Source organism: Chlorocebus sabaeus, chromosome 17 (assembly GCF_047675955.1).
Source record: "Chlorocebus sabaeus isolate Y175 chromosome 17, mChlSab1.0.hap1, whole genome shotgun sequence".
Classification (NCBI taxonomy): domain Eukaryota; kingdom Metazoa; phylum Chordata; class Mammalia; order Primates; family Cercopithecidae; genus Chlorocebus; species Chlorocebus sabaeus.
The window spans coordinates 47,898,586-47,970,674 of record NC_132920.1 but is presented as its reverse complement, the minus strand read 5'-3'; the positions used below and the strand labels follow the sequence as shown (position 1 = coordinate 47,970,674).

Genomic DNA, 72,089 nt, shown 5'->3' with positions numbered 1-72,089 from the left:
AAAGAGGCTTCTCTCCATGATCTTTCAATATCCTAACATCTACAAGAAGAGTTATCTTTCACATATCATCTTTTCAACATATCCCTCATTTTGTTTTTTATTTATTCTCTTTAGATAAGCATTTTCTATTAATGCATTCATAGAGTTTGATGCTGTATTTATTATAAAAGGTAGGTGGTACCAAGTTATAAAACAACAGGGGCTATACAGGAAGAGATAAAAATCTTTGAATATTCTTTTCAGAACTTGAGAGTCTTTTCATTTTTCTCTTTTTATAGCACATAATTAAAAATAACTGCCTCCTGTTTAAAGCTCACTGTGTGCCAACCACTTACCTAAATACGTTCTATATCTTATCTCAATCTGCTCATCAACCCCAATGAGGCAAATATTAACTCTATCCCTATGTCCTTGATAAGAAATTGAGGTTAGATTCAGAGAAGTTAACTAACTTGCCCAAGATCACAAACCTAAGAAAGGGTGGAGCTGAGGCTTGAATCAAGAGCTTAACCACGACCATTTAGTGTCACTATTTGTTGTGAAATATGAGCCCCTCTTTGACACCTATGAGTTAAGTGAATCTAGGCACAGGCTCTTGAATCTATAGACAACCAACATCAATTTTCCAGATCTTCAAGGCTCTGTACTGCAGGCCACAAAAGATGACTAGAATGATTGAAGGATTCATTGAGGAAAGTTCATGGAGAAGCCACTAGTCTTCTGAATACAAGGGGCAATATGTCACTCAAACAATTGCCATGAAGATAAAAAGCATTGGCCTCTCTCATAATTTTTCTAACTCTGAAGCTAGTTGGAAGGAAACATCTAAAATTAAAATTACCAAAAAATTTTAGGAGGAACATTTGGGCTCGGCATCTAAACTCATGCTTTCAAAGGCATTGCTGTTATAGCATTAGGCTCATTCTTATGAGCAGAATTTTTTTAAAAATCGAGCTATAACAGGCCCCAAAACTTTTGGATCTCCTGTCTGGCAGGCAATTTTGCTTTCTTAAGCATTTTGATAGGTCAACTTTGCTCTCCTGCCAAAAAACCTCTGCTGAGAACACCCCGTTATTAGTACAAATCTAAGGAGCTATCACCCTGTCCCATTTTCAATTGAACTTGACCTTGGAGAAATATTAAAAATGACTTGTTTAGAAAAGAGAAGAAGAGATTTACTTCATTCTCCTGCCTCTGTCAGCTCTTCCTAATTAGAGGAATTTCACACCAAGAGGAACCTGTAACATAATGAATTACTAAAGTGTGAAATCTACAAGAGGAGGTGTGCTGCTGCTCCACCATGATGGGGCTGAAAATGTACTACTGTAAATAGATTTTTATAAGACATCCCCTGTCATTTTGCCAAGTGAGATGAAGTAATTTCCCCATCACTGAATCTTTAGATTTGGACTTAGGAGGAAATCAAGAAAATGCTTGGTTCTATTTTTAAGAAAAATTTGTTATTATAGTTCACCTTCAATTTGATCTTCAAATTTTATGAATGATATTACTTACATTTTACAATAAAAGAACAATAAGGTATCAATTTTACTAGCCAGATATCATTTTAAATTTAACAAGAACTAATATTTTGTATTTGGGATTCTTCAAAGTGTGTTCATGTTCCCTCTGGGGAGAGCTGGATGTTTCTGTTTATCTATTGGGATCCTCCACCTTTTACATGTATCAGCCTCAATTCAAACTCATTTTCTTTTGCTTTGTCATCAAGGGCAATGTCTCATAGTCACAGACTCTATTTTCTTCTTTATTTAGCACATCTAGTCAGTCCTCTACTCCCCTCAATTATTTTAAAGATGTCTCATTCTGTCTTAGTCCATTTGTGCTGCTATAACAGAATGCTACAGACTGGGTAATTTATGAAGAATGGAGATTTATTTTTCCACTGTTCTAGAAGTTGGGAAGTCCAAGATCAAGGCACCAGCAGGTTCAGTTGTCCAGTGAGGGTTCTGCTTTCAAGATGGCACCTCGTTGTTGCTTCCTTAAGAGGGGAGGAACACTGTGTCCTCACACAGGGGAAGACAGAGGGTAAGCTAGCCAAATGCTATGAGAAGCCTCTTTCATAAGAGCCTTAATCCCATTTATGAGGAAGGAGCTCTCATGGTCTAATCATATCTTAAAGGCGTCACTCTCATCACATTGGCCAGTAAGTTTCAACACCTGAATTTTGGAAGGGACAGTCAAATCATAGTACACGCCTACCCTTTCACTCCCATTTCCAGTACTACTACCCTTCTGGAACTGGTCTTTGCAATGATCTTTATGTGAGGGAAATCTGGCTCTTCCAGTCTGCAGTGGGTTCCCGTTACCATCAGAATAAAGTGTCAATGCCTCAAAATCACTTGTAAAGCCCATGGTCTGGCCAAAAGTTCCATTCTCAGCTTGATCTCCTAAATTCCGCTTCTCCCAAATTCTGTCCCCATCTTCAACAGTTATGAACTGCTTTTAGTTATTCTTCCTTGCCGAGTGGCCAATCACTATGTTCTCTCTCACTGCTGCATCCCCGCCTTCACCCCACTCCTTCATCCCTTGCCTAGTTTCCCCAGTTGCTGTCACCCCATAGGTCTGGTTCAAAGCTGCTCCTATAGCCTCTATACTCCCCCATCATAGGACGTTTCCATGTTGTCATATCGCAGACTTGCTTATTTCTCCACACAGAGGAAAAGAAACAAATTTTTGTGATGTTTGTTTGTTTTTTCATTACATTTATTCCTAAAGCCTGGCTCAGTGCCAGATTAATAGCAAGCACACAATATGTCAAATAAATAAATAGATTAAAATTCACTAACGTTTACCTAAAATGGTATTACCTGTCAGTTTTCTCTCCACATTGCTTGGTGTTTGTTTTAGGCAAAATAATGGTCTCAAATATCTCCATGTCTTAACCTCTAGAACCTATGAATAACTAACATTGCAGATGGAATTAAGGTTGATAATCAGCTGACCTTAAAATAAGACTATTCTGGATTATCCAGGTGGACCCAACGTAATCACAAGGGAATTGAATGGGAAAGAGGGAGACAAGAGGATCAGAATGAGAGATGTGACATCACAAAAAAGACTACACCAACCATTGCTGGCTTTGAAAATGGAGGAAAGGAACGATGAGTCAAGAACTGTGATCAGCCTCTAAAGCTAGAAAGTCAAGAAAATGAATTTTCCCCTAGAGCCTCTAAAAAGGAATGCATGCCTGCTGGCACCTTGATTTTAGCCAAGTGACTATGGATCATTTCAGACTATTGACCTCCAGAACTGTAGGTTAAAAAAAAAAAATGTATTGTTTTAAGCTACTGTGAAAGTTGTCAGCATTAAAATGGAGTCACTAATATTAAGAAAATGGTGACAGGCTGGGCGCGGTGGCTCATGCCTGTAATCCTAGCACTTTGGGATGCCAAAACAGGCAGATTGTCTGAGCTCAGAAGTTCAAGACCAGTCTAGGCAACATAGCAAAACACCCTCTCTACTAAAAATACAAAAAAAAAAAAAAAAATAGCTGGGCATGGTGGCACACGCATGTAGTCCCGGCTACTCAGGAGGCTGGGGTGGGAGAATCACTTGAACCTGGGAGGCAGAGGTTGCAGTGAGCCGGGATCATGCCGCTGCACTCCAACCTGGGTAGCAGAGTGAGATTCCGTCTCAAACAAACAAACAAAAAAAGAAAATGGTGACAAATAGAGCTGAGGAAGGCCACGAAGAGAGGCTTCTTATGCCTGTATATCTGATTTAAAAAAAAAAAAAAAAATCAAGCACTACCAAAACTAACGACCTTTCATAAAGGCCTTCCACAAAAAAAATACTTCTGCAAAAATATCTGCCCAGTAACTCCCTGTCCAGCCTTGGACTGGCATCACCTTTGTTATTGATTTTTGTAGACAAGGATAATTGCTTCAAAACAATTATGTAAGTTTTCTCATTTTTAATTTTAAAAACTATCAGGCAGGTGCATTGGCTCACACCTGTAATCCTAGCACTTTGAGAGGCCAAGATGAACAGATCACTTGAGGTGAGGAGTTCAATACCAGCCTGGCCAACATGGTGAAACCCCATTTTTACCAAAAAATAGAAAAATTAGCCAGGCATGGTGGCACATGCCTGTAATCCCAGCTACTAAGGAGGCTGAGGCAGGAGAATAGCTTGAGCCTAAGAGTCAGAGGTTGCAGTGAGCGGGGATCATGCCACTGCACTCCAGCTTGGGAGACAGAGTGAGACTTCGTCTCAATAAATAAATAAACAAATAAAGAAAGAAAATAGATAAAGTAAAAACTTTCGTTTTCCTTTATCTCCCTGAATATGCTCACAGTTTACTATGACATGTGTATTCTCATTGCAATGTTCTATTCCCAAACAAATATATTTTATTTTAGAGATTCTCTCTCTGTTATTTAGGTTGACACTAAGTTTGTGGCGATTTGCTACAGCACCAATGAGAACCTAACACAGTCTTCCATCAAATTTTCACCTTGGCTTAAGTTCTTTTTATGTAGAAATGTTTAGCAACTTCCCCAATCCGGGGTAATGCTTCTTAATGGGTGTATGTGTGTGTGTGTGTGTGTGTGTGTGTGTGTGTAGGAGTGGGGCATAGGAAGTGAATAGACATCAGATGCACCCCAAAAGTTCTTCCAAAATCTATCATTTTAAATAAAGTAGTGATAGAACAGTGTATCAGAAAAGATTTGGAGGATATTTTTCAAAATACTCAAGTCTCCCTCTACACACAAACATACACAAAGAGGACCACTGCTCTAGAATCTGTGACTGTTGACCTTGTAGTCCTTGAACTGCTACAGTTTCCTCTATTCAGAGAAGAAAATGTCTTACAGTTCTCACAAGGATACTCAGGAATGAAGCTCAAAGCCAGGATGGGAAAGAAAGGAGTCCTATTTCCAGGTTTGGGGGTGGGGGTAAAGAGCACAGTGAACTAAAATGGCACAAACTACTTTGGAAAATAGTAAGAATGTAAGCGATTATATGCTGCTCTTTCTATTTTAATAAACTACATTTCACCAACAAGAGATTTAAAAAGACTTCAAGGCTGATGGAAATTCAAACATTCCTAGAAACGGCAACTGCTTACTCACCTCAAAAGCCGGCTGTCAGGACTGAACTGGTCGGGGCCCTCAGAGACCAGAGTTCAAAACACTCATTTTGTAGATGAGGAAATCAACATTGAGAGGGGGACTTGTCCTAGTCACACGTTTGTGGCAATGACAATTTTAACTCCAGTTTCAGTGCCTTCTGTCTCTACCCCCACTTTCTCTCAAATCACAGGTGTGGGGCAACACACGTAAGCCTCACCGTCAAATGATGTGATTTTGATCCCTAAAATAAACCCTGAACTTCCAAACCTGCACCATCAGAAAGCCAACTGAGAACCCTCTGCAGCTTTCAGGAAGTGCACTCTCTCCAGTGACTACTTCAGATTTAGTAGTAGACAATAAAGAGCCAAAAAGGATTTCTGAAAAGACACCACTGGAGGCCAAAGAAGCTAAATGATAAGGGATTCCTTCCATTTGGAAGAACCAGCACTACCAGATGGAGTTGATTAACGAATTTACTTCACTGCTTGGGTTGGGAAGTATCAAAACACCTGCTGAGTCGGATTTGCTAGATGCCATAGCTCTCTGTGATTCAGTATGTCCCTTTCTGCACTTTTCTGAGGGAAAGTCTTTATGGTAATTACCCAGTCCCTACCCTCACCATTGTCTATTGTATGGATTGGGGATGAGGGGTAACAGACCATAGAATGACTCTCCCAAACCTGATAGAAATGACTCACATCACCCTGAACTTCTGGGCCCTCCTAATGCAATTTACCAGATGGGACTTTGTAGTTGTCTTTCTTGATGGGAATGGAGCAGGTGACGAAGTATGTTCTATCAGTGAGAAGAGGGTGCACATAGGTATTTGGCAGGAAGAGAGATAAGCCATGGCAGAGACCGCTATATGTCTCTCGTTCTCTCCTTCTCTCTCATAATAATTAAATTTCATGTTTTCACCATGGGGTAACATGCCCCTCAACAGAATAAAGACAACTTTTCTTAATCTTTGTCATAATTAGATGTGGCCATGTGACTAAGTTCTAGCGATAGAACTGTGAGATAAAATGATATATGAGACAATGAGACCTCCAAGTTGTGTCCTTAGAACGGACCTGCTTTTTCTTCTTTCCACCCTCCTGCTCTCTAGATTGTGGAAATAATGGGAGGAGCTGGAGAAAACCACTTTGATCATTGAGATGGATGCTACACATTGACAATGGCAGAGCAACAGGTGGAAAGAGCCTGGATCACTGTTGAGTGAATACATTCATCATGATAGCACTAGACCACTTACCAGGGAAATAAACTTCTGACTTATTCCAACCACTATTATTTGCAGTTTCTATTTTACATATTGTGAAGGGATTGTGAAATGAGTTGATGACTGTACCTGCAGGCCTGTGATGTTGGTTTATAATTAAGAGTTAAGCAAAATAGTAAAAACTATAATATGATTGAGTTCCAAAATATCATGTAAACTGGATCCATAAACTTATTTAGAGTCATGGCCCCTTCTAACAGTGTTAAAACAAGTAGAAATACAGTCATTACTTAGATATGTAGATCAAGAAAGTGGAAAAAGAACAAGCCAAACACTAAATAATGATGGACCTACAATCAGAATTTTTAGAATTTAGTGCTACTGATCACAACCTCATTTCTTCTAATAGCAGCTTCATCCTGAGATGGTCAAGAAGACATTAGATACTTTTTACCTTTACCGTGATATTTGCAGTTGTACACTACAATGACTAATACCAAATTCAATCATTAAATGCAATGATATTAATTTAAATGTTAGCGTTAACTTCTTATGGCATCACTTCTAAAAATTTGTCATACAAATAGTCACATATGAAAAACTGCAAAAACATTATAAACAACTTAAATGTCCATCAATAGTAAACTAGTTGATATAGTCTGGCTCTGTGTCCCCACCCAAATCTCACCTTGAATTGACCTTGAATGATTATCTGAATTGTAATCCCCATGTGTGATGGGTGGGACCAGGTGGAGATAATTGAGTCATGCAGGCAGTTACCCCCATGCCACTGTTCTCGTGATAGTCAGTGAGTTCTCACAAGATCTGATGGTTTTATAAGGGGCTCTTCTCCCTCCACTCTGTACTTCTCTCTCTTGCCTGTTTGTGAAGAAGGATGTATTTGCTTCCCCTTCTGCCATGACTGTAAGTTTCCTGAGACTCCCCGCCCCCACCCCCCCCGCCCACCAGCCAGGCAGAACTGTGAGTCAATTAAACCTCTGAGTTCTTTACAAAGAAATAGCCAATTTCAAGAAATTTCTTTATAGCAGTGTGAAAATGGACTAATACACTGGTTGAACAAATTATAATATATTCTTATAATTAACAACTATACAATGGATAGAAAGAATGAGGATATTGTATGTATGAATATAATCACCAGGCTAAAATGTTAATTGCAAAAAAAAAAAGGGGGGGAGAGTTGTTTTAGAAATTTAATCTATTTACCAAAGGGTAAACAAATTATATAAATGAATTATACATATCAGTCTAGTAATATGGATTGCCTTTGTGCTGGGAAAATGAGTGGAGAAGGGACAGAAGTGGCTGAGTTTTCACTCTAGATCCTTATGTACCTTTGGGAAATCTCAACCATGTAAATATATTACCTATTCAAAAAGTAAATCACATTTAAATCATAAAGATATTGTGCAGCCTGTATTGGATGGAATTTAATGTGCTTCACAGTGATTACCCCATTTGGTTTGAAATACCAAGGGAGTAGGAGGTATTTTTGTCCCTCCTTTGTAGATTATGAAGATCAGGCATGGAAGGGCGGAGCACTTAGTTCCGAATCAAGACCAAGGGTGAACCCAAACAAATACATATGGGACTCAGTGTTTGGTGAAACAATATGGCTCAGTGAGTAAAATTCAGGCTCCGACAGCAAATGGCTGGATGGAAACCCAGCTCTGTCAATTGCAAAACAAGTTCTTAATTAAATCTCATTTTTTTCATCTATAAAATGAGTGATAACAATAGTGTCTACTTCATATACATAGGGTCTGTAAAGATTGGATTAAATAAGTATTGTTGCACTTCTAGTATGTACTAAGAACTTAATAAATAACAGATATTATTTATCCCCCTCATTATATTTTAACAATGACTTAAAAAGTCTTGCACTAGTATTAAGAGTTAATATTTTCACGGGTGCCAACAAATAAAATAAACAAAAGAACAATCACTGTGTCATGTGTTCAACAAAACCATCTCATTTTCCACTTGGCCACACAGGAAGACTCATTTTTCCATACCTTGTTATGGTCGGGCTGGGATATATGGCAGTTCTGTCCAATGGACATTGGGTGGAAGTGACAGATAAAACATTCTGGCATGACTTACAAAATCTCACCACTTGAGTCTCCATTGTCACTTCCCCTTCATAGCAATCTTGGAGATTGCATGCAGAAGATGAAGATGTCACAAAATGGAAGGAGCCTGACCCTGTAGGACTATGTGCACAGAGTCCCTCTGCCCACTGGCATTGGATTGTGATGCAAGCAAGCAATAAACTTATTTTTTTTTTTTTCAGCAGAGATGAGGTCTTGCTATGTTGCCCAGGCTTGTCTTGAATTCCCAGGTTCAAGTGATCCTCTGGCCTTGGCCCTCCAAAGTGCTGGGAAGCACGTCTAGTAATAAATCTTGAAGTAACTCAGATTAGGGGTTGACTTGGAGTTTTTCATTTGATTGATTGATGGTATTGGTAGAGCAGAGCAGAGCCTTTGTTTTACATACCTTTGTGAAATAGCGCTACTTGTCAGTAACAAAATGTTAAAAGGTTTCAAATGTTTTCACCTCATGAGAGTGAAGAGACACTCATACTCTCATGAGTAACTCTCTTCCATGTTTTCTGTTTTGTTTTATTTCTTTCTCAAATGGCCATAATATGGGATTGAGATGTTTGCTATGGTGCTGGATTTATAGTACAGTGTGTCCCTCTAAATTTCTGGGGCCTTTGTTGCAATATGCACAGATTGCCTTAAATACTTAGAGCCAGTGGGGAAAACTAGCTCTTCTAACTAGAAAATGTTACCTCCTAAGATGAAGGCATAAAGATAACAATAGAATATTTATTGGTTATTCCAGTTTTTAGAGAGTGAAATTCAGATATTTCCTTTTGCTTAGACAAGGAAATAATTAACATGCTTCATAGAGATATCCTGAGTTTCTTGGATAGCTCCCAGTGCTGCCAAATGTTTAGAAATATTCCCAACCACTGAGCATTTTTACCTAAACCTTGTGGTTTTAGAAAAGTCCACACAAATCACAGTTATGGGCAAATGGAGAATTACTGAATTGTGTAATTTGGCTGATCCCTTTAATGTAAGGTACTCTTATTTTAGTTCTGTCAAAGCCTCTCATTTATTACCCACTGTGTTGCTGAATCTTTAAATTTAAAATAAACAATGCCAACAAAACCAGAATGACTCAGAATGTCAATGCAGTATATTTTCTTTATTGAAAAAAAAAGTACACTTGAATAACACAGCTGTGACTTAAAAAGAAAAGAGAGAAATTATTTTAAATGTGTGGATAAAGAGAAACTGACAGAGATAAAAAGAACCTAACCCATTTTTTCCTAGTGCAGTAGTCAAATGTGTCCTTCAGTTTAACACACAACTGAGCTAGAGAGAATGAGTCAGAAACTGTAACATTTTCTGAGTGTTCTCATAGAGAGTACTTACAAATGCTGTGTACAGGTTGACTTGACAGTTTATGCTTCTAGAAGTTTCCCAGACAATATTAAAAGTTCTAACCATCTACAGGAAGAAATAATTGGTGGTTTCAAGGACATTTTTACAACAATAAATACATCAAGAAGTTCAGTTGCTATCACAATGAATGAAAAGCTTAAGCGATTCTTTGCCTTCCCATTGCTTAGAATGTCCTTTCCATCTTGGGTCACTATTTTACACAAATCTATGAAGACTGCTTCAAGAGGGAGTGGCTGATGTACATTACATACTCATGATTAAACTTCGACAACACTTCAGTTGGCATTGGCCATGTATTTTCTCAAGTTTAAAAGACAAATACAAATAATACACTAAATTCTTTTCTGCATTTCAAAAAAGATATTGGAGTTTGCCATTCATTTCTGAAGCCCTGATGAACAGGTAAGAGGTTTCTTGGCCTCAGAATATAGGTTCATATTTCTTGCCACAGTCACCATCATTACTATGACTGTCTGCATCCAGATTATTGGGACTAGCAGATTTGTTCCTGCCCTCTTTAAAAGAACAACATTTTTGAGGTGCAACATATCCACTGATTTTTAGCATCTATTCAACAGGTTTTTATACCCATTCATAGAGAGCAGAACAATGTAGATACTCTATATACTCTATAAACTCTGAACCATACTCTCTGAGGCCAGATTCATCTGTCTATTTATTTACCAATACTGGGGTGGGGATGGGGGGTTGTTCTATGTTTTACCAAGCAGCAAGTTGAATGCTTGCTTTAGGGAACTTCAGTTAGATCTTAGAGATGGAAGCCCAATGGGAAGGAAAGAGTTCCAGGAGTAGTATCCAAACCCTGTTGAACTTGTAATGAGAATTGCTCACTGTAACATACCCTACTAGGAAATGATAAAAGCAGTTTACTTCTGACCTTTCTGTAAATAAAACTGATTATCACAAGAGAAAGAAATACCTAATTTTCCCATTTGAGAGAACTCCAAAAATAATGCAACAACTCACCACATGTGTTTCAAATTTGTTTGGTATTGTATCTATGCATACACATGTGTACATAAAGATATACATACATATATATATATGTTATATAAATGAATGAACGAAGAAAAAAGAAAGAGAAGGAAGGAAGGAGAAAGAAAGAAAGAAAGAAAGAAAGAAAGAAAGAAAGAAAGAAAGAAAGAAAGAAAGAAAGAAAGAAAGAAAGAAAGAAAGAAAGAAAGAAAGAAAGAAAGAAAGAAAGAAAGAGAAGGAAGGAAGGAAGGAAGGAAGGAAGGAAGGAAAGAAAGAAGAAAGAAAGAAAGAAAGAAAGAAAGAAAGAAAGAAAGAAAGAAAGAAAGAAAGAAAGAAAGAAAGAAAGAAAGAAAGAAAGAAAGAAAGAAGAAAGAGAGGAGAGAGTGGGAGGGAGGGAGGGAGGGAGGAAGGAAGGAAGGAAGGAAGGAAGGAAGGAAGGAAGGAAGGAAGGAAGGAAGGAAGGAAGGAAGGAAGGAAGGAAGGGAAAAGATTTTTGACCCAAATTCTTCCATGGAGTGGTCAAATATACAATGTAGCTATAATGGTGTTTGTTATTTTATAATTTGGATAGCATACTACCTGTCAAAACCCCCCAAAATATTTTTTGAATAAGTAACCCTCGGCATAGTGGGATTATACCCCGGTGGATTTAGACTGCAGTTTCATCCCTGCATGTGAAAATTATCTTCTTCCCTGTGTTATATTCACTAGACAGAGGTAGCAGCATGTCTGGAAGTGAGATAGCTATTCCTGCCTAGGCTTATCTTGTCCAAACGTGTACCTGTTCCAGAGGTTCCTTCTTCATCATTCCACAGAATACAAACCAGACACATTGCAAATATATTTAAATATATTAAATCCCTGGTTCATTCTGCTACTTATTTTGCTTGTTCATCTGCCTCTGGGTCCTTGATTTTCTCTTTCTATGCCCTGGAACTTAGGGCCATATCTCTTTAGTTTGATTTCCTAACCTTTGCACCATACAACCACATGCTCACCAAGATGTATATTGAATATACCTTGATGATTACAGCTTCCCTAAGGATACATGAGTCGCTGTTTGACATGTCACCATGTACCTCTCTCTATAAGCAAAATGAAGGAGGAAGGTTGAGAGAAGTCCCATGGCCTAGCATTTAGTATTCTTCAGAGAACTACTTTTCTAGAAATAAATGCTTCTAGGTATACTTCTCTTGGTGCTCTTTTTTGACCTCCACCTCACTCTAGCCCCAATGCTTTAGCCTAGATTTTTCTATATTAAGATTGAAGCCAAAGAGAATAGTTATGGTTTTCTCTGATTCTGCTGAAAAAATCTCAAGCACTTTGAGATTCTCTGGTTTTGTCTTAAGCATTTTATTTTCATATGTGTGAATAAGGAGTTATGTGGAAAGACTCGTCATGCTGCGAATACTAATATTATATTGGAGGGAAAGTTATAGATTGTGTTTGTCTTTGTATGTCTTTGTGCAATATTGTTCTAATTGTTTCCATAAGATTGTATTACTATTTTAATTTGCAAAAATCAAATAAGAACTTTTTAGAAGTCTTCTTAGTATTTTTGTAGTACCTCTAGTCTCTTTAGAGTGAACTAAAATATGTCTACATTGTCTCTCATTTTTACATTATAACATAAGAGGCAAACTTAATTATGTGGGGAAAATTTTCCCACCAATAAATCAACTTGCCACTCAAAATATTTGCAATCTATATGAGGCTTGCTCTGAAAAATAACTGAAGCTGTTACTTTTGGGGATTTAGCAACGGAGATTGTCAAATTTTCCCTGAATAGTATGGTGACAGTTACTGACAACAGAACTGCCAGAGCCTATTCTAAAGCCAGAAAGAATTCCCACCCCTTCCTTTCCACCCTAACTTAACTCATCTTTCACTGATTTATCCTCTCCACCTCTCCAACAAATTACATGCTGCATTCTTTCACTGCTAACTTCATGTGGCCCTGAGACTTGCAGTCAGGCATCTTTTTTGCTTCGGAAATAATATATACCATACCTTCCTATTGAGCAAGTAATTACTGACTTTTACCAGATCTCCACAAATCCCTTGGAGAGTTACCCTCAAATAAGCAAATTTCAGACACTTCTTCCTACCCGTGCTATACTCTAAAGCCTCCTTTTTCCTTAATAATATTATTTGTGAGGAGTAACAACCATGCTTGGGATATTTTGCAAAACATCCAATTAACCTCCAGTAGATAAAGCAGGTGGAAAAGCCCTGAACCATGAAGTCTACTGCAGCTCTATTATTTACTTTTTGTGCTACCTGGGATGTCTTTGGATGGCAGGGGGCTCTTTGAATCTCAACACCTCCAGGAATGAAGCATGGATAGGCTGACTGACCTTCCTGTGGCACATGAGTGCTTTGTACATTAACTGATTTCAAATTTTGGTGTTAGCAGGAGTTCCCTGGGAGCACAGAATGAGCATTTTTCACTCTGGATTATCTCAACCTAATTAAACCACCCAGAAAAAAAAAATAACTCTTATATCACAATGACCACTGCCTACTAATATGCATACTTGGAACAAGGAACCAGGTGGCCAGATGAAGAAAAAAAAATTCACCTTTCCTTCTTCCTAGAGTCATGGATTCCAAAGCCAATATTAGTAATCTCTTAGGTTGATACTTAGGTTGTGATTGACTCTTGTGTTTTGCCCTGGCTCACTGCTCTAGGACCGGTTGACCTTGCTCTCATCAGTAAGACTGTTTCAGAAGAGCAGGTCTTGTGCTTGCACACCTAGATATGTCAACTCCTGCAGAGGCTCTGTTGTCATTTGGTGCTGCCTTTCTGCTCTGACTTTATTGCTCATATGTTTTAACCATATCATTAATAGTCATTTGCCTAGAACTTTGCAGATTCATCTATTATTTGACCACCAGAAAATATTTTAAGAATTTATTGTTAATTTCCATTTTCAAATAAGCAAACCAAGGCTCAAAGAGATCAAATTGTTTTCCTGAGGCCATGTTGTCAAAGGTATAAAAAGTGATTCCTTAAGCCTGGTGGTCTGATTCTAGGACCAGCTCTCTTTTTGCTGTATCATGGTGCTTCCACATATTTAATAATACATTTTAAATTTTTACCTCCCTTAATTATGAGAGTAGATATAACAAACAGTGGGATCATGGTGCTTTACTCTGTGTCTCTCCTCTTTTAATCTGTCTGGAGACATTTATTTTTAATTATCTACAATGAATGACTGCTTATTATATAATTTTATGGTCCAGGTCTAAAACCTATTACTGAATTGCCTTTGGTAATTATAGCATGTGGAAAAAACCTATCACATTTACTTACCTTGACCTACTTTAATGAAGTGATAACACTCGTTATTTGCAGCCATACATCCAAATGTTCCCTATCTCCATGCAAGTTTGTCTCAGCCAGAATAAATGCCCAGTTAATCAGAGGTGTTTAGTTTGCCTTGCTAATAATGCTGGTGCTTAATTCTCTGTAGTTATTATACAACTATCCTTCTTCCCATAATATCTTTAAAAATAATTGCATCTATATTTTAATTTTTGCATTTTTTGACTCAGGGAATAATATACCAAACATGTCATCTAGAAAATAAGACATTGACCTTGACAAGGAACATGAGATAGATGATAAATAACCACTCTTCCACCTCACCATTTGGTCCTCTTCCCAGCTATATCATGGATACCCCCACTGAGGAATCTCTGAGTGGTTCCACACAGCCCCTCCCATCACTGTTGGGCCATGAGTTTCCAAAACAGCCTGGGGATAAGTGCATATCAAAATGAGCACTGGCAGGGCTTTCCACGGTGTAAAGAAGCAATAGACTATGATGGTGGTTCAGTTTTGTCCTAAGAAAACTGAATCTTTAGATTTTCCTTTCCTACCTGACAATATGTAAAACATTATATAAATGCTAACAGAAGCACAAGACCTTGCCTCTGAAAAATCCTGAAAACAATATTAACACTAATGGACTCTCCACTATCAAGTAACTCCGGATTAACGCAGTCTCCCTTCCCTCCCAGTTCTTTGGTTCCCCAGTTTACACCAACCAGAACAAGCCAGGAGTTGGGGGCATATCCTATTTGTCAATGCAATATTCATGGTGCAGCCAAAAAAATTGCCCTGGACATAAATATCTAATCTGGTTCCAGCTCTATAATGAACTTCAGACCTCTGGCAAGATATATATCTTTCCTGTGTCTTATTTGCTGAATAAAAAAAAAAAAATGCTTACCCTAATTTTTTTGAAAGGCATTGGGAAGTTTAAGCCAATAGAGGTGAAAATAATCTACAAAGCACAAAACAATTTTTCTATGCAAATAGAAAATATTACTAAACAAAGTTCTTAGCCTAATGACTCTGATCATGTATGCTCTGTTGTATTATTGTTTCCCTTGTTAGCATAAGAAAATAGGAGTACAACATTATTGATTCATAATATTTTCTACTTCCATAGAAAAAAATTGTTTTGTACCTTTTAGATGATAGAATGTACAAAAGTTGTTTTGTACCTTTTAGATTATTCTCACCTCTGTTTGTCTTAGATAAACTTCTCAGTGCCTTTCAAATCAGAAAGTGGAATACATTAAAGCCACAGAGGATGTTCATGTCATCAGATATCGTTAATATCCCTTCTCCAACTGCATAGGATGAGGGTTGGGAACTCAGGTTCAAGGGTCATTCAGACCTTGGAGAAAATCTTGCCCCTGATGTGACCTTTGCCAATTTATTTTCTATTTCTGAGCTTCAATTTATTCATCTGAAAATGGGGTAATATATTCATCCGTCAATCTCACCTCACAGGATTGTTATAAGGATTAAATGAAGTAATGCCCATAAAAAGCACTTAACAGCAAACCTGACACATAGTGAGTACCTGGCCAATGTGGTAAATACTGTCTCTTAACATTTCTTCCTTACAATGTAAATAGACTCTCCTGGAAATAAAGAATTCCAGACTCAATTAAGTTTGGAAGATACTGCTTTAAATGCGTTCTTAGGTGAAGAACCATTAATATATTCACACATGTGAAAACTCTTCAAAAAAGAGAGATGATATCTAACATCTGCCTAAAATGTTTGGAGATTAGAACACTTTATTTTTGTAGTAGCTTTGCAGGACTAGGTTTCTGGGGATCATGCTTTGGGAAATCTTGTTCTCACAAATCAGATATTCATAATATTTTCATGAAACCCCAGGATCTCATTTGTCTCAAAATAATGGGGAGAGATGGAAAGAGAAAGAAGTGGATGAGTGTCAATATGAACCACAATAGGATCACTGCTGAAGCTGGATGATGGGTACATGGGAGTTCATCATAGGATTCTTTCTGTTTTGTACATGTTCAAAAAATTCCATTAAAATTTTTTAAAAGATATTAAACAAACCAGAAAAAAAAAAAAATATATATATATATCTGCATACATGCTGTGTCTTAATACATACACTAAACTCTAAGAGAAATGGCTAATCTCCCGAGGTCTACAGACCCACTCAAGCAAAAGTAAATTATCTGTTTCTTTCACTAACTTAGCAATGAAGCTCTTCTCACACTTCGGAGCCTAATGAGGTCACCTGTGGTGATGGCAGTCAAAGTAGAACCCAGCTGGGTCATCCAAAGACGAGTATCATCTCTACTCATAATCTCAACTTTCTTCCCTTCTTTCCCATAAAGGCTTTTACAGAAAAATAATAATAATAATGGAATAGAAATTATATTTGTAACTTAATTTTTTTCTCTCATATTCCTGCCACATGTGCTACTACAGTCAAAATCAACCGAAGGTTCTGACAGGAGGAAAAACAGAATCAGTTCCTGAATAACAGAGACTTGAACCACCAGACATTCACTGGACGTGGTACAACAGTAGTTTTGACTTGAAGACTCGGGTTCATCTGTCATTTTAACTGAAGCTGCCTTTTGGGAATGCCACGGTTTCTAGCTGCCGGGGAACCCAAAGGGACTTGCAATTGGCCTAGAACCCATTTCACTTGCCAAAGTACCTAATTTATTATATTAAGAAAATTCCCTCTCCTGATAACAACAAAATCACCAATCAACTGTCACTTTTTGGCTTTTTAGACAAAAATTCTCCCTAACTTCTCTCTTGTTCTAAATGTAATTATTTTAACCATACCTCATTACTTTTTACTATGCCCAATTAAAGGTACTTGCATATTTGCATCATGTCTTTCATAGTTTAAACTCACTTTGGCACATTAACAAAATCCTATTGTTGTTTATTTAACCTTTAGAAAGTTCACAGATAGCTAACCTAACCTGTCACCAAGATTTGTGTTTATGCATTAGGCATCTCCTGGCTGGACCATTTCACAGACTCCTGGCTGGCCCTTCTCATTCATTCATTATGTGTTCACAATTCACTCAAAATTTACAAGATGCTTAAGTTTGTTTCCATTCTCTAAAGTTCCCCTTTCCGCTCTCCCCTTGGCCTGACATAATGACTTTCTTTTTTACGTAAGAGTTACCTTTAAAATTAAGGTAGAGTCTTCTTACTTTGTTTCTGTTGTATAGTTTCCAACAAAGTAAAAAGAAAGAAGGTAAAAAGCTAATTTATGGAATTATGGGGATAATTTCTATCTCATTTTTACAAAAAAAAAATAATAGATTCAAATTGTCCTAGCTTAACCTCTTATTCTTCAAAGACTTTTAAGAGTTTAAGAGGAAGCATCCCAAGGAGCTTTAAGCAGGAAAAAAAAAAAAAAAAAAAAAAACAACAAGGAAATAATTCAATTTCAAGAACCGTACAGTTTCTGCCTACATGGAATTCACATCTGGGAACTTGCAGCTGGGCTGGGGCAGTAACCTACATATTAACTGTAGTAAGAATATTCGGGGCATAGAAAGCCCACACTATCCTCACTGAAACTGGGGCTGGCCTGGAAAAACTTGAGAGCGGCTCAGATGCTGTGGTAAAAGCATCAGGGACAAACTCTACTGATGATGCTTCTTATCAGTAAAAGACCCCCTGCACTGCTTTGCCAGTCATAAAAACAGATTTTCACCAATCCACACTCACCTCTGCCCAGTACATCATCTGCAATAGAACAAATCAAATTACAGATGTGGAGTGTAGCTGCTCCAGTTAGAGACACAGCCTGATCTCCTTGAATCAGGCTTTCCAGGCTAGCGTTCACAAGCCCCAGTTCAGAAGAAAGTGAGGTCCTTACTGACTAGACTGAGGTGTGCACTGCAGGATGCCGAAAGCGTGGGTTTCTAGCACTCTCTAGTTGTAACTCTGCCACTGTACTAGAGTGAGATAACTCAGCTAAGATACTTGGATACTCCTAGGGTGCATCATTGTTTTGATATTCCTTGTGAATTATTTTTTCCTGACAGGGTGAGTGGAGTGGAGGCGAGAAGTCAGAAAAATAACATTTGTAAGCTAATTTCTCTGCATGTGCCAGACGCTGTGTAAGCACTTCGGATGCACTCTTCACAACCAGAATATTTGTTATTCCCACTGTAGAGAAGAAAAAATTGAGTTTTAGGGTGAGGCACACAGCCAGTAAGTGGAGAAAGTCCAAAACTCAATTCAGAGCCTAAACATACCATACACACACCAAAAGAACAGGGATTGCAATGGACATTGTCACTGAGATGGCTTCTCCCAGAACACGCAGAGTCCTCTTTCCAGGTGCATCCTGCCCTGTTCCCTTCCTGGATGTTCTAATGGCTGCAATTCTAGTTCAGGGTCCTTTCTTACCTATAGAATCTCCAAAGTCTCCCAATACATGTCCTTGTCTTCTACTCCTAAGCATTGCCTAGAATGAAATGCAACCTTCAAAGACTAACCTGTAAGGCCTTGCAGGATCTTCTCCCTACTCACCTATACTGCCTAATTTTCCCCCATATACCCTTCTTTTTCATTTTTTAAGATTTTTTTTTTTTTTTTTTTTTTACCAGAGGAGAGCATGAACACAGTCCCACACTACCACAAATTCTGCAGTAGAGTTTCCCATATTTGGAGGTGTCTCAGGGGTCAGTACATCCGACTTGCAATGGATAAGCCTTGCCCTGGGAAAGCAATCTTAGGAATCGTGGTATCTCCTCTGACAGGTAGGTATCTTCTCCTTACATACCCTTCAATCCATCCAATATAAACTTTTGTCTGTCTTGCAGGTATGACTCTGCTAGGGCTTCCAGTTACGTCCCTCCGCCTCCTTCTGTGCCTGAAAACTTAATCTGTTCTTTAAGTTTTTGCCCAAATAGTGCTTCCTTGTTGAAGTCAAACTAACTCTCCAATCCCTGACTCTGCCTTTTCCATTTAAGTATAAGCTTCTTGAGGTTTAAATTTGTGTCTCAATCTACATCAATATGCAGTCACACACTGGGTCAAGGCCACATAACTAACCAGAGTCAGAATTCAGTTCTGATGACTGTCTTAGTTATGTTCCTTTCAACAAGTATGTGGCTTGGGGCTTTGCTGGGATCACAGCAGGATTTTATGCTATTTTCTTGTGTTATTCAGAGCAGCCAAGGCAAACCGTATCCTCCTCAAAGGTGTGTCCTTCGAAAACAGGAGAGGAAAGTCTTATCCCACTTTTGGATTATCTAGAACAGATTAGCTTGTGGAGCTGTGAAGACGGAAAATGTCGTTTGGAGGATTTGAACAACGTTTAAGTGTGGCAGGATAAAAACAATCAACCAAATAACATTTTTTTACAATATGAAAAAATACTCTAATGATGTTCATTCATGAACAAATTTTTATTAGCTCTCACGGCCAATCTGCCTACAGAACAGACTCTGTAATAGAACTATACTGCCCTTCTTGCCAGACTCCACAGCACTCTCATTTGGCAAGACAATTTCAAACACACCCTGTTACATACCAGCCTCTTCATCTCAAGAAATACAAATTCCAAACTACTACTCTGGACATGCCTTTGAATTTCTATGGAACTAACCTAGGCATCCATTTCCAAAGTGGCTGGCATGTTTCATTTCAGAGTAAAAACTGGGGAATTTATTGAGCAAGAATCTAAATTAATCTAGTAGAAAAGATAGGAAGAGTACAGTTTTGGGTGTGAGGAAAATATTCTCTATCTCATGTCAATAGCCTAAGTCATATTTTTTTCAATAAGGAAAGGCATTTCCTTTCTTCTTGCTAGCCACCATCCACATTCAATTAATAACAAACTCTCGTCCATGTTTATTTCCAAAGTACTTCCAAAATCTAATTACCCTCTCTCTGCAGCCCAGGTACCAGCATTCAGACACTTAACAGACCTTGTATGGATGTATTTTCCCCCGATTTCTTCTTAAAACTATCCTTCAATGTTTCTCAAATTGTGGAGTGTATAAGAGTCACCTGGAATAAGAATCACCTGCCTTTTTTTTTTTTTTTTTTTTTTTTGAGACAGAGTCTCACTGTCACCCAGGCTGGAGGGCAGTGGCGTGATCTCGGCTTGCTGCAACCTCTGCCTTCTAGGTTCAAGCGATTCTCCTGCCTCAGCCTCCCAAGTAGGTGGGACTACAGGTGCGTGCCACCACACCCAACTAATTTTTATATTTTTAGTAGAGACGGGGTTTTGCCATACTGACCAGGCTGCCCTTGAACTCCTGACCAAGGCAGGTGTGCCTTGAACACCTGCATTTCTTAAATGCAGATTTGTAGCCACTATTCCACAGACAGTCAGATGTATGAGGTGTGAGTGGGGCCCAATGATTTACATTTTAACCAGCATCCCATGCAACCCTAACATAGGTACTTCGAATGCTACATTTTGATGAGAACAAGGATAATATTGGCCTGAAACTATAGGATTTAAAATAAAAATCTTAAAACAATTTACATGTACTAAAATTGCTCACATATTTTTCCCACAGTCAACTGGAAACAGTGAAAATTATTGACCGTGATGATATCAGTGTTCAAAGACCTTAGTGAATTGACTCCTTTCTGTCTCTTACCCAACTTCTCAGAGCCTCCAGAATAATACTGTGCCAAGACATTCAGTGTGCTCTTCCTCACAAAGCTCTCTCTGGTTTTGAAGACTCTCCTAGAATTTTTTTCTGACCAACTTCCATCGGGGATTGCGTCTTTCAGCAATGTCCCTGGGTTCCATCCCCTCCCACACCCGTGTGGCTTAGGAGAGCCCTCCCTGTGCAGCTTCTGTCATAGCATTCCCCACAAGGTAGTGAGACCATCTACAGCTGACCCTTGAACAACACTGGTTTGAATTGCACAGGTTCGCTTATATATGTGGATTTTTAAAGAAACAAAAGTTAAACCAAGTGTGCCTGCCTCGCCTGCCTCCCCTTCCACTTCCTCCACCACTTCTGCCTCTGCCATACCTGATGCAGCAAGACCAACTCCTCCTCTACCTCCTCAGCCTACTCAATGTGAAGACAATATGGATAAAAGCTTTATGATGATTCACTTCCATTTAATGAACAATAAATATATTTTCTCTTTTCTATGATTTTCTTAATATTTTCTCTAGCTTATTCTATTGTAAGAATACAGTATATAGTACACATAACATAAAAAATATGTGTTAATCGACTGTTTCTGTTCTTGGTAAGGCCTCTGGTCAACAGTAGGCCATTAATAGTTAAGTTTTGGGAGAGTCCAGAGTTATAGGCAGGTTTTCAACTGCATGGCTGATCAGTGCCCCTAACCCCCACATTGTTCAAGAGTCAACTGTACTTTCTTCTTTGTTTCTCCACCACACCGTGATCTATTTTCATATAAGGAGCATGCCTTATTTTTTGCCTTGCATCCTATATAGGAAAGACTCAATAAATAATGTCTATTGGAATTTATCCTCAGATGCTATCACACCCCCATACAACTGGTTCCCTTATCCCATAAACCAAGTCAGGATTTGGTGTGCTTGGTCTAGGACCTCCTGACTCCCTTAAGAGGAATACAAATCAGCTCTAATTTCTCATCTCAAGTGTAAATCAAGCAAGGAAATAGAATTATTGTAAGAGACCTAGAGTGGGAGTTTAAATCAAGCGAGATGAAAGAAGAAATCTAAATACAGAATAAATCGGTCAACCATATAGCAAAGTACTAAGAGTCACAGGCTTCAGAGGCAGACTGAGAAAGCTGGAATCCCAGCTCTTCCACTGACAGGCTGTGTAATTTTGAGCAGGCTGCATAAATTCTCTGTGCCTCAGTTTCCTGATGGGGACAAAGAATAACCCCTAGGGCTGTTAAAATAAGTAAAAAAGTAGAGCAGACTTCAGCAAAGTTTTCCCATAAAGGGCCAGAAAGTTCCTATTTTAGGTTTTGCAAAACTGACAGTCTCTCTCTCTCTCTCTCTCTCTCTCTCTCTCTCTCTCCTCGAAAGGAGAAGCAGCTATAGACAATATGTAAACAAGTGGGCATGGTTATGTTCCATTAAAACTTTATTTACAAAAACAGGCAGTGGGCCAGATTTGGCCACAGGGCTGTAGTATGCTGAATCTTACATAAAACCAATGCTTGGCATATGTTAAACTTAATATTGTAGCTTTTATTATTTTGCTTGAAGGAATTTGGTCCCCAGAAAATAACTCAAGTTTCCAACTTTAATCATGTTCTCACTATAATGAGAACACATTTTACCTATTTGTATTAATTGGAATCAATACAGAATGAGCTGACATCTAAGACTCACTACCTCAGAATATTTCCTCCCACTCCTCACTTATGTTTGCATTAGAAATAAAATCGGCAGGGTATTTTCTGGAATAATATCACATCCCCTATAATTTCAACCATTCTGAAGCACAGAACTTAAATTGAAAAACCTATAAGACACTATAATGGGAAACATGCCCACAACAGCAGCAGCCTGACTAATGCAAATGGTTTCGTTCATGTGAAAATCATTTATAGTGAATGATGAACTGTTAATTAATAATTGTATTAAATTAAATTAAATTCTGCTAACACTGAATGAAACCGAGGCACTAAACTACTGAATGTGGAATAAATTACTCCCTTTCTCCTCTCCAGTATCACATTTCTACTTATATTGTAATATATATATATTTCTAATTATACTGTAATATATACATATATAATATTCCTAATTTTCAGAATTACTTAGAGATTTCTGACCAGCAAGTCATGGCATTGATGTCACTACTCAGGAAATGTAGGGTGTCCTGGGGTGAGTACAACAGTCACATATTCTTGTTGTGATTCTTATTGTGCTGCTAAATTACAAGTACAGTTACTTAACCACTTCTGATATTTGCTCCAGGAGCTAAAAATAATTTAAAAAAAAAAAAAAAAAAAAAAACAAATTTAAAGAAGCCACACCTGCCTCCTTTTTGTACCAACTTTTGCAAGCATATTTTTTTTGGGCAGGGTTTGTCTAGAAGAAGTTGTTGCTCTCCTCTGCCCACACAGTCCTCAGTTTATTAGATCTTCTAAATGCCTGTCTTCGTTTGCAGGGCTTGGACCAGCAGCAGCTGCTGCAACCCAGAATGAGACAGGAAATTCTCTTGCTTATTAACGGTCTCAGACACTCACATTGCCTCCACTCTCCCTCTCCTTTCCACCATATTTGCTCAGCCTCAATACACTCCAGTTGCTTTAAACCCTTGTCATGAACACCTTTGAGCCAGTCATTTCTTACAGTGAAGTCTATATAATATCCCAGCTCCCAGCTGACCTGACTGCTGATTTTCCATGCCTGCCCAGGTACCTCATCTAACAATACCAAAAATAGCTCAAAAGAGGTGGATAGGGTCATCTCTCACCTTGGAACACTTTCCCATGCTTTGGAGAGACATCATCTTTGTGGAGTGTGTGGTTTCATCGCCATCCTGAGCTAAGAGCCTCATCTGTGCCCCACACACAGGCTCAACTGCAGATTGAGATTATCCTCTGGATGAATGCCCTGCCAAATCCCCACTGGCAGTGAGTTTCTACACAACGCTAGCTTGGAAGTGTTTGTACAATGTTCAGGCCCAGTCCTATATTTAGAGAAGAGTGCCTGATTCTCCACTCTCTGGAAATGTCGTGAGTAACTTGCTGCTTCAATGCTATTATTCTTCTTCACTTCCAATCATTTAAGTCCTTTTATCAGCCTGGTCTTACACATGGCTTTGCTTCTACATGGATGGAATGTCAGAATGTGTAGATTCAGATCTATTCTGAGCAGTTTGAATAAATCCCACATGCTTGCTGATGAATTTGGCTCATTTTTCAAATGTATTAGGTGCTTTTTCCCCCTCTAACAAATTAGATTTTATTCTTTGGGTGTATGTATATGTGGATTGGGTGGCTATTGGAAGTGAATGCCACTTTCAAAGTAGAAAATACTTAGATAAGTGTAACTCTTGGTATTAAGGAAAATATCCTTCTTTCTGAACAAATTAGCTCTAAGTAGTCAATCCTAACATAGCTGTATGTGAAGAAATGCTGACTCACCCAAGAGTTTCATTTTCCCCTTCCCTGGTTTCTTGAAGAGGTTAATGGGCCTTTGTCCCTAGTGTTCCACTGGAGGCTGTCATCTCAGAATTCTCTCTGCAAGACAGCTGATGCCATAATCTCCCTTTGTCCTGAGGGTGAAACATACCTTAGAGAGTGTCCTGCTCACAAATCCCCAGTATCCAGGGATACTTTCAAGACTCCAAGTCCTTGCTCTTATACAGCTGCCCACTGATTATGGTACTATTTCTCAGGACACCTCTGACTGTGACCACATCCAATGGAAAAAAGACTTAAAAACACATTAGTCTTAACAGAATGATTGACTTAATCAAATTCAATGGGCAGGAAAGTCACCTTTTTAAATTACAGATTCTGATTCAGTAGTGGGTCAGGCATGGGGCTGAAGTTCTTTTTTTCTAATGAGCTCTCAGGAGATACCCAAGCTCTGGGTCTGCAGACTACATTTTGGGTAACAAGGATTTAAACCACTCTATGTACAACAGCAGCGTACACAGATATTAATGAGTTTAAACCCCAGATGGGCCTCCAAAATGGAATCTTCTCTGCTTTCAATATTCTTTTATATATTTAAAGTCAGAATTAGAGGTCTTGATAATTGAAAATTTCTGTAACTGGCATGAAGCTCAGTGAGAATTTCTGTTTCTGCCTGCATTCTAGAAAAAATCTATGGTAAGGAGTTGTGTTCCCATCTCAGCAAACTGTCTAGAGGAAGGCTGAATATCTTGACCCTTTCATGAAAGCTAAATAGGCAAGGTGCTCTGGCCCCCTTCTCCACTGCCAGTATGTCTCCATGATGACTCCCACCGGAGTGGAGTAAATCTCTATTCTCCTTGGTCTCATGCACTACCTGGCACCTCCAATCGTGGCTCAAAAGGGCAAATATCTATCATAGCATCAGTTCCTAACACTACAAGTTTCCTGTGGCAGAGCTACCAGTTGCTATTTCCATAGAAATTTGGTGTGTTTCTCACTTTCTCAAACAGATTGAACATCTCCCAGATCTATGGTGACCAGATATATTAAGAAATGTCCTCCTACCTCCTCAAGAACAGGATTCACTCCTATCACTACAAAACCCACTTAGAATAATTACCTATTTCCTCTAATAGTGATGATAACAATAGTTTCCTTTTATTTTATATTTTCAATGGGCCAGAACTGTCCTGAGAATCTTACAGATGATACATGAATCACAACAAATCCTAATGAGATGAGACTGTCCCTTTTCCACAATGAGGACAACCAAGGACACTGAGAGATCAAGTAATTTGCCTACACAGCTGGTAAATGACAGCACCTGAGTTTGAGATCAAATCTGCTAATTCTGAAACTGTACTCTGAACTTCTATGCTTTGCCTCCAAAGCTCTAGGTACTGTTTAGAAGAAAATGTTCTAATCCACACTGCCCCAAATCACCTGGCCAGCTCCATTTTGCTGTATCCTGAAGAAGAAAACTGACTCAAGAAATTTTCCTTTGCTTGAACCAAACATTCAAACACCCAGAGATAACAGGAGAACATTGGCCTGGCAATGATTGAATTCTGCTCTAGAAGACCTTGCAAAAGCCCTATATTTCTCTCCTCATCAGGGGAACAGAGACATATGCGAATCAATTCCCAGGACTTCTCCTGATATTTTGCAGTTTCTGTCATCAAAGTAAACCTATAGGTCTTTATCTAAAAACTACCACACTTAAAGGTATTTACAATATATAGAAAGGTCAAAACTTTGCCAAAACCCTCAAATCCCTAAGGAACTAAAAACACATTGTCCCCTTCTTTTGTATCTTCCAAACATTCAGGACAGTGTATACTGCAGGTGCTTAGAAGTGCCTGAATGCAAAGCTGAATGAGTGAATGCAGTATTCGCCTATGTAGATTTGGCCAATATTAAAACCAAACTAAAACAAAACTAACAAAGCCCATGTATACCTGAAAGAATTTTTTCTCTCACATATGTTTTAAGTAATAGTTGTCTGTCTATTCCAGACCTCGTGGTGCATGTGAGGGTATATTTGTCAGGCTAAGGAAAGAAGGTTCAAAGGAATTGAGAAAATCAGTTTAAATGATAATGGTTTGATTCAAATTTCTTAAGGTATTTTTAGAATATATCCCACGTAGTCCCATAACCTGATGAACAAATATGTTGAAGGTTAAATCATTTAAAAATCATTGAGGGTCACAGTGGTGACCAGGGATTTTACAATACGGCATCCACCAATAGCATGAGGCTTTGAGCAAAGTCTGTACTGACTGAGGGCATGCCCTTAAATGTGTTTTCTTAGCAAATCCCCTGTGGGGTCTTATATTTATTGCCTTTTGCCCCATGATAACAGAATGGTCAACCCTTTGACCTCCTGGACAATGAGGTCTGGCTCCCTCTCTACAAAATTAGTTATTGAATCAAAGACTGATGCTATCTCTGCTAACCTTTTTTCTTTAATGACATATATTTTCATTCTATATATAATGTTCTCTGACGTTTTGGCAGCCTTCAAGACATTTCATTACGCAGGCATCATTGATCCCTGCAGCAGCCTACTCATCAGCTAGCTCTGACTCTTCCTCTTTCCCCTTCCTTTCCTTGTCTTTTCTCCCTCATTTGCACTAACTTAATGGAGAAGCATTTCTATTCGTAGACTTGTGGCTCATGTTGCTAAAGGTCATTAAAGGCAGTGGCGGGAAATTAAATGAGACAGATTTCGGTAGTTACCATTTCAGTTCTAAATAAGCATAATGCTTGATTCTCGAGACAATTACATTTCTAAAATTCGAAAACTTGGATTTTACTGTGAAATACATTCTTATTAGTTCATTCTACTTGGAGGAACTTAAAATATATTTATATTTTATTATGATTCTCAAAATCCAACTTTTCAAGTTAGTAGGGCATTTCTACTCTCAATTTCCATTTTACAAATTTATTTACTCATTTATTTGTTAACAAGATAGGCCATGTTTAAATGGAAGTCCAGGGATCCAGGATTTTACATTCTTGATTTAATATTCTAGCCCATGTTTCCATATCTCCCCCAAGTCATTACTTGTTTGATTTCAACCATTAACTTTCCGAGTGTCCTTTATGCATCAGGCGCTAGACCAGTTATGAAAACCCAAAGGAGAACAGGCATAGCTACAAGCTCAAGGATTTTGCAGTCTTTCTCATAATGCTCCCAGACATAAAATGCAATATATCTTTTTTTAAGCTAAAATTGAATTTGCAGATGTGTTTGAGGACTGTACAGAGCTTTCTCCAATCATTGGAAGCCACTGGGGAAATAAAACCCACTCAGGAAATTATCCACTGACAGTCTGGTGTACGTGAGCCAAACTTCAAAGACTCCTTGCTTTTTCTTCCTCCATTCTACCCCAAGAACCACATCTCTATCAATTCTGGTTCCTCCCAGCTCTCAGAGTATTACCCAAAACAATGTAGTACCAAAGCATGGAGGACTTAAATCATATTTTTCAAATTGATAGCAGACATTAACTCCAGGATCTCCTCCAAAGCTCCTACAATTTAAACTCTTTTTTTCCTTTTCACTATGCTAATTTTTCTTATACATGCATCTACAAAGCCATGTTAAAGACCATATTCTAGTTAAACAGTTAAACTACCTGTTTTCAGGAACGTTTGTATAATGTTAATGTTAAATTCCACCTTCTAGACAAATCTACACCAACCTGAGTGTTCTTTTCTCCTTTTCTTACCTCCACCACCATCCATCATCCGCTTCCACAATCATCCCCCCACACAAAAGAAGAAGGAAAAAAATCTCCTTCACTTCACTTTCTTCAGGTCATTTAAAACCAGCAATTTCTCTTTTAGCATTCTTGTCCTACCTGCTTCACTCTGCAACTCTATAATCTATAATTATATCATTATAATGATATAATGATATAATCTATATATCATTCAGTATGACTTTAGATTATTTTTAACTACCTATTTTGAATATCTTTACCTATGTTGCAAATGCTCCACGTTCAACATGTTCTAAATATAATTCACTTTCTCCCCCATCCCACTCGCTCTCCTGTATTTTTCCCCTCTGTAAACACCATTATCTACATTATTTCCTAAACAGATGGCCCCAAGTTATCTTCAACTCTTATTCATCCATGTAATCAATTACCACTTTTTTGTCACTTTTCAAAATATTTTAAACCTAAATTTTCATCTTCATTTTTAGTGCCATTTTTAAATTCAGGTTCTCATAAGTTGCGATTTTTTTTATAAAGCCTCTTAACTGGTCTGTTGACCTCTACTCTTGATTCCCCACCCTTATGCAGACAATCCACCTTCCACATTGCCACCAGACTGGTCTCTCTTCCCCAGCCTAAAATCACGAATGGTCTCCCTATCACCATCATGATAAAATCCATATAACAGCATAAACAATAAGGCCTTTGGAGTCTGATTTGGCTCCTGCCAGACTGCCACTCCCAGCTCCACTTCTGACCACCACCTCTCGCCTTAATAATAATAAGAGCAGTTGTTAGTACACAGGGACGCTTCTCTGTCACCGGCATAGTGCTAAGTGACTTATGTGGATAGTATTTCATAAGTCTCACAATGACCCTGTGATACTATTGTTATTATCCTCATCTTTCAAACTTTCCAAAGGGCACAGAGGAGGAGTGCAAACCTGACTGTGCTTTACAGCTGTGTCCACCTCCATCTGAAGTGCCACACACTCTCACACCTCTATAATTTACACATTTGCCGAAAAGTTCCTTGCCTTTCTAGTCTAATAACAATTCTGCCTCTTCTTTTCTCCAGACTTTGATACGCAGTCATAAGCCCCAAACAGAGTTGTTGCTTTTTGTTGTTGTTGTTGTTGTTTTGATCATAGAGCATGTTTTTCCAACATCTATTTGGCATGTATCTTAAACCAATGACACCTATCAAGTCATTCCTCATCCCACACACCTGACTGACAAAGAACAAAGACAAAGGAACTGAAGGTGCCATGTACTGAGGTTGAGCCTTGGAGGAGGGTATGATTCTCTATAAACCTTCAAGTGGAAGGAGTGGAGAGGTCATCAATGGCGTGAGAGGGGCCACCCTCTTCCCCTTTTCACTGTTCTTGGTGGCAGCTACCAGAAAGGCAGAATCACAATTGATGAGCAAGGCTTAAGTTCATAGCAGAAGGGGAGGTGGGTGGAACAGAGAAGCAAAGAGAACACCTGTCTAGTCATTTAATTAAAAGAACTGCAATGTAGATGGCCCTGCTTATCAGATTAGAAGAGAAGATAATAGACAACGAGTAGAAAACCTATTTGGGCATACTATCTACATGCCTTCTCCTTTCAGTAGCTTTTAAAGGGCAGGAATCTGTCTTTGAAATCACTCCATCTCATTCGTATCTACATCTCTTTACCTATCTGCCTCAAAAGGTGTTTGTTTAAAAAAAGAATGAACAAAAGAAATAACAAGCTAACAAAGAACAAAGAGAAGAAATAACACTTCCAAATAGCTGTCTTCACTAAATTCACTACTTAAGCAATTACAACTCATAATGCCCTGTTACATCCATGATTTTAGTAAGTAGAACTTAATGAGAAAACCCACGTGGGTAAAATTATCATCAGCGGAAATTACTGTTGTCTTTAAATTTGGAGATACAGGAGAGTTTTCCATTAGTGATTTAAGGCAAAACTGATTTCCCCAGAGGACTCCTTTGTGGAATGACTGCCATCAGAGTGTGAACCTCCCCCAGCATGAAAAATGGCTGTGAGAACCAAAGTACCTACCAAACAGCCATGGCCCAACATATATGATCATCCACCTAAATGAGCCCCAGAAACTGCCTCCCTAACCCGACATTAAGAAATAATAATGACAATGATATAATAAAATTAAATAACCCCTCAATAAATAAAATTTCTCAACATTTTTCTCACTATCTCACACTCAATTCTGTTTGGCATGACAACAGGTTTTAAAGTACATGAAAAGAAAGTTCCAGGGACACTCATCCTGATAATATTCCTTAAATTAGTATCCTGTAATCTAGTTTCCATTTAGCCATTGGAATTTCCCAGCAACCCCTGGCTTGAGGAAAACTATACAAAATATAAAAATATAATATAAAGACAAAAGTGTGGCCACAATCAAATGTTTACAGCAGTGAAGAGGCAAATAAGTGAATAGTGTGTCCATACTGATGCTGTATCCATCTTCATACCTCTTCATGAATCTCCAGCACAGCAGAAGATTTCCTGACTGTGGTCACGGTGTGCAGTCTAGATACAGGAGAAGAAAAATGCAATTTAATATATACATATATACACACACAAATACATATGTACATATACACACCTATGTATATGTCAAACTCGACTACCATGAGGATTACGTGCAGAAATCTTGAATTAGCAACAGATAGAAAATAATAATTCAATTTGGAATATTCAAAGTCAAGGAATTATTTGGTCAGAATTTTCCAAAAACAAGCCACTCATTTACGGCACATTTCCTGTGCCATGATGAGTTTCCTGTTTTCTAGAACACAATTAATTGTACACCTACCTGCACTCAACTAGGCCTTGTGATTCACGTACTGAAGGAATGTTCTTTATTGCAAGCCAAGGTAGTCAGGGGAGGTTTGATTATGATAGCAATGCCAGAGTTTGCGGCTTTGTTCTCCCTTGTTATCTTCACTCAATACCAGGAATGCAAATGACTCCATCCTTCACTGCACACCCCCAATCAAATGTTTGAACCCCCAGTGCCTTTTGAACGTTTCTTCTCCATCGGAGATAGGCCTAGCATCTGCAGCCTCTTTCCCCTGTCACTGACCATAGGTGGCCTCACTTGTCTCCATGTAGGCAAAGGCCTATGACGCCACGAGCTGTACTGCCAGTGTCTTCCTTTCTTAGCCTCTGGTTCGTTAGCTTTCAACAATGTACAAGATAATCATCTGGGAGAGCTAAACAATTAAACAACGGAAGCTCAGGACCAATCCAGACAAAGCCAAATCTCGGCAGATGGGGCCCAGGCAGCAGTCATTTTTCAAAGTTCCCCAGGTGTCTCCATTACACAGCCAGGGTGGAGAAGTGCTGTTTACAAAATATGGGAGACTACATCTGGATAAAAGAATAACATTCCAGAAAGAGTTCTTGGCCACATTTGTTTCCTTTGGTTCACCGACTTCTACCAAAATCTCAGGGGATTCAATTCAGGAGGAAAAAATGAATTTAACTTATAATAGACTGTTAAAATTACCCATAATTTATTTCCACAATCCCATATTCAATACATTAGCTTTATTATTTGGTTTCAAAATATTTCCCAAGAGGGTGTCCCCTTATAAGCAAAAACATTTCAGGGCTCAGAAAAGAAAAGAGCAAGGATATTGATTAATCCAGTTTAATTCACTTGTTTCGGTTTGTGCAATAATTGTAAACTAGCTTCACATCGCTTAACCTTGCTCCGCAGACCCGCACATTACTCACTTGCATAGCTTCTTAATAACAACAAAGAGAAACGAGGTGTCTTTTTGGCTTCTTTGTAAAGATATAAAGAAATCTCTGGTGGCTACCATCCACCCTTCTGCTCTTCTCTGAAGCTGCCCCTTCTAAAATCTGCGACTCAATATCTCTTCAGCATTCCTTCCACAAAGATGCTTCAACCTCTAGCACCTAAGGGCTCTTCACTGCTTCGACTCTACCACCTGCTTTTTCCCCTGAAAGCTGACCCTCTAGAGAAAAGAAATAGCCCTGTCCTTCTCCAGCAGAGTAATTGATGTATTTCGTATAAATGGCTAATAGGAACCAGTGAACCGAGCTGTCTCTTGCCTGACTGATTTTCCCAAAGGTCTGTGGCCCTAAGTCACTTTCTCCCACATAAATTTCCCTCTTCCCAGTGTTGAGTATTGAATATTTATGGGTTGCTCACGGTTGTGAGTGAATGTACAGAACACAGAGGCAGTCTGAGGCAGAATTATGAGGTACGTGAAATGTGCTTGCAGTCATGCCTGTCAAACTCCCATCTCCTTCAGATGAAGAAGTGTGCCATCACTTTCTCCCACAACTGCTCTATTAGAATTATTCTCTCCATCCGCATTTGTAACAAAATATCAATAGCTGATGAGGACATAGTGTTATTACTTCAGAAAGAGATGCGTTTTAGCACTTGGTTTTAACTGTTCAATTCAACAGCAAAGGCAGCAACCACCAAAAAATATGAAAGCACTACCAACAATTGTCCCTTAGATCTTTTCACACATCAATGTTGCTTAATTCTAACAATTTCAGGAGATGGGTATTATTACTATTTATTCCAGTTCTGGCTCTATGTTGTTAATTTGTTCAACGATACAGAGCTATTGTAAACATATTGTAAACAGCCGAACATTAAATACTGGTCTTCTATCTTCAAATTGTGTGTCTCTTCCCCTGTACCACAGCAATAATGATAATGCTACCTTTTATTTGTGCCTTTTTGTCATCTTTTCGTTTGATCCGTTGTGAGGAACCTAAAGTCCAAAATATATGTCACTTGCTCAGGCACAATGAAAGAACAAGACAAAACCCACATCTTCTCATAGCTAGTTCTACTTTTTTTCCACTGTCCCTTACTTACTCAAGGGAAGAAGTATTGAAAAATATCTAAAAATCAAGTAAATAAGAACAAAAAGCACTGAAACCAGGAGCCCTATCAACACCCCTCACCTCAGACCATGAATTCAGGGGCCTTTTCCACTTTTTACTGCTAATACTGGCCCTGAGTGGACACAGAAGACCACAAATAACCCCCAAGTCTGTGCTCACCCTGAGTTTTTTGGGCCTTTAGGAAAAATGGTGCTGGAGTCCCAAACTCTTTTCATTGTGTAGCACACAGTATCAACCAAGGAGCATACATTTTGAAACCCAGCAGACTTGAATTTGAATTCCTCCTCTGCTACTTTCTGGCTGTTTAAACATGGGCAGCTTACTTAACTTTAACCTTGCTTGAACCTCAATTTCTTCTTCTGACAAAGAAAGAGAATAACCCAAGGCTCTTGTGAAAATAAAATAAAAGAAACCTGGCACACAGCAGAAATGTCATCTCCCTTCTCGCCTTCCTTCCTCTGCCTGCCCAACTTTTATGCCCTTCTTAGTGGTAGTGACGTGCCAAACAAGAGAATTATTCTATTGTGAGGTCAAAGCCATGTGAAATAGTACTCTTGGAATAAAATGGATTTGGTCCCAGATATGCAACTTACGAGCCATGGATAAACAGTGGTTGTTGCTCAGATGAACACATCTCTGTATCTTAGTTGCTCCAGAATCGAAAACAGAATCACTTCTCACTATCTATCCATGTCATATAACCTCTACATAGCTGATCACTTGATTTCAGGATCTTTGATAAACAGAAAATAAAGTCCTTCCTACACTACTCCTAGGAGATGAGCTTTAACCCTAAGAAGACAGCACATCTGAGGAGCTTGAACCCTGCCGGATTTTGAAACAAAGAGAGTGTAATTCATTTCCAGCTTCTGAAGTTTTACCTGAAGCCTTCCAGAGACTTCTTCTTGGTTGCTTTCAAACCACCAGTTTGGCAACAGGCAAATTTGTAATCAATAACTTGGTAGATGATGGGATTGTACATCGCTGCAGATTTTGCAAGTAGGGTTGGCACCACAGAGAGCTGTATGGGAATGGAGTCTGGCCTTCCAAAAGCTGACCACACAGACACCACTGCATAAGGAATCCAGGCAATCAGGAATCCAGCACAAATCAACATCGCTACCTGATGAGGGAAAGCAACAGAGAAAAAAATCAAGACAGCTGGTAAAGGACATGAGTCTGAAACGATGGGTACGGAGAAGGATCAGATCACCTCTCACACCCAAGAAAGTCTGTCATTGTTTTCATTTACTTTGTCTATATCAATCATTTCATATTGACTTCTGCGAAGTTCAGCCAAAAGAAGTGATTACAATTTTTTATCCCATTTACCACATCCTATCTAGTTTCCACTCTAGAATTTGAATGTACCCAAAGACTCAAAATATAACCCTCAAATAGCTGTCAGATTATGCCTCCATGTGGCAGGAAATCATATTTCTGGACTTCTCAACCCACATTCACTTAAAAACTCGATGGAAAATATATTCACCTTGATGAAATTTTATTTATTTTTTTTTGAGACGGAGTCTCGCTCTGTCGCCCAGGCTGGAGTGCAGTGGCCGGATCTCAGTTCACTGCAAGCTCCGCCTCCCGGGTTAACGCCATTCTCCTGCCTCAGCCTCCCGAGTAGCTGGGACTACAGGGACCCGCTACCATGCCCGGCTAGTTTTTTGTGTTTTTTAGTAGAGACGGGGTTTCACCATGTTAGCCAGGATGGTCTCGATCTCCTGACCTCGTGATCCTCCCGTCTCGGCCTCCCAAAGTGCTGGGATTAGAGGCTTGAGCCACTGCGCCCAGCCAACCTTGATGAAATTTTAAATCCTCATCCATATTCACCTCAGGAAACAGAAACTCTGCCCTAGTTTGAAATTCTAATTTGCATTTTCAGAAATTTCTATTAAATGTTATTTCTTTTGACTCAAATTTTTCTCAGGTTTGAGGTTCAGATAGTGGAAATTCACTAGGTACATAATGTAAAATAAGTCATTGAGATTCAGCCAAAGTGGCACAGTTGTATAGAACAATACTTTTCCAGAAAACACTTTTCACTCTCACAAAATTATAATCACCTTCAGGGCCTCTTTATTTTCAGACCAAAGAATAATTAGTGATAGGGTTTAAAACACCCTCACAAGTCTCTCACCATCCACAATTCAGTCCCTTTAATAATGTGGTCCTAATTAGTGCTGTGTAACTACCTGCCTGACCCCCATACATCATCTCACTTCAACAAACTCTTTTCAACAAGTCTTTGTGTAAGACACTATGCCTAGCGCTGTGGGGTAATACCAGTAAAACCTAGAGCCTGAGTTGTATCCCTCTAGAATACAAATAACTACAGTACAAGGCTGAATATGATTTAAGTGGCAGCTCAGAGGAAGACACATGTACATCCTATTGGGCAAATTGGGGAGTTTGTTTTTTGAGACGAAGTGTCACTCTTGTTGCCCAGGTTGGAGTGCAGTGTTGTGATCTTCGCTCACTGCAACCTCTGCCTGCCAGGTTCAAGAGATTCTCCTGCCTCAGCCTCACGAGTAGCTGTGATAACAGGTGTGCACCACCATGCCTGGCTAATTTTTGTATTTTTGTAGAGACAGGGTTTCACCATGTTGGCCGGGGTGGTCTCGAACTCCTGACCTTAGGTGATCCACCCACCTCAGCCTCCCAAAGTGCTGGGATTACAGGCATGAGCCATTGCGCCCAGCCTATTGAGGAAAGTTTCAAAGAGGACGTATACCTTGGCAAGTAGAAATAAAGAAATAGTGGTGAAACAAAGTAAAGGCATAGACAGGAATGTGGGAGGTCAGTATAGGAACCAGTGAGCTATTCACTGTGGTATGAGAAAGCAACAAAGGGAAATGAAGCAGGAAAGAAAGATTCAGGGTTTTGTATGGCATTATTAAGCTTGCACTTAATTCTATATTATTGGAGACACTAGCAGGTTTTTGAGCAGGAAATATGATGAGAGCTCTGCTTAGGAGGATTAGCCTGTAGAGTAAAATGGCACAGAAAAAAATAGAAGGTAGAAAGATCATTGTTTATTAATTCGATGAACAAGCTTCTACATGCTTTGTGTGAAGGATAAAGCAATAAACAAAGCAGACACATCCCTGCCCACGTAGAATTTCTACTCTTGGCAGGTTTGATTGGGCAAGAGTCTAAAGAAGAAACAAGAAATTAGAGTATTGAGACTAACAAATGCAATCAAAACTTTGGTTTTTATTTAAAACTTGTGCTATTTCAGGCCCTAATTGAAAAAGCGTACACTAACTTCAAAGTATCCTTACACACTGTTATCTACTAGGATATTCCTTCCGTAAAATAAATTTGAAATCTACATTCAAATCAGTCTTCTGCACAGTAGACATCTATTTGTTTGGGATGGGGGGTTGTTTGTTTGTTTACCTTTGTTTCCACCTTCCCAGTGTATCTCTTCTACCTTAGCATCACCAGCACCCCTCAACCTGCTAGACTGCTTTATGAAGCTGACATCATGGGCATCACATGACCCAAGTCTGACCAAGCAGAGGTCTACACATTCCTGGCTACAATAATAGGAATAGAGAGCAGCACATGACTCAAAAGATCTTGATCAAACCCACCTTGGGGATTTTATAAAGTTCCAGGAAAATTGGACTTTCCTCTAATCTCTGAGTAAGGATGCAGCTATGCCAGGTATCACTTCCTTTTACTCCCATCCCCCACTTTAAGAAGCAAAATAACAATTCCCGACATCAGGGTCATGACAAGTTCTAGAGAATCAATGATAAGGAGTGAGACATACAATGTTTTATTAGTAATAATTAAAGCAACACTATTTGTGAATGCCTTTTTTGTTTTAGATGGTTGATTGGATGTGTTTTTCCCATAACAAGGTCATATGTGCGCACGTGCATCTCAGTACGCTTTAGTGGTAGGCAGGAAATGCTCCACAACCTCCGGTCTCCTTGGCCTGTGGAACAGCCTGTCTATGGGGTGTGTTCGCCCTGGAAACCCACCTCTGTGGGGTGTATAAGAATGAAACATGGAAAATCTGCCCTAAAGTCTCAGGTTCTAAAGTTCCACCTAAGAATTTCAGAACTCATCTCTGAACATTAACTGCAGCATGCACACACAAAAACCCTTAATAATATCAATTTTGCTCCATTTTGCAAATAGAGAATCTGAATCCCCAGGAAATGAATCAAGTGAGCCCAGATCTCCTGCATGACCTGCAACCTTGCTTTCGGTTCTTGGCCAAACTGTCACCCGTGCTTAACAGTTAACCTGTCAAGTTCCAGTGTACACATGCAGCTCTCCCATTGGACTTGCTTTTCTATCTTTCTACAAAGCTTACCCAGGAGAAATTTTTATTTGGTTATGTCTGTGTGACTTTTGCTTGTAAATGAAATGGGTGCCTCAAGGCTCACAGTGAGGGCCTTCTTTTTCTAAATCCCCAAATAAACACTGACTATAGAAATAAAGCTTGCTTTAGCAGATGTCTAGGGACTTAACATAGCTCCATCTTTGCTTCTTTGGTGAGTCATATGATGAGTTCACAGTATCCCAAAAGCTGTTTTCTGTGTTGCTGCCAAAGTCATTGACAAAAAATAGATTAGCACTTAGTCCATAATATTTTCTACATTTTACGTGTTTTCTACTTTTAGAAGAGTGTGCAATTGGGGAACAGGAAAGACTTAAAACATTTGCATTATGTTATCCTTCTTAAAAGGACATAGAAGAATTAAATATATTGCAGTTTTACAAACACATAGCAAATGAATCACTGTGGTTTTTCTGGGATTAGAATAAATCTAAATACTTTAAATCGAAAGACTTAGAAATTGAGTTTAAAGCAGAAAGAGGGATAAAAGGCTGGATCTAAAAAGTACTACACAATGTTATTTATGTTTCTGAAGTGAATACAAAGTTAATATAAGGGACATTCACTTTCAATAACCTTTTCATTTTAAAATATACTCCATAAAATATTAAACATTTAAATGTAAAAACTATTTTAAGATATAGGCCACGAAAGTTTTCAAAACTTTCATGTTACACTCCATTTTTGTCAACACTTTCTACTCAGCTTGGAATACATTTAATCTTTTCATCAGTCTGTTTTTGACTTTCCCCAATTCTAAATGTGTCTTAATTTTTATTTTCTAAAATCTCTATTCCAGATATTCTTAAGCCAGTTCTAACACAGGCTCCTGTACCCATCAACTTTTTCTAAGTTGTTTATTTTTTTTAATTACTTCACTTTTATCATTGCCTTTTTGGGTCACTGGAAAAGCAGTAAGACTTCAAATCCTAAATTAGACAATTTTTGTGGGCGGAAATTCACAGGGTACATGTTTAGCTTCTACAAAAGAATCACACATCTGCAACCCAGTTCATTTTAAGTACATCATGCTGTAGAGGACCAAGGGATATAGCCAGTTTCCAGCACCAGTTCAAGCTGGCATTGTGTCACAAAAGCAGTGTTGTCCATAATTGCTCAATTCCAATTAATTAACCAATTAAAGCAATAATAGAATAATGTGGTTGAAAGTAAATTCTCCAAGGCTATGCCTCTGGGTCTAATACATCTGAAGCATTCCAGCAGGTAAGGTTTCTAAGAAGGAGTTTCCCTCCTTTCAATGTGCTGAGGCAGTGTGGAATAGTGGGAAGAGTCATTGGCATGGAGATACTCTGAGTAACTCCGTGATATCAGTCGTGGTTCAGCCCCACTGACCAGTGTGAGTGGGGCAGAATTGCTGATTTTCTAGGAACAACTATTTCAGAGGGGGTGCCCAGCTCCTCTCTCCAGGCTTCTTTGCTCAGATGCAAATAAGACTTCAGCTAACACTTGAAGCTGCATACTACCTGGAATAATAAAATAGATGAGAGGAAGATACAGAATTGATGTGCAAGTAAGGTTGAAAAAGAGGGCCAAAGAGATGAAATAAGTTCCCCGTCAATAACAAGATTGAATCACATTACAGAACCAATTAGACTGGGGATAGCAAAGATATTTCAGTGGCCAGAGTGAGATAATGTTCCCAGGAGAGATCACCTCTATGCATTAGGGAACAGGAAGAATGTGCAGCCTGTCTGCTTCAGGAGACAGCACAATTGACGGGAGCATGCGGGTGACAAGATTTTGTTTTTCTAGCTTGGGTCTAGCTAGCAAGTATATGGATTTGATTCCAACCAGTAAGAAAATAATATTAAAAGACAGTAATTCCCGTTATGGGACTACTACCTTCCCTGTATAAGAGCTACCTGTCATTGAGTGACTCTACCAGTGATAAGCAGGAAGGGAGGGATCTTGACAACTGTGACCTACCTTCTTTGGTTCCTTCTCAAACACACACAAATAAGAGTGGTGACACTTACTTAGCTTTCACATTACCTTTTAAGAAATTAAGTAATTTGACAGCTTTGAGTGTGTCTAGTTGGAATTTCTTCCTTCTTTCTATTTTATCCACAGAATGATAATGAAGGTCAACCATCCTAAACCTTCCTCTGTAAACTTGTAAAGAAAAAATTTCTGACATCTTTGGTGTACCTTCCATCTGTGAATCCTGGTTGTGATCTAAGCAATAAACATGAATTCATACTTCAAAAAAATCAAGAAAAGAAAAACAAAAATTTCACACTTCCCAGTTGCAATTTTCTCGAATCTTAAAATACCGCTACTCTATAAACAAGCAAAAACTGCAACTGAAAAGAGAGGTGGCAAATTAGGTCATGTCACTCTATGCATCTGTGTTTTGGGGTTTTGGTCCAAAACTGAACACAATATTTCCTGACTAGGCAGTGGCTGGCTTAAAGAACAGAAAATAACTTACAAGTATCTGGTTCAACAAAACAGGAGAGACTTCACTATTGGTTATAGATGGCCCAAAACCCTTGAAGTGAGGATATGTGGCTTGGAGAGGAACAAATACTCAGGTTGGAAGGCCATGTGGTTTTAGTAACAATAGCTATTGCCGAAGACCTTTAAACAATTGAACAAATCTAGTCATTTTCATAGACACATGGAGTTTAGAAAGTAACTAAGATATCATTTCATTCTCTTCCTCTACTTTCTTTCACAGATGAGAAAACTAAGGCCCAGGAAGATTAAATGATTTGCTCTAGGTTAATTCATCAAGATGCTGAGTTGCAAGCAACAGAAATTGACTATAGGTGAGTGAGGCAGAAAATACATTTATTTAAATGATACTGGTTAACATAAGTAACACTGGGAAACTGCAGTTTATACTGAGATCAAGCAGAGGGAAATGCTACCCAAAGCTGTGACAGAACTGGTTCTGATGCAGAAATCACTGCTGCTGTGGCCATGGCCTCAGGAAAGAATTCCCTGCCCCTAGATGCCATATCATTACTTCCTGGGACACATGAGGGCTGGTGCCCAAGTCCATAGCTGTAGGGGAATTCTGGGAAATGAGTGGCTGGTCTTTTCAGCATCTTTTAAATTAAGAGGCACAATGTTTCTCCTCCCACTCTAAGCAGGGAACAACATGTTAGAAATTCCTCAGATACAGAAGTCTTTCAGCCTCTGGCAGGCAAAATAAAAAACACACATTGACTATGTAACACCTCTCAAGGAGCTAGTGGCAAAATTGGGATTGACCCCTAGTTTAAAACTTTTTCATGATTATATTGCTCTGAACTAATCCTTCCTTCCTTCAACAAATATATATTAAGCCCTTACCATGTATGAGTCATTGTATTAGGTCCTGGGGACACAAAGAGAACAAAAAAAACATGGCTGTTACCCACTCAGGGCTCATCAAGTAGTGGTAACAAAGGAAAAAAAAAGAAATGAAGGAATAATCCCCAAAATAAGTATGAAATTGTAAATTAATTAAAAATTGTGACATGTCCCAAGAAGACAATGTAAAGGCTGCAATGAAACATTTTAATAGGAGGATCTGAATTCAGTTTTTGGAAATGCTTCTCTGGGAAGTGACATTTAAGCTAAGAACAGAGGGATGTAATTAATTAATTGGTTTTGTGTTTTTTTAAAAGCAATATAGTTCAACTTTCCCACGAACTGCCTTATAGTCCACACAGGGGGTCTTCCGAATCTGACCCTTCAATGATAGATAGCATTTGATTAGCTATAAAAGGAAGGAGTCATTTAAGGGAAATGGAGCTTTAAGAGTTTTAGAAGGATTTTACAGTCAATGTAAAAGAGCACAGGGAAGAAAAATGCCCTGTCAGGTATAAAAGAAACAGAGGCACTCAAGCCAGGGTTCAAGGGACCTCTTAACATTCATCAAGGTAATTAGATTAACTTCGTTTATTCAATTATGTATTTATTCAAGCGATCCTGATTAAACAGCTAGCAGGTGCCAGGCTACAGGGTCCAGTGGCAAACAGGACCCCCAGTACTTTCCTTTGCCTCACTTACTATCTTACAAAAGAGAGCTATAAACATGTGATTCAGTAAAATATGACCAGTGTCACCAAAGATAACGTGCCAACTGCTCTGATGGCTCATACATAGCAGGTGGACTTTAACCAGCCAGGGAGAATCAGGAGGGCTTCCTGGTATAAATAAGGGGCATTAAGAGAAATTCAGGTGCCCAGGGGGTCTGTATAGTAACTGTAGACCTGTAACATTGTAAATGATGGATGTGTGTTAAATGAATTACTATGAAGTACCAACACGTATGGCATAATAATATTTGGGAAAACTAATTCATGCTGCTGGGATTGTCTTCCTGTTATTGTACTGAAACTGTCTTTGCAAAAATTTTACCAGTAAGAAAAATTGTAACAGTGAACTGAGCTGTTCTAACACCCCCATCTTGACTTTCCCTTAATTATTCCTGGGAATGGGGCCAGGCTGACTTTGAGGGACATTTAGGCTCAAGTTTAAATGATAACACGCCTTTCCCCAAACTCGAGCACTTTTGAAAAGCTAATGGGAGGCTGTCAGACTGGTGGAAATGAGAGGAGACTGATTTCGGCTAAAGTACAGACATAAATGATTGTCAGCCATTATTCTGGAGGTTATAAGATATGCAACTTCCCCAATTACTCCTGCAAATAACATCACTATTGTAGAACCTATGGCCTTTTGAGATATCTTTTCAGGTTTTTTGCATGTCTGACACTCATAGCTACACCTGGACCCCAAGGCTCCTGTGGCCCCACCTGGGCAGACTCAGCTCAAGAGGACAGCTTTGACCCGCTATAATTTCATCCCCAACCCAACCAGTCAGCAACAAGCACCCATTGCAGAGCAATCCCCACCCCTTCACCCAAACAGCCTTTGAGATACCCCTCACTTACAAGCTTTGGATGAGATTGATTTGGGTACTAACTCCATTCCCATCTGGCATGACTGGCCTAATGTCTATTAAACTCTTTATTGCAATGCCGTGGTCTTTCTTTGTGCAGCAGGTAGGAAGAACCCCTCAGGCAGTGACTCTACCATTCCCCTTATTTAATCAGCAGCAAGAGTGTTCACTGTATTGTGTGAAGATTTTTATAAGCAAAAGTACCCAAAGAAGTAAAACCTTCATTTCTCAGCTTCTGAGTTTTAAAACAGAAATTTTAAACTCACAGGGGAAAATATAATTGAGAAAAAAGGTTTTGAGTGTAGGAAAAAAAAGTGACTCTAAGTATCCACAGAGGCTTAAAGGACTCAGGGCATTAAGATTACTGTGTGAAAAATTTAGAGGATGTACATGGAAATAAGAGCCAGTTTTCCCACTCCCAAATAGGTACAGGGCCTATACCCCAAAGGCAAGTGGGAACATCAGAGGAGTTGGTAACCAACCCTGAGAAGGTGTCCTGAACCTACCCCACTGAGCTGAACACCAAGGGCCGGGATTGGGGCTGGAAGAACAATAGCCAAGGGTCAGGGATGGGGACGGAAGAACAGCAGAATTCTCAGGGATGTGAAAACAGAAAGCATGTGTCTCACTTCCCAGGGTCCCAGCCAAGACCCAAGATGCACCTGAGGGGTTTCAGCGGAAGGGTGGGGAAGTAGCTTACAGTGCTGATGAGCCTAAAGATGCCTTATAGTTGGAACAAGGAAGATGCAAAGTGACCCATGAAAACTGTAACTAAGACCACAGGGAACCCTAAATATCACAGCAACGTCAGAGTCAATGAATGACAACACCCAGGCCAGGAGTCCCCTACCCATTAGCACCGACATTGTGAAAACCTTCCTGAAATTTTTACGTAATCCTGGGAAGAGGAGAGAAATTACTGATTTGACAGAATTTATATTGATTGTCCAATAAGAAATCAGTTTTACAAGGTTAAATGCAGGCATAGAAATGAGATTATGCTGAGTCATCAAAATATAAAGATAATCATATCTATATCTATCTATATATCTATATATATAGATATATAGATATCTCACACCTCTGTAGCCTGGGAAATTTCAGGCTGTTACAAAAGTCTAGCAAAACCATTGATTTTTAAACTTAATTAGAAGAAAGCTACAAAGTAGAGAAAGGTTTGCAGAGAGAATGCCAACTTTTAGCTTCACGAGATCAGACCCTCAGAATACTGGCCCCAGTAATAACCCAGCTAGAAATAATTAGAGTACACAGAAAAGTAAGTGATTTTGATCTCAGAATCCCGGAAGGTAACCTTTAAGTAATCAGCTTTTAGAACAAGCTGTTCTGAAGATCAGAAGCACCAAGTGAGCAAGCAAATTGACAATCCTGAGCAGTAGCTAAATGAGCAAAAAGGTTGCTAAGGCTATGGAAGGATCCAGTATAAGGTGGTTTCTACTTATTTATTTTACTCAGTAGGAAAAATCAAGGTCAAAATTGAGTAGTAGTTAAAAATAGTTTAAATTTAGTACTGAAGATGTCACAGTAGTTATGTTTGTTTCTCAATATGGGTTAAATTTTGTCTTACATTTTCTGTACAAATATTAATAATTAGAAACATTTTGTGTTTATGTTATTTTAAGATAGGTTTATATAATGTGTACATAAATAAATGAAATATAGACACATTATTAATATATTACATATTATATGATATGTCATTAAGTATATAAATTAAAAGAATATACATATATACATAACAAAATTATACATATGAATTCCTACACTTCATTTAACATTTCTTTGGTTAACTTGGTCTAGAGTGAGCCTAACTATTTGATCTACCCAGTCCAAGTCAAGCAGAATAACACAATAAATCAAATTAAATGGCGTACGTGCTGAGCTATACCTCATATGTATAATGAGTTCCAAAAACATTGACTCATATGTATAATGAGTTCTAGAAGCACTGACTGGTCTAAACATTGACTAGGTTCATTTTTCAATATGGGTTGAATTTTAGCTTAAATTTTCTGCACAAATATTAATAATTAGAGATGTTTTGTATTTAGGTTATTTTAATACAGGTTTATATAAACAAAATATAGACACATTCTTAATATAGTATTACATATTATGTGCTATAACATCACTTAGTATATAAATTAAAAGAATATACATATATACGTAACAAAATTACACATATGTATTCCTACACTTTGTTTAACATTTCGTTTAACCTGGTCTAGGGCGAGCCTATTTGATCTACCCAGTCCAAGTCAAGCAGAATAACAACAAATCAAATTAAATGTATATGCTGAGCTATACCTCATATGTAGAATGAGTTCCAGAAGCATTGACTAGATAAACTGCTCACTCCTCAAGAATACACAAGAGAACAAGATGCTACAATGTGAGAGGGTCAAGTTGAGCAGTTCAACTGACAGGAGAGATGATTTATTGAGCAAGGTCAACAAAGTGTCAAGGCCAATGACATAATAGGGGATGGCAAACAGAGAGGTGAGTGGGATGGCAAAAAGGAAGCACATTCTCAGACATTGCAGCAACTGTATGCTACGTCAAACTACAGGGCAACAAAGTAAACTTCAATGTCACATACCAGTGTGATGAATGTCCACACATCGTTTCCTGGGCACACTTCCATAAACTATTGAAAAGCAAAATTTTCATCATTGGAACAATTGCCCAGTTTCCAAAATAGTACCTGATACAAAGTAGGATTTGCATTAAATCTAATTCGACTTTAACCGGGATTGATTTATTTAAATTTCTTTTTTGAAAGTTGCAGATAAGAGCGAAAGGGAGAGCCAGAAATGAAGAACCTAACTCATAATGCTTCATTTTGTGAAAATATTTTCCTACTTTATAGCCAATTATAAGACAGAAGAAGATCATGCTTCCTGAATCTGCATTTTTGTCCAAGAACTGTTCTATTATTAAGCCATCAGTATAGATTTAGAGTGATGAAAACGTCCCTCAAAGCTTCCTCTACTCGGCATGTAGACTTTGAGCATCACAGTCAACTGGAGCCATCAGGAATCTAGCTCACAATATGTAATATGGTTTGGCTGTCCTCCCACCCAAATCTCATCTTGAATTGTAGCTCCCATAATTCTCATGTGTCATGGGAGGGACCTAGTGAGAGGTAATTGAATCATAGGGGCAGGACTTTCCCATACTGTTCTCATGATAGTGAATAAGTCTCACAAGATCTGATGGTTCTATAAAAGGGAGTTCCCCTGCACATGCTCTCTTGCCTGCCACCATGTAAGACATGACTTTGCTCTTCATTTGCCTTCGGCCATGTTTGCTAGGCCTCCCCAGCCATGTGGAACTGTGAGTCAATTAAACCTCTTTCCTTTATAAATTACCCCATCTTAGGTACATCTTTATTAGCAGTGTGAGAGCAGACTAATGCAATATGCAACCAAGAGATCTTTGCATAACTCCAAAAATTCTGCAATTTGGAGAGAGGCATATTACTAGAACCAAGGCTCTGACTTACTAAAAAGCCATCTGTTATATGGAGGGAACTGTGTTTCTCTGGGTCCCTGAGACCAGTGGTCTCCAAAGTAAACGTGAGAACACTTGAGGGTAGGATAGCAATCAACCATGATTGATTGGGATACAGGAAGAAGTAATTATAACTTCAATCTACCTTTATTTTTATCTTTAAAATAGAAGACAAAAATTGGGGGGTTAAATAAGAGGGTGTTAATATTTAATACAAAGCTTGATGGTATTACCTGTATGTCATTTAATATTGAGGGCATGTGTTGGAAAATATTTTTTCAGTATAGGGGCAAAAAATCATGAACATGTGAGGACCACTGCTTTAGACTTTACCAGTAATACCTAACAGTCATAAGGAAAAAGGAGAAACCACGGTTGCTTTAACACCTTCTATGCACCAGATGACAGAATAATATGCTTTCTCTCTTTGAATTCCCACCATAACCCAATGAGACAGATATCACTATTCCTGTTACAGAAGTGAGGAAATAGAGATTCAAGAAAGCTAAATATCTAGCTCTAGGTCACAAACCTGGCAGGTACTGGTGATGGGATTAAACTCTAGTCTGGTTCTTTTCCTTACTCCACAATATCTAAAGAACTGCCGCCTCTGAAACTATCATTTACCAAGGTACTCAAGCCTGCAGAAACTGCTCGTGTTCTTAACACAAGCTTCCCATGGGAAAGCACATGTGGTAAACTCTTACACTATAAATAATTCAGGTGGTAGAATGTCCCTAATGATGTCCCAAAGTCCATACAACACAGTAAATACTGTGAGGCATTATATGACCTCATAAAAGTTATCCTTATTACTGAAATAATGAATATGAATCCATAGTACCGTATTTAGTAGAGAAGATAAGGCCTCAATGGATGGTTTATACAAATTTGGTAGATATTAAAAATGGGTGTGTGTGTGTGTGTATGAGAGAGAGAGAGAGAGAAGAGAGAAGTGGGGAAATAGAGACAGAAAGAGGAGAGAGATACCACAAAGAAAGGCTTAGCCAATCATCAACAAAGTTCAGAATTATGTAAAGAATAGAGATTCTAAGTTCTCTCAGTCTCCAACGTTCCCTATCCATTTTTTTTTCTTTTTTTCTTTTTGAGACGGAGTCTCGCTTTGTCGCCCAGGCTGGAGTGAGCGGCACGATCTCGGCTCACTGCAAGCTCCACCTCCCGGGTTCACGCCATTCTCCTGCCTCAGCCTCCCGAGTAGCTGGGACTACAGGCGCCCGCCCCCTCACCCGGCTAGTTTTTTGTATTTTTAGTACAGATGGGGTTTCACCGTGTTAGCCAGGATGGTCTCGATCTCCTGACCTCGTGATCCGCCAGCCTCGGCCTCCCAAAGTGCTGGGATTACAGGCGTGAGCCACCGCGCCCGGCCTGTTCCCTACCCTTTTTACCCTATGAAGTTGTAAGTGGTCAGAAAACACGTGTGTAAAATATTAGTGCAGTTACCTTTGTCAGTTTCATTTCCAGAACATGACTGCCGTGGATCCGACTGTCGAAATGAGCTACTTCTTTGGAAGAGGACTTAACCTTGGCAATGATCTTTACGTAGGAGAACACGATCACAGCCGTTGGGAGCAAGAGGCAGAAGAAGAGGATGTTCAGGATGAAAACCTGGCCCCCTACCGAGGCCTGGGCCAGCCACCAGTCCAGGGTGCACGAGGTTCCGAAGGGCTCAGGTGCGTAGTCCCCCAGACCTACCAAGGGCATGGTGGTCCAGAAGGAAGCATAGGCCCAGATGGCTGCCAGGCAGATGTAGGCGTGCTTTCTTTTCAGCCAAACCCCTGGAGGCGGAAGAAAAGCATTACCCGGATGTAATCTGCCCTACACCCAGATACCTCCCCTCGATATGTCAAATTCCACCTCCAAAGATTTATTCCATTGATTTCTGGGAGACCTGGGCAGATAACTGAAGCCTGAGGGAGAGTGGAGTAAACGGAAAAAAGTTCCAGAGCTTGGGCCTTTCTCCAGGAGAACACAATTGGAAGGTTTTCTCTAGGCATCTGGGAGCTTTGGGAGGGAGAAGTGACAACAGCTGGGAAAAGGGACAGGAAAGAGATGAGAGGATGCTGAAGACAATGGAGGCCCTTGAGAAAACATCTCGGAAAGGGTGTGTTAGTGGATCATCCAGGGAAAATCCTTCTGGGAGGTGAGGAATCACAGAACGTGGCTTGTGTCTTTAAAATGCCCTTCCTCCTAACAGCTTTTGTGTTGCTAGTCTCATCTGGCTTCCTAAGAACTTGTGGAAGGGGCTTGGTGGCTCGTGATCATTACACAAATGGTTTGAGATTAAAGTGCTTGACTGTGTTTAGTAATTTGTGGAGCAGGTTTGGAATCTTCAAACATCATTCACACAACAATCGCACTCACACAGCCACAGCGGGAGAGGCAGAGAATCTAGGTAGGTTGCATCATGTTCTGCAAAGTAATTCTGTGAAGATATTTTCAGGAAGACAAAAAATGAGCTCCGTTTTTCAGCACTAGTTTCTGTTAACCAAAAGAGAATTCCAAGCGGAGGAAATAGTGCAGTCATCTAAGAAAAGCTGTAAAGCACTAGTGATCATTTTCAGAGTTCAACACAACCACCAAAGACAGATCGGCCTTATTAAGTGCAGCAGTCTCCACAAGAAATTACCTTCACACCTCACTCATCACCTCAAACGAAGAGGGCCGGGAAAGTGACTCTTTACTGCCTAGGTTTTGTGTCAGCAGAGAAGAAATATCAAAATATATTCAATAAAAGCTATATGATTACTTCGATATAGACTGAGAGCCTGCCTCTGCTTAGTGCAATGTGAGGTTTGGAAAGTCAGTAAGGCCTAATTCTTCTGTGTCTAGTCTTTGACTGACCTTGTGCATGCAAGACTATGTTGCATATGGGTTAAATAAAATAATGTAAGGGGCCTGCTTTGCAGACTAGAAGGTGCTACATTAACGTGAAAGTTTTACTCCTGTGTAAGTATATCTCATGTAGCGCTAACAAGAAATATAACACATTGTTTCTATACTCTATTGTCTCCATTTTTTTTCAAATATGTGGCATTTTGTGTCATGAAATGCAAATTTCATGCCCAACCAGATAGGGGTAGCAATCATGTAGCCACATTATAACTCAGCTCTTGCTTCTCCACTAAAACCAATGAAACATTGGCACAGGTAATCACATATATTCATGGGAATGTGCATAGGCATACGTATAAGCATTTATGGTTAGGGTTACTTGTGAGGTGTTTTATACTTACATTCCAGTATGGTGAAAGGCTGTCAAGTACAGGAGGGAGTAGATTAGTAGATTGGTTCTGTGTTGCTCCAGAAGTCAGAACTAGGACCAATGGGTGGAGGTTACTGGGAGGCAGTTTTGTCTTAATATAAGGAATAACATTGTAACAATGAGAGCAGACCAATCAGAGAATGGGCTGCCTTGTGCAGTAGTAAGCTCCCCGTCACTGGTCACTGGAATTATTCAAGAAGAGGCCAAGTGGTCGTCTCTCAGGGATGCCTTAAAACAGTTTACCACGTTACATGGGAGAAAAGTCTACCCGTCCCCAAGCGACCTTCTAATTCCAACATTCTGGGACGCTGTGTGGAGGGTTTAATAGTGCATCAGATTAAATGATGAAACCACACTACTGAGGTTCAACCTTAGAAGAAGCTGGAAAACATACACAGTTCCCACATATGGAGTTACGGCCTGCAATGATCCTGGGAGTGGGCGGCATCATCTCTTTAATTGACAAAGCCTAAACTCAAGAAAATATTTAAAAACAGAGGTATCAGGGTTTAGTATTCCTCAAACACTCTCAGGAAGTTTAACTATTTTGCCTTCTTATCTATAAAATCTACAGTTAAATTTAAAATCTCTTTGGTATGAGCAAAAATAAGTCTATAGAAAGAATTAGATGTTGACGTCACACAGAATATGTATAGTTGTATATTTTATATCTTACTGGAAATTTTGATTCAAGCTATTTCTATTGGAAGTTTTAAATGTTTAAAAACGGAGATGTAAATTAAAAAAAAAAAAGTAGTGCTGGATGATGAAGAGGATGGCTCACAAGCCCCCGCCTCCCACCCACCCAAGAAGGGATTCTTTGGAGTTTGGGGACTGTAATCTATAACAATATAAAGGGAAATTCTACCACATTGACAGGGTCGGGTCAACTTGATTTTTCCCATCTCAGTCTCCAGGCCCTGCTCTGACACCACAGTCTGTCACCCGTCACAACCACTCTAATCGACAGATTGACAATCAAAGCAACTTTATGCAGAGGAAGCCTGTACTATTGCTTGGTTTGTGCCTGGTTCTCAATATTAAACTTAAAGGCCCAAATGCAGTTCTCTCAGGTTTAAAAAATTCCGAGAGCTCCAAGAAACAAAAGTACTAGAAATTATTTTTAACCTGTAGAATGGTCTAATCATTAAAAAGCATATATTTAGGCCCTGGAAACTTATATTCTGCTGATTCACCAATTCTTGTAATCACTCATCTTTCTACCAACCAACGCCACAAAAAAAAATATGTTGAGTGATATTTATACATGTGTGTCCTTGCATGCAGAAACAGCTACATGACTCTAACTTGGAGGTGAACTTTCTGGAATTCCTTATCTCTGAAATTACAGGGAGCGTGAGTCCTAAGGGGGAATCTTAAACAGCTTTTCTTACAATTACACTTACTAGGTGGGGAATGAGCTAACCCTCTTGGACTTAACACCCTTTCGATGCACTTTATTTCTTTTGTTTGCATGGAAAACATGATGGAAGCTTACACACTATACAAGAAAATGATACTTTTTTAAAGCATTGTAACCAAACACCAGACATTACTATAAAATACGTATTAAAAGAAGTCTACTTTGACATCGGTTAAAATCCTTAAACATGTCAGAACAAGATGATAGGCTATAAATAGAAATATTCTTCATCTCTGAGGTTATTCATAGTCTTTGTTTATTACCTGCATAAAACATGTACAGTTCTAACACTCAATCCACCTAGCTTTAACTGTCAGGGAATGAGAAACCTGCCAACTTACCATAAGATAAATAGCAGATTTTCAAATATCGATCCAGGCTGACAGCAGTCATGGTGATAAGGCTTCCACAGCCAAAGAAAAATCCAGCCCATCCATACCAGCGGCAGCCAATCCAGCCAAACACCCAACGGTGGCAGAAGCAAGAGATGATGGTGAACGGCTTGCCTACAACTAGAGCACCAAGTGACTTGTCAACAGAGGTTCCTCTGGTTACTATTTCCCCTCCTACCTCAACTCACCTGAACCTCCTCCCCTAAAGCACAAGGCACATGTGAACACACACACACACCCTTTCCTAGATTAATAAAAGTCCAGCAGTTATCTATGAATAAACTCAGTTTGGAGCTACCCAGAGAGGACTTTCAGTCATCCCAATAGCCAAAGAGAGTGAAAGGATATAGAAGGAAAACGTTTAAGTAAGTATTACTTTTGAAAAAACTGTCTCAAAGAGACCTGGTTTCAGGAGTTACAGACACGATACTAACAGCCAGTGACAACGATCTTGTCACTTTTAACATTTTAGTGCAGTCCTTCATTCGAAAGGTATAGAGAAAGGGGCAATATATAAAACCTCTGAGAGAAAATACCCTCTTCAAGCACAACTTTTCTGTTCTACAGAAGTTCTTTCTCACACTAGTCTGTTCAGATTTTTTCTTTTTACCAGAAATAGACGTTAAGTTTTATTAAATGCTTTTTCTGCATCTACTGAGGTGATCATAACATTTTTTCTCATTGAATTGGTTAATGCTGGTTGTTAATAGATTTGTTTTTGAAACATACTTACGTTCCTGGGACCAATGCAACTTTTCTTAATAATAAAACTCCCAGAAAATTGTCTCAATGAATGGAGGAAAGAAGAGATGGAGAAAGAGAAAATGAAGAAAAAGAGGAGAAAGACAAAAATATATGCAAAATAGTGATTTCCATCCACCTCATCTTCCTCCAAGTGGGACATTTTAGAACCTGTATAAGGCATGAGATTCCTTATAATGAAAAGGGGAATTTGGTTTCCGTTTTCTTTTGGCAGCTGCATCCTTCTAGGAGGAATGTGGTTTCTAACACCCCAAGATAACCGTGTACTTTAGGAGTTAAGTGTCTGTGAATGGGGTTTGGGAGGGGAAAGAGAGAGGTTCTCTATCAGAGAAAGCCTTAGTTACAGAAGCAGGGAACTAACTGCTGTGAATATAGAAAAGGGGGAGGTTTAACAGCACTCTGGAGAATAAAGATTCTAAAGAGCACTGGGGAAAGAAGGTGTGAGTTCCAGACACATTTTAAAGAATGATGTGGACAACTTTCTCTGAAATGTGAATTTGTCCTTTTATTTATTTAAAAAATAGAACATATTTAGTCTTTTACTATTTCCTTGTTATTATCAATGAATAAAGAGGGCTTAAGAAACCCCAGAAAGTTGAATATTCACAGGGAAGCAATAGGATGGGGGGAGGTGAAGTAGGGAGAATAATTATATAGCCCAGCAATTTTCATGTGTATTCCTGCCTAGACCCCAGAGGATTCATGGAGCTCTTCTACAAGTGAGTGAGAGAGGGAGAAAGAGAGAGAGAGAGAGTGGAGAGTACCCTGAAGGGGAAGTAGGTATGTCATTTAGGGAAAGAAATATTAAACAGCCAAGGCTCCATGCTCCACCTTCTGTCAATCAGGAAAGATAATTTTTTCACCCGTTTTATATATTCAGCTTCTAAGTCGTCTTTTTTCAAAGGAAAAAATTCACTGTTTTAAAAAATTTGTTTAGAAATTTTGTTTAAAAATCCTTTTTGTTGAGGTTAGAACCAGATTTCCACATTTCCTTCTGTTTCAGTTCTTTCTTTCTTCTTCTGTTAAGTTATGTCTTATTCAAATATGGTATAGCTATTTCAGTAAATGTGAGGTCCAAGCTATTTACAACCAGATCCAGATTCCCAGGATTTAAACTATTTATTCCTCGGGACTCCATTAGAATTTTTTTTTTTTTTTTTTTTTTTTTTTTTTTACTTTTAGAAAGCATTCTTCTACTTTTACACAATACCCTGTAGCCCTCCCTATTCAGTTATTGTATTCAGTCCCCCAAATAAAAAAATAAAATGTGCTGAGGAAGCTCTTCAAACCTCTAACTGAACTATATCACAGAGAAGGTTCCCTAACCTCAATGCTTTAAGAAAGCTAAGTAACTGATATTCACAGCCTTCAGGTGCTAGCGCCCAGCCCTCCCAGGTGTATTACTCTATGGTATACAAAAGTATTCAGGAGTTCCTGTTAGTTCAGTCAATCAACACATATGTACTGAGTGCCTTCTGCAAGCTGGACACACATCTCCTCTAGTTGTCTAGATGGCTAGTGCCACCTTTCAGCTTGCTAGACTGGGTGCCCTCATATGAGAGCCTCCTAATTCCAGTAAGTCCACAAGGAAATGGAGTGTAAAATAACTATTTGGGTTTGTGGGGTTTTTTCCCATTCAACAACTAATTTTTCAATGCCTAGTGTTTAAGAAACACAGAGCAAGGTTCTAGAGGACAAAGTGAACATCAAGACTGACAAGTTTATTTTCTAACAGGAAAAGCAGACACACTCAAAAAAACCTAAATGTGTAATATAAGATGTGGTATGACAGAATGATAGGTAGTGATTAGTACAGCGAAGGAAAATAAAGCAGAGAAGGCAGGTAGACGGAAATCGTTGTTTTACGTAGAGACCTTAGGGAAGACTTCCCTGAGATGTGACATTTAGGTAGATACCTAAATCGGTGGGAAAGAAGTCAAACAAACTTCTGGAGGGAAAGGATTAGAGGCAGAGGAAACAGCAAACTAAAAGGCTTGAGGTGGGTGTCAGCCAGGTGGGTGCTAAAGGCAGCAAAAAGGCAAGTGAATGTGACAGAATGGAGTAAAATTACATCTGTTGTGCCTGGGATCCTGATTAGCAAAAGCGATTTCAGGCTTCCTTCTTCAGTAGAGCTTTGGATTAACCTTTGGGGTGTCATCTAGAATGTCTCTCTCTCTTCCACTTAATAGAATGTTTCCGGAACCCAGTTGCACATTAGCATCGCTGGAGGGGTTGTTTTGCTTTGCTTTGAAATATCAGCATCCAGGGTTCCATCCCTCCCCACAAACCTCCCAATATTGTCACTTATCTGGAGCGAGTTCAGGCATTTTAACACCTCCCCCCGCCCCAGGTTATCCTAATATAACACGACTTTCTCCTAAGAGGTTAGCCTAATATAACACGTGTATATAATAGGCACGACTGGGAGCCCTTGATATTTAGTCAACAAGTATTAGTGGCATAGATGCCATACATCTGGCCTCTAGGAGGTGCTTATAATGGAATATAGCTGAGCAAGAAAAAAAAAGCAGGCAAAGTTTTAAGGTTTATTGGAAAGGAAAATGTATTATAGATGCTCAGAAGTTGAAAAAATGATCTGGGTTAGAGAAAGCTGTTATATGAAAGAAAATGGTTTCTGGTGAATTACTCTGAAGACATAAGCAGAATAATGAGGTGGTTTGTGCCATTCTAGAGCCGACTTGCTTGGCTGAAAGCATGTTTCAATGCATCAGGCCAATTAAGGACATTTTTATTCAAGCCTAGTCTAATTCAGCAATGAGCCTGCTATTATTCACCGATGAAGGAGGTAGCTGGAATGACAGGTTTCATTCAGGCATGTTAAACTCAATACCAGATAGAGCACCTGAGGGGCCCGCGGGGCGAGCTGGCCGGGAACGCTGCCGTTCCTGTTGCGACACCGCCATCGCGTGGCAACGAGTGAAAATGGCAGCCATTTTGCAGCCTCACAAATCCCCTGGGGTTCGTCCTGATTGTTTTCACAACACCAGGCATGTCGTGTTCTTCTTAATGTGCATGTGCATTCATCATAAGGGTTCATAATGTTTATGCAGGTCCATACTCAGTAAAGCCTTCCCAGATAACCCAGACCATCGAAACCCTGAGTGAGCACACATCTGCTATGTGCTAAACTGTGACTCAGAACGCGGAGGATTAGTATTGAGCCTTGTTTTTAGAGATCGGCAGAAAAATCCACTTATGAAGAGAAAAACAAATATCAGAAAACTCTTTTTTTTAATTAAGGTCTCGCTTTTTCACCCAGGCTGGAGTACAGTGGTACTATCATAGCTCACTGCAGCCTTGAACTCCTGAACTTCATCAAGTCCTAGCTATTTTTTGTTCATTTGTTTTCTGTAGTTTTACCCAATACCCAGACTTCAAGGATAAATTTGTTTTGTAGAGATGAAGTCCCACTACATTGCCCAGGCTGATCTTGAACTCCTGGCCTCAAACTTGATACACATCTCAGCCTCCCAAAGCTTTGGGATTACAGGTGCAAGCCACTGTGCCCAGCCAGAAAACATTTTTTTAAAAAGGCTTTTGATAGGAAACCACTAACAAGTTTCTAATGGTAAGAGGAGCTGCTGTATACTGTTCAAACAGATTACCCGACTCTAATGACCTAAAACTAGAAGATAAATAGCAGGTGTTGGGATTCAAGGACAGATTAGAGTTCATCTAAGCAACTCTGAAGTTATACACAAGAAGGTGAAGAATGATTTACTTAAAATGGTTCGTATTTTTAAAAGTGAATTATAGTGAAGGAGAAATCTTATTCCAATTCCTCCTTGCCGTGTTATTAGAGAAGTGAAAAAGAAGCCAGTGGTTCTCAATTTTAGCCACACATTAACATACCTGTAGATTCTCGTCTTAAATATCCTGATGCCCAGGTAACATTCTCAACCACCTAATTCAGAACTTCCCCAGATGATATTTTGTGAGTTGCGTTTGAGGACCACTGAACCAGAGGCTTGCTATGCTTCAGATGTGTCACTAAGTCATGATTACATATATCATCAGCAGGGCACTTCTTTCCTCTTCTTATATTCACCTCTCAACTGTCTTCAACTGTCACTTACCCTTCCAGATTCCTGTCGATGTTTATTTTAATCAGACTTCCATAAGGGTTGAAGAGGTGTAAAGAAGCTTAAAATATTGACCCGGGGACTTGCCTCCTGATTTCTGATTTCTGAATCATTTAGCCCACTACACTTTGAGACATCTGAGGTATCATGTATTATTTCAAATTGTGCCTTCAGCATCTAACATGCCTGACACACAGAACAGACTCAATAAATATTAAATGAATCATCTTGTCAATCGGACAGCACCCCATTGATTTACCACAAAAGTCTGAAAGATGATTTGTGAAGCAAAGAGTGGAAGGAGATGTGAAGGGAAGAGATGTCAGGAGGTGACGTCTGAGACAGTGAGTACTTTAGAATGGGGCATAGTTTAAACCCACAAAGAAAAAACAGCATGGTTGTGTTACCTGAAATCCCCAGATCACAGACAGCTAAATTGATAGTCATTATTTCAGCGGGTCTCAGCTTCTTCTTTCGTCTAGAAGACATATAAAGGACATATCCATTTCCAAATGTAGACAGAATCCCTACAAGGAAAAATAAAAATTCCCATCGTTAACACTGGGATTTAGAGTTCACTCAGATATGAAACACTTCTCAACTTCAAAAATGGACACCATAGATTTAGAGGGTAGTGAGAGGACTCTAAATAAAAAAATCTAAATTAAGAAGATGAAATAAAAAGCATGAGTTGTGAGTGACAGGCCAATGGGGCAGGAGTCAGGGATGATAAGGCTGAACTTACCCAGAAAAAGGCATCGCTAACTTCCCCGCGAGGCTCAGGAAAGTGTGGGAGTCCCAGTGGTCAGTTCTTGTCCTGGCCCCCAGGGGTGGAGTACTTTCCTCAGCCATTTTTATAGATTATTGGCTTTATAGAACTCCCTCCCTCTGATCAGTAGGGTTAAACCCTTAGCTCTTGATAAATTCTGAAGATGAAGCCAACCAAAGAAGGTGCCTTCAGCATCACTGTGAACTCCTAAGGGAGCGCCAGTGTTCAGGAGAGGCAGAGGCCAGGTATGGCTGGTGTAACTCCCTTCAAGAAAATGGACATCTCCCAGAGAAGCCCCAGGACTTTTGCCTCTTTGGGAGACATGGACACTGAGTGTCTGGCAGATAGGACAGCCTTCAGCTGCTACTGGACTAGACATCAAGGGTAAGTGGGTGACAATCGAGAACCTGGGCACTGTCCCTCCCACCAAGGGGAGAGAAAGTGACCCTCAACCCACCGAACCTACCAACAATGCCAGAAGTGTGTTCCCACTTTTTCATATCCTTTTATTAATGACTAATTGCCTTTGGCATTACAATGAAACTGTTCGAAAGTTCTTACACACCCAGTTTAAATCCAAAAAGACCCAATCCCTACTGACTTTATTTAAGAAAAGAATACACCTACTTCCATAGCTTAACATGTAGAGTAGATTTTCTTCAGGAATTCTTGCTTCATAGTGTAGCTGTGTATAAATGAGAATCTGGTACAGCTGCCTTTAGTAGTAAGGAATAAGGAGAGTATTAACAGGAGAAACCCAGAGTTTTCTGTTTTAATTTCTACTTCTCCACCACAATTCATTTTGGGGGCAAAGAAAGAAATGTGTGATTCAGCTGATGGTGTGAAACCACCAGGAACTAACTGCATTGTGCTCTTAGGAAATTCTGACTCCCTGGAGTCAGCACTGCCTAATGGTCCATTAAAACCTCTTTAGCTTTCATAAAGCAGAAGAAGAGAAAAGTAAAAGAGATTACGGAGTTCCAGAGCAAACCAACTATAATGAAACTTAGGGCTCACTCAAGGAAACCAGCTAGGAAAGCAAAATGAGAAAACGTGGCCTGAAAAATTATAAACTTAATGCCACCTACTTTGTATCCAAAAAGAGTGAAAACAAGTATCCATTTTCATTTGATATCCAAGGCTCATTGAAACACCTTTTATCTGTCTACGTCTCTTTTGAAAATATTTGTTTTCTTACTTTTCCTTCCTTAAATTTTCTTTACTGGCCCTGCTTCATAAGGTTTCACCCAGTGCCCAAAGCATTATCAAAAAACAGTCACCTCTCTATACATTACATGTAAATTATTCTGACAGGCCATATGTTATAGATAAGTGTCAGGAGAAAGCAAATTTATTCTTAATATTAGTGAAAAGACAACCAGATTAAGAAGACAAAGACCCAAGTAGGGACACTTTTAGATGATAAAATCCTATCTCATTTATGGATACAAAAATTCATATATATTAACTATTAATAAACTTAGTATTTATGATAATAGTAAAAGTGTGGACGGTAGAAAATGGGTTTGTAATTTATGTCTCCTGTATTTCAAACTTAGATTTATATTGTTATATTTCAATTGTCTCTTAAGACTTCTAGTATTTAACAAAGCCCACCAAGAATGTTTATTCCACTCTGGCCCCTTAAAAGCAATCTGGACACACACATGTTGGCTAGGCGTGGTAGCTCACGCCTGTAATCCCAACATTTTGGGAAGCTGAGGGGGGGGCAGATCACTTGAAGCCAGGAGTTCGAGACCAGCCTGGCCAACATGGCAAAACCCGTCTCTACTAAAAAAATATAAAAATTAGCCAAACATGGTGGTGCGCACCTGTAGCCCCAGCTACTCAGGAGGCTGAGGCATGAGAATCACTTGAACTTGGGAAGTGGACGTTACAGTTAGCTGAGATCGTACCACTGCACTCCAGCCTAGGTGACAGAGTAAGACTCTGTCTCGAAAAAAAAAAAAAAAAAAAAAAAAAAGGAATCTTGTCACATCTACACTAGCCTATTCTAGGAGAGTGAAAACCAGACACACGGCCAAGTCCAAGAAGTGGATCTAAGGTGAGTCCAAACCCCTCCAGCTGACCCCTCTCCTCACCCTGCATGACTGCTCTCTAACATACCATTGGCTGTACCTCCCAGTGCCCTGATCCTCCTGAAGCTCCCCATGTCCAAGCACTATTTATGAACCTGTTTTTCTGGCTCCATCTCAGCAAACCCACTGGAATATGATTGTGGATTTTCCTTCCAACTCCATGTGCGTCAGGTGGGAATTTCTGATTTTCCCCCACCCCGGTTGCCTTTTCCTGCAATCCTCCCTGCTAAAGATTGGGAATGGACTGACATGCCTCTCTATTTTGTGTTGTCTGGAGAGATTTGTCAGGTTATTGATGTTACTTTTTAATTCATTCCTTGAAAGTGATGGGGCTATGCTAAATTCAATTGATCAAGTTGCTTATTTTTCTGCCTTTTCTGGTAATTGAAAGTACTTAAGTTTAATAAAAATGCAATGTGGATTTTACAGAGATAAGATAGTCGCTGTTCCAGCAGAACGTTTGCCCATTTTATTCGCTGCTCTATTCCCAGCAACTTAAAACACTGGCAAAGAGTGGGTGCTCAATATATATTTATGTGGAAAAGAGATGGGGACTCATTTATCAGAAACAGAATGTAAACTAGTAAAATACTAACAACAATAAAGACAAGGATCCAGGGAATCACTTTACAGCAGAATTTGGTTGAATCGCGTGAGTTCCTTTTGCCTCAAGCACTGACCATAGAGGGATATCAAGTATTTTCTAATGAGTTTTGCTAATTTCAGGAGGTTAAATGAAATTCTTAGCCAGTAATAAATAGATGAGAGAGGGAGAAAAAGAGAGAAAGGGAGGAAGGGAGGGAAGAAGGGTGGAAGAGAAAGATAGAAACAAAGAGAAAAGAGAGAGAGAGCAAGTTTGACCCAACATCTGAAAAAAGTAAAGGCAAAGAAACCTAAAGACATAACCCACCTTCACACTGGTCACCCAAATTTAAAACAACAATTTTAAATTTAAGAAAAGTATGGTGGTTAAATTCTAATTGTCTAGATTAGTGCTGTCCAATAGAAATGTAATGTAAGCCAGAAATGCGAGCCACATATGGATTCTAAAATTTTCTGGTAGCCACATTAAACAAAGTAAAAATGTACAAAGTAAAAATTTAATTTATAAATTAAAAATTTACAGTAAATTAATTTTAATAATGTATTTTACTGAGCTTAACATACCCAAAATGTTGTAGGTTCAACACGTATTTAATTTTTAAAAATTATTAATGAGATATTTTATACCACTTTTTCTTGTACTGAGCGTTCAGTATCTGGTGAGTATTTACACTACAGTCCCTTTCAATTTGGAAAAGCCACGTGTGGCTACTGAATGAATGAGATTGTGCGGTCTAGAAGCAGGTGCGCCCCTTCATCAATTATGCAGAAAAATCTTTTGACCCTGGACTTTCTTTCATTTAACACCAATACATTTTTCAACTCTCACCAAAATGGCTTAGCTATGCTGTCATGATGCAGCTTTACTTTTAGGTGAAGTAAACTCAGTGTTTCCAGCATTACTATAGCACAATCGAGTTTGCTCAGTTGTGAGAACAGGAGACTGACCTAGATTATTTCTAAGGCCCATTCTCAACCTAAAATCTTATGATTATATCAAAAACATAAAAGAAAAGCACTCTGTTTAAATAAGATATCATTATCATTAATTGTGGTATTCAGAAAGTAAATCTACTCCCAAAGTAACCAAAATGAAATACAATCTCAAGATAAATAATTTTGCTATGAGTTCTCGGATTATCAATGGAATTTTATTCCCAGTAATAATGATAATAGTCATTTCTAGGAAACATTTATTGAATGCCATAATGCCATTCCATCTTCTACCCTTCCCCACTCTTCGCCTCCACTAAACTATCCACTTAAGTACCAGAATCCTTTGACAAAATTAACATATAAGCCCATGAATTTTCTAAATGCAGCCTTTGCACAGAAGAATTAAGGAAGCTTACCAATTATTGTCAGGTAAAAGCCAGCCACTATATCCGCTTCCCAAGAAAGTTTGGAAGCAAAGGGATCCCCATCTCGAAGGTAATGTGGCAGGCGCTCATCCTGAGGCAGGGCAGTGTGATTTAACGCCATTCTGTTCTCAAACCAGGAGGAGTCTGAAAAGCAGACCAGAAGAGATCTCAACAGACACGAATAAGCCAGCTTGAACCATTTCATAATCGTGGCTCCTGTTTTAAAACAAAAAGCAAGTTCCCAGGGTCATGCATGATTCTCTAATTAATAACTGGTAAAAATGTTAACATTTTTTTCAATGATCCAATTATGTCATTACTCAATTATTCAGTTGGCAGATTATCTAAGCCTTCATTTTCTCCTTTGGAAGGGTCATTCCTTTGGCATGATTGTTACTATTTGTTTTGAAAGGGGAAGAAATACTAATGTGGCTGTTTCTCTTTTGAACTTGCATATTTCAAATGGAACCAATAGATGTCACTGTTCAGCTCTCTAGGCAACAATTACAGGCATTATATCAGGCAGCAAGTGAACAGTTGTGTGCCTCACAGGTGGTGACAGGGTGATCGATCGGCAGATATCTAACCATGTAATTCACCTTTGCAAAGACATGAATTTAACCCCTTTCTAACTGCCAATTTACAACTTACAGAGGAAGCCTAGTGACCCTATCAGTGGCCAGTTAGCTAAAACTACTGTCTCCTACACACAATTTGAGGACAGTCATGTGCTAATGTTCATTCCAAATCCTTCTCCCTGAGGTGGTCATAAAGCTATAGGAGAAATCTTTGGCTGCCAGCTGCACCACATCCCAAGACCTACCCCAAGTCAAAGTTTATCTTTACCTTTCAAACTCCTGATTCCCCTTTGACTGCCTCTTCTTCTGGTAAACTCTCTCCTCCCCAAAGATTCCCCCTACCCAGCTGGCTGTCCAGTCCTGTCCTCCACCTTAGATTCAGAATCATAAGAGGAGGGTTGGAGTCCAACTCTGATACCCACTCTCTGATCTTGAGCAAATTATTTAACTCTCTGAACTGCAACCACTTCATCTGTAAAATGGGCAGTCTCCTTACCCATCACTCAGGTTTATTGTAGGAGCAATAGGATATTGGATTCAAAAGCACATTATGAATGGGGGGTCCTGTTTATTTATTATATGCTGAGATGCTTACTGTTCCCAAACTTGCCCATCCATCAAGATATAGCTCTTGTATGACAGATTTCCTCAGGGTGCCATGCCGAATCAATGTGTGCTTGTGTGTTAACTCAAGTATTCACTGAACATCTACTATAAACCCAGCATTTTGAGGTAGGATAACAGAGGTTTACCATGTTATCTAGACTTAGGGAGGATATCTATCATTTTGGACAGAGAAAAGATACAACCAGTGATCAGAAAATATAATAATAATACAAGAACATAAAACAATAAAATGCTGCTTTATCTGGCTTTAGACAATTGTTTTTGAGGTAGAGTCTCACTCTGTTGCCCAGGCTGGAGTGCAGTGATGTGATCAGTGCTCACTACATCCTCCACCTCCTAGGCTCAGGTGATCCTCCCAACTTAGCCTCCCGACTAGCTGGGACCACAGTTGCATGCCACAATGCCTAGATGATGATGACTATTATTATTATTATTTGTAGAGACGGTATCTCTCTATGGTGCCCAGGCTGTTCTCAAACTCCTGTCCTGGGCTCAAAGGCTCCTCCCACTTTGGCATCCCAAAGTTCTGGGATTACAAGTATGAGCCACTGTACCTGGCCTAGACAATAATTTTTAAAGCAAGGAAATAATCCTGTTTTCTGAGGAATTAACTAGATTGTGTGTATAATATCAAGAATTGTCCTTCCTATATCTAAAAGTATCCAGGCCTTGCACAGCCTAAGACTCGATATGTTAATAATGAAAATGATAACATAAAACTTCACTTGAGCCCCCAAGGGGCTTTAATAAGCAACAAAAACTGTAGAGAATATTTTCAGTGAGAAAATGACATGAGCTAAGATTTGGAGGAAAAAATGAACATAGAGTGTATGAGGGATGGAAGAAGAGTCATTCCATGGGAACAGAGTTCATGACGGTGGGAAATGGTAGCCATCGGGATCTTGCTCTGTAGAAACTTGCCTGCCTGGCAGAAGAGTTGCTTTTGACATATCATATGTGGACTTATTTTTTTTCTGACACTGATCAAAATTAATGCTATTGTTTAAGTTTGGAAATATAGTATTTGAGAGTGTTTCTAGTTCTTTTCAAAGACATAACTTAGACACAACTCTTCCTGAGGAACAGTGAGAGAGGCAGAGAATCCTAAATGCATGGTTATTTGGGAATTCTTTTTTTTTTCCCACTCTTCTTTGTGCATTACAAGCTCATCTTGCAACTTCACACTTTACACATATTTTCCCCTATATGTAATTTGTGTTCCCTTTCTTCTCAGTCTATCCAAATTCCACTTGACCTTCAAGCTTTTATCCAAAGTCTATATCCTTCAGAATATAAAACTGGCTCCTTCAATCGCTACTAAAATACAACTAGGAGAAATTAATCCTGCTTAATTTCCTTAATTCTTCCTCTGGTTTACCTACACATGAGTAAAATAACTTTCAGTTCATAAAGAAATTAGAGGTACCAGTGCATAGTATGGGGTCATTATCATTATTTTGTTGAGGAGCTATTTCATCATTGATACAGAATTACACTTTTCGCTGAAAACAGGCTATAGCAATGTAGCCATCATAAATATTTTTGCAGAACACTAACTGTACTACTTAAAATAATAAACACAACACATAGTCATGACTGTATTTGTTCAGAGATATGTTTTAGAGAATTTCTTTTTCAGTATTGAATGTGCCTGAATTACCTTTATCTGTATTGAATGTGCCTGAATTACCTCATTGTGTAAATAAAATAGAGTCATTTGTCGATTCCTTCCCTCTTTTACCTCCTGTATTTGAAGATTGCCTACTGCTCGCAGTAGATAGATGCTGTCCTATCTGCCTTCCCAGGTGGTCAGGACCCTCAACACCACATCCCCCAGTTCCCTGGGATGGTATCCTATGATCAAACCCATGGTTCCAAATCAGCTGCATATCTGAATCTCTTATGTACTTATTTTTTATTTTTTGTATATTGTTATTGTTGTATTTTGTATTGTAGCTACTCTTTAGGTACTGTAGTCTGAGTACAACTTCCAGAGTCTATGATATCATTTCCAAGAGGATCAAATAGTACTCAGTTTGTCGAATTTTGTAACCATGGAAGCTTTCCGTTCTTGCACAATATTTCATGGCACTATTGTTGGGGAAACAACATATGGGGGTTGGAGGAAAGTATCCTGTTTAAAAGTGGAGGAGAAACTAAATGACTTGTCAAAATTTCTGCTGAATTTACGATTCTGTGAAAGATATAAATGAAATTTCTTGGAGTAAGTTGTATGTGATTATTCATGTTAGCATAATCCTTTAAGCCATAAAATATACTCCACTGCTCTCACATCTGCTAATCAATGGTCTTTTGGACCATGAATAAAGCTTCCTAAGACTGTTCTCATAACAGCTTATTACAGAAAAAGCTGAAAACATCCCCACTCTTCATCACCCATGAAAGTTTTTCATATCTTTTGAGTTACTAGAATCAGCCTTTTAAAATCCTCTATTATTCCACAATAAAAAATTAAAGAATATCTTTAGATGTAGCCAGAAGTCCTCATGTCCAAACTGAAAGGACTTACAAAATAGGTATAAGCAGATATGGAAAAGAGAATGGCACAGTTTCCCCTCCTAACAGGAAATAAATACAAGTTTGTCCAATAAATACAAGAAACAGAGTCCAATTCTGTTAGACTCTATCTAGTCTTAAAATTATCTTCAAAAAATATTTGGCAATAAATTTCCCATTGACCTGCTAAATTTTCCCTGGTTTAATGCAGGGAAGACCAAAAAGCATGGGCAGTGTGGAGAGCCACTTATGTAAAGTATCTGAAAGCATCCTACCCAGAATGGTCTTCCCCACTGGTCTGCTCTGGCTTCTGAAACTTTTGCTATTTTTTGCCTGAAGCATTATCACCAAGAAATTTCTTGCTAGGGATATATAATCTGAGAACATGAAATCTGAATCCACCAGAATCCATCAAAACTTTAACATAGTTTCTGAAATTAGTTACTTGAAACCTAGTAGAAGCCAACAGACCTCAAAATAGGCGTGAGATGGTGCAGAGGAGTAAGTTGGAAACAAACATCGAAGACCAGGAAATGTCCAGGAAGCTAACAAAGAAACAACCACAAACTAGAGAAAAGATGTCCAAGAAAGATAAACAGTTAATATTCAATATCTAGAGGTAAAATGTGCTCAGTGTTAAGCCTGATAAAACGTAAGTAAGGAAACATAATTTACTAAAAATTTAGAAATCCTTTAGCTGGTTTACATAGGCCTTTATCAAGTGGGTGATTGTTCGTTTCCACTACTGTCTAAAAGGATTACCCACAATAAACCTACAGGTAAAAGAGTTTGTGGTCAGATTCATTTTTATACCAACTTCAGAAATTTGTGCCAGCCCCTAGGCTGGTGTCTGATGATAAGGACCAACTATTCAGGACTAATCTTCTTCCACTCAACCCCAGTGAGTCAGCTGGCATGGGCCATGATTGTGTGCAGGGATAACCACACTGAAGACCAGCAAGTTTTTCTGGTCGTCCAGGGATGACCACACTGGAGACCAGTCAGTTTTCCTCTGACTCCTTCTGCATGCTAGCCTCTCTCCTGTCTCTATCGGACCTTAAGATTTGACCTCCCCATTTGAGCACCACAGTGGTTTCAAGAATCTCCCCTTTCCTTTCCCATCAAACTGTTCTCTAAAAAAATGGAATTGATAAATCTCATTGACATGGTACGATATTCGTAATACACTTTGCGGAAAAGCACTAATTATCAAAAAGTTATGAAGCATTTTTAAGTGAGAAAAACCATAAAGGAAGATACCTAGACATATATATGCCAAAGGGTTAAAATATATTTTTATTATGTATAGTGTTAGCATGGTTATGATGTGTAATGATGTTAGGAGTAATTCTTTACTTTTCATTTGGAGAGTGAGGACACTTGGTAATAAAGGCACTTTTGAAATTGTTTAAAAATGGCATATTACTTTTGCAATATTGTCTTTATTTTTAATAAAGATTTATTACAAATTATAACATTAGTGAAATTGCTACACCCATCCATTTATTCATTCATATATTTATTTACCATAGATTATGTGCAGGCCCCTACTCAGTCTATAAATTACTTCCCTTGGAAGTTTGCCAGTAATGAGATGGCTTACAGAAGCTGAAATTGAAGGTTTTTCTGCAAAAGACCTACTCACAGCCCTGAAATCTCCCCACATAGGTAAGCAGCTCACATCTGTGCTCTAAGCACGTGCTAGCACTGCCTTGGATGTTTGTCAGCCAGAGGTCACAGCTTAAGGATTTTCTTCCTAGTAATTGTGTCTCCTCTTGCTCACGAAATGTTCTATAAATTCAGTATATTTAAGCCATGCTATTCATAATTATTTTTTTCTGTGTCAGCATCTACACATGCTTAACATGCAATAAGCTATAATGATACCAATACTGATATGTCATAGATCTGTTCTATATTCCAGTGAAAAGATTTGGATCATTTTTGCATCTACTATATAAGGATATAGTGTTTTTCTTTTATACATGAAAAGAAAAACCTGAAAGCACCTTGGCATGCAAAATAGCAATCAAGAAATAAAATCAATAGTTTGGGGTCTCAAATACCCCAATCCAGGTCTCCAGAGGGGTAACCTTTACCTATTAGCTAGTGCTAATGAGATCCTTGCCTTCTCTACAGGGGAAATGTTCACAGCCACAAAGAAAACTAGTAATTAGCTGAGGTTTTCTGTCAAACAGAAATGCGCATACACTTTTCGGGCTTTTCTGCCATGGTTCAATATAATACTAGAGAAGAAAATAAAAGAGTAGTATTTTTTTCCACATAAAACTTAACTAAAAATAGGGCAGAAAACATGGAAAAGAAGGGTGGGAGAAAGGAAGGGAAGTAGGAAGGCAAGAATCTTTTTCTCTACAGAACCAAGCCAGCAAAAGAGCAATCAATTCAATTCAATATTTTCTAAGCCATGTAAAAAACGGGCAGAGTTGTCTGTTGAGAATAATAAACTCCATGCCAATTTATTCCTAACCAGTTCAGCTTGAAACAAATTGACAAATCTAAGGTAATAGGAGAATTATAAGAAATAGACAGATCTGCTCTAATATTTTCTTAGATTGATAATATTTTAAGTGTCAACTGTCATGTAATGACTACTATTTTATCCAGCTTCTGAATAGTAAGTTTCAAATTAGTTTATGCCCACACTCTCTCCAACCCACTTTTCTAAAGCAAAAGGGATGAGGTGTAAATTTCATATAACAATTACTATTGTAATTTCCAGGCCTCAATATTTCTCTTTCTCATAACAAGAAGCGCTTCCTACTCAAGTACTAGACAAGGTTGCCCACCTCCTGGCATGGTGTCCATTCTTCTATTTATCTCCCAGGGGGCCTTACCTACATCCAAAAGTCCTTCTTAGCAAAGCAATCAAGTAACCCAATCATCTGCTGATAATGAAAGGGGCCACCTGATCTAAACACTGGCCTAAGAACATGCAGGAAACCATAAACCCCAGAGATGAAACCAGAACCACAGAATTCCCCACCGCGTCACCAAGGAATACCAGACCTGCAAATCCTTCTTAATCTGGAAGCATCTTTGGACACTGCATTTATTGTAGACATTTTATCTCCTCCTCAGCCCTCAAGAATGTAAAAAGAAATTTGGACGATAATAATAATAACTTTGGGAAAAAAGGGCTATAAATCCCTTAATTTACGTCTCAAATTCAAATACTCCAGCTCCGAGCTCCTATATGCATACAGATCATGTTAGCTATGATTTATAATTATCAAGTTGCCCTTAGTAATAATAGTCAACATGAAACACATTCAGAATTTTCAGCAATAGGATCTCTTTATTCCTCATCAAAAGGAAATATACAAGTTTACAAAAAAAACTGTGAGGAACAAATTGGCTAAACACCTGGGCAGAGAAACTCAGATTGCTTCAGAAAAGATCAGAAATTGCAATTTTACAGATTCTCACTATTTTACTGCTGGGTGCGTTATTTATTTTATTCCTGACGTGAAACTCTGCTTCTGAGATGTTTTTTATATGCGTTAGTTGACAGATTGGGCCTAAACCCAACAGGAAGGAAAAAAATCCAATTAACTTCATTAATTACAGTAGTTTTCAGAATAAAGGCTCAGACAGAATAGCTTTAACTTGCTCTTAGTTCTCACAACTGCAAAGAAAAAGAGAGGAATAAATTCCCTGAAAATGAATTAAGAATCATTGTTTATTTGCCTCGTGAATCATGCATAGGCTATCCTCATAATTCCTTGTAAATGACCATTCAATTCCAAGTCCTGTTTTCCAGACAAGCAATCTTAGAAATTTTTGTTTCTTAGTTGGTTTAGCCCCTTGTTAAAACTCACCGATTTAAGAGCCTGCCAGGGGAAGTTTCTTTCCCTGGGCTTCTGGCTGGGTTTGCTCAGGTCTTGTAATGTCTTCCTATTGGTTCCTTCCAGAGCAATACTCTAGTTACTTTGTGCTTCAGCTGATTTTGAACATATAATGTTCACAAAATATAGTGAAAGGTATTCATTTTCCAGACTTCCCTGCTCTCTCCACCCCTTTGGCAAAAGGACCAATCATATCTTTGGAAAAAGCAATCTCATCTTATTGAATTATGAGGAGAGATGCAATTTTTGGAAGCTTCACTTATCGGTGATTAAAAAACCAGCAGCAGCTATTTGGCCCTCATATTGATCAGAAACAAGAATAATGCTGTCCGCTGACTGTACTGTAAGACACCATATGCTTGATTTTTTTCTTTTCAGATTTAGAAGTCTCGAATTAATCATTAAATAGTTTAGAATTAAATTCTAAAACCTTTATTATATATTTCTGGTGTTAGGCTATTTTTTAATCAAGACATACTATCTTTACTTACCTAATACAACTGCTTAAGAAATACAACTCAAATAGAAAAAAGAAAACTCACACATAATTTTTTACACATAAAGGTTAACACTTGTCCTAGCCCGTTTTACAACCCTAAAGGTTTGTCAGGATTGAAAATGCGGTTTTTGTTCTTTGGTATTAAGCCAAAGCCACATGCTGTCATGTCTAGCAGGGAATGACTTTGAACCTTTGTCACTGGCACTGTGCTTAGGGTTTCACATGCATTGTTTCATTTTAGCTTCACAACAATAATGCTCTGAAGAAAGTTACTGTTACTATTGCCGGTTTTTTAACTGACACCTAATAATTGTACATTTCGAGGGGCACTTAGTGATGTTTCAATACATATAATGTAGAGTGATCAGATCAGGGAAATTAACATATCCGTCGTCTCAAACACGTATTATTTATTTGTGTTATAAATGTTTGCAGCCATAAAGAAAACTAGTGATCAGGTGAGGTTGACTGTCAAACAGAAATGCATATACACTTTTACTAGATTTAGAGAGGTTAAGTTAGCTTGCACGAGGTCATGCTATTTAGCTCCTAGTGCTATTTCATTATATATTTGTTGACTACATCAATGAATAAGACTTTAACCAACACATAGCATTGCTTCAAATAATGTTTTTCGTGGAGAAAAGAGGAGACATTATATGTATGTTAGAGAAAAAATGTGAAGGGCCAATAAACACAATCACTTTAGGAAAGCCTCCTAAAAGATAGGATTATTTCAGAACAGCCCTCACAAGAAATATTCCTAGCTTTTCCAATATAATCTCAGTTTTAAATGTCCTATCCCACCAACAGTAGAATTGTGCTTTTCAGATCACATGATCCCACAGTTTTTTAAAGTCTCACTATAAGTCATACTTCAGCGCATCTCCCATTCATTCACTTACCCTCCAACTATAATAGAAATAAGATAATGTGCTTCCAAAAGCCTCAATCTGAAGAACAGATTTATGTTTTTTGAAAGTTATATGATTTCTTTTCTAAAAAAAAAGGTCAAACATTATTGTTCTCCAAAAAAAGATGCTTAAAAAAGTAAAAGATGCTTAAATAATCGGGGTAGCGAATGGAGTCAGAACGAAACAGAGCAAAGAATATTGCCTTCCTTAATTTGCATGTGGATTCTCTACTAATGTCTAGCCAGGCCTGTGTATGAATGTGTGCTTGCCATACAATTTTGTCTCTGACTGTGGATTTAGCAGACCCAAGTGCCAGGATTAATTATACTACTTACTACATAAATAACTTTATCCCAAGGTCATTGACCTTTTCAACTCCAGTGAACTTTATTTCAACAATTCGCTTCTATGGTCATACCCTAGTCTTATACATAACCTTGTACTGTTCCACCTATGAAACACTAAATTCTAATTATCACACCCACTGGCCACAATGTCCTATTCTTCCATGACACCCAAGTGCTCTCATGCCTGAATCTCTATTGTATCTTAATTGATCACCTCGTTTTATCTTCAATTTGCTTGCCCTCTTTATATATTAATATCTTAGAACCTCAAGGTCTATTGCATTAGTCACTCAACAAGCTTCACAAATTTCTGATATCCTTAATTTCTTGCTAGACCTGCCCTGCAAAACCCAGCTTGAGAATTGTGTTGGCCTGTTCTCACATTGCTATAAAGAACTACCTGAGACTGGATAATTTATAAAGAAAAGAAGTTTAATTGACTCACAGTTCTGAAAGTTGTACAGGAAGCATGGCTGGGAAGGCCTCAGGAAATTTACACACATGGCAGAAGGGAAAGGGGAAGCAGGCACATCTTCATATGGCAGAGCAGGAGAGAGAGAACAAATGCTACACACTTTTAAACAACCAGATCACTCACTGTCATGAGAACAGCAAGGCGGATGTCTGCCCCCATGATTCCATCGCCTCCCACCAGGCCCCTCTGAAAACACTGGGGATTACAATTCAACGTAAGATTTGGGTGGGGACAGAAATCCAAGCCGTATCAAGAATTCAGCCCTTCGACTTCTCTCCTACAACATTTCAGAGCACACTCTATGGAGCAAAGTCTCTACAAAACAGATTTCTGTCATAAATTTAGACAACAATACTGTCTGGCTATCCCAAACATGTTTTTCTGAAATATCTAGTTCTGAAACCAGATCTGTGAGGTAGCTGTGATGTGGGAAGGGAAAAGACAGTTTATAGATGTTACCAATTGCCAATTCAAAATAATATGGCCCTTTCTCAACAAATCTTTTTGAGCCCTCAGCTTGAACTAGACATTATCTTAAGTGCTGGAAATTTTTGCTTTCATGGCACTTGCAATCTGTATGAAAAGAAAACTAATGGCCATAGAAAGTCAGGGTTACGTCCAAGCAGGGACCCAAGCACTGGGATTCTGAGAAGGGAGACTCTAACAGTTTGGAAGATATGGCATCTTCAATGCAGTTTAGTGGTGTCCATATGACTGAGAAGGTTATATCATCTACCTAAAAGAAATCAGTAGGCCGGGCATGGTGGCTTATGCCTGGAATCCCAGCACTTTGGAAGGCCAAGACTGGTGGATGGCTTGAGCCCAGGAATTCAAGAACAGCCTGGGCAACATGGCAAAACCTCATCTCTACCAAATTTATATATATATTAGCTTGGTGTGGTGGCACACACCTATAATCTTGGCTACTTGGGAGGCTGAGGTGGGAGGATTGCCTGAGCCTGGGAGGTCAAGTCTGCAGTGAGCCCTGTTCACCTGCCACTGTACTCAAGCCTGGGTGACAGAGCAAGATCCTGTCTCAAAAAAAAAAAAAAAAAAAAAAAAAAAGAAAGAAAAAACGGAAAGAAATCAGTGTATCCACTATGAGCCAGAAAATCTGCTGGGTGCTGAGGATACAACAGTAAAAAGACAAACATAAAATTCATTTAGCTACAATTAAGGAAAGTATGTACCAATAAGCCACTCACAGAAAATAAAACTGTCCCCAAATGTAGTGGCAGCAAATCCCTATTTTAAAGATGGACAATAGGCCAAGGCCCTCAGTTATCTCTTCTGCAAGAGGAAAGGATTTGTCATTCTCCTAATTTATTTTGCACATCAGCTTTCCTTGCAGAGACTGAGCTAGGTGCTCCATTTCTCATCCTTAGTAAAAGAGAAATACATCTCACTCAACTGTGCAAAACTGCCTGCACTGAGTCACACCAGCCCCAGACTCTAGTCCTGGATGCTTACCCTGACTGTCCAAACACAGGGAATGAGGAAACCTCCTTGTTAAGGATCTAAGTATCTTTAGAAAGGCTTCAAAGCCAGTTATTGCTTCACTAAATTCAGTCTCCCTCTCCTCCATTAGCCTCTCTCCCATGATGTTTTGTTCATCTACTTAGAAGTAATACTAATTGTTGTACCTTTTTTGCAACTACTTATCATTTATGTCTAAATACCATGCAACACGTTAATGATTGTTGAGTCATGTTATTAAATTTATATCAAGTGAACCATTTATTAATGCATGCATGCATTCAACAAAATTTATTAAGCACTTTTCTTAGTCCTTTTCTGC

General features: G+C 38.8%; 1 protein-coding gene and 1 non-coding gene across 2 annotated transcripts; both read right to left on the bottom strand.

Annotated features, from left to right (window-relative positions):
- Positions 1-15,893: 15,893 nt before the first annotated feature.
- Positions 15,894-60,672, bottom strand: OPN5 (opsin 5). Its single transcript, XM_038006152.2, has 7 exons — positions 60,460-60,672; positions 56,044-56,163; positions 50,721-50,891; positions 47,135-47,469; positions 33,740-33,981; positions 30,431-30,488; positions 15,894-18,300 (listed from the first exon to the last, which is right to left on the bottom strand). The coding sequence occupies exons 1-7, from the start codon at positions 60,587-60,589 to the stop codon at positions 18,292-18,294; spliced, it is 1,065 nt and encodes a 354-aa protein (XP_037862080.2). The 5' UTR covers positions 60,590-60,672; the 3' UTR covers positions 15,894-18,291.
- On the bottom strand, positions 18,741-18,904 carry LOC119626890 (U1 spliceosomal RNA). The gene has a single exon (XR_005243079.1). It is a non-coding gene; the product is annotated as a U1 spliceosomal RNA (small nuclear RNA).
- Positions 60,673-72,089: the final 11,417 nt, after the last annotated feature.

Bases quoted from the DNA above. Each gene is read 5' to 3' on its own strand.
- OPN5 (XM_038006152.2), bottom strand. From the start codon at position 60,589: ATGGCGTTAAATCACACTGCCCTGCCTCAGGATGAGCGCCTGCCACAT. The intron at 50,892-56,043 runs GTAACACAACCA...TTGGTGCTCTAG, and splicing joins CTGTGATCTGGGGATTTCAG to TTGTAGGCAAGCCGTTCACC. The intron at 30,489-33,739 runs GTAAAACTTCAG...TCCTGTATCTAG, and splicing joins AAGTCTCTGGAAGGCTTCAG to ACTGCACACCGTGACCACAG.